The sequence below is a fragment of the Trachemys scripta genome, chromosome 20, assembly GCF_013100865.1.
Source record: "Trachemys scripta elegans isolate TJP31775 chromosome 20, CAS_Tse_1.0, whole genome shotgun sequence".
In the NCBI taxonomy this organism is placed as follows: domain Eukaryota; kingdom Metazoa; phylum Chordata; order Testudines; family Emydidae; genus Trachemys; species Trachemys scripta.
This window is the reverse complement of record NC_048317.1, coordinates 11,552,899-11,624,476: the sequence shown is the minus strand read 5'-3', so window position 1 is coordinate 11,624,476 and position 71,578 is coordinate 11,552,899. Positions and strand designations below refer to the sequence as shown.

The 71,578-nt window shown below is 51.0% G+C and overlaps 1 protein-coding gene across 1 annotated transcript; it reads left to right on the top strand.

Moving 5' to 3' along the window:
* Positions 1-28,786: 28,786 nt before the first annotated feature.
* On the top strand, positions 28,787-54,487 carry OPRD1 (opioid receptor delta 1). The gene is made up of 3 exons (XM_034754362.1): positions 28,787-29,242; positions 48,035-48,384; positions 53,166-54,487. Exons 1-3 carry the CDS (start codon positions 29,007-29,009, stop codon positions 53,696-53,698), a joined length of 1,119 nt encoding a protein of 372 aa, XP_034610253.1. The 5' UTR covers positions 28,787-29,006; the 3' UTR covers positions 53,699-54,487.
* Positions 54,488-71,578: the final 17,091 nt, after the last annotated feature.

The window sequence follows — 71,578 nt, the reverse complement described above, 5'->3', positions numbered from 1 at the left end:
TCTATGGTTCTTTGCCAGTGAATTGTAGGAGAACTTGTCTGTCCTTCTGGACACACGGGGGGAATTGTGGGAAGGCATTGGAGGACTCTCAGCTCTCGAGTGATTTAGCCTGTGTCTTCACAGTGAAAGCAACACCTAGGCTTTAATAACCCACCCCAGCTGGGCCAGCTAGCCTGGATTCAAAGCTCCACCACACTCGGGTGAGAGGGCTTTGGGTGTGGACAGCAGGCAGGTTACATGCTTCTTGGGGCAACACCCATGTAAGACCTCAGGCTAACTCTGCAGTGAAGACATACCCTGACTTACACCAGGAGTCACACTGACCCCCAGAGCAGCCCAGAATCAGGAGGCAGAAAGGTGGCTCTCTCTCCTTTGCACCTGAGAGACACAGTATGTACTCTGGCCGCTGGTTTGGGGGAGCAAGGGAAGATCTGGGTACATTCACAGGTAGGGAACCCACATTGCTCTGAACAGAGCGCATACTCTATAAATTCCAACCTTACCCTCTTGGTCACTCTGATAACGGCACAACAGAAACTTCAGCCTAAACTTTCTCCCAATTGAGCTCTTCCTAAAGTTTTCCCATGCATGGTCCAGATCATAATTCCCTCTGCTCTTGAGAAACACCCTGACCCCTTAATAGCCTGGTTGGAGTGAACAAAATTCACCAGCTGCTATGATTCAGTAATGATACTTCAAGCATCCGCTAACAGCATGACTCAGCGGCAAATCCATTTTTGTACAGAAGCACCTGTTGCGGATACTGCTGGAAATGGGGCAGCATATTTCAATACCCTTAAAAATGCGTGGGAGATCCTTGTCCTCAGCAAAGTAAGTGACTAAGAGAATTAACAATAGTGTGTTAGTCCCACAGCTTAGCTCTAAGTATGTCATAGAAACCCCTCTAAGATCATAGGTTTTTCTTTATGTCTTAGCTTTGCTATGGCTCCCATCACTACAGTCGCTGACAAGTGTTAATTAATTTATCACAACACCCCTCTGAGGTTGGGATGTCTTATTATCCCCAATTCGCAGACGGGAATCTAGGGCAGAGAGAATACAATTTCAAAGGCACGCAGGCCAAGACTTGAGTGGTCAGCACCATCCCCGAAGCCCGACTTTTCAAAAGAACTCAGCTCCAGAGTTGGTCGGCAAATCAGATCTGTGGCCATGAACATTTTCAGCAAAACCAGAGAAGTTTTCCTCCAAAGTGTTGGGGTTTTAATAAAATCATTTTTCAGTTGCCAAAAGCCAAAAATATGGCTGTTTTGGAGATGGTTTGGAGGGGTTTTTTTTTTTTGGTTTTTCAACCAAAAGTTGAAAAAAGAAAAGGAAATGTCTGTTTTGGGGAAAAGGGCTGGGAAAAACATTTTGAATGAAAACAATTCCACTCGCTTTGTTCACCTTTGCTGTGCAGGCTTCTCTGAAGAGCTCAAGACCCCAACGTTGCTCGGCTCTCGTGAAAAGTCTGGCTAAAGACTGCCTGAGGTCACACAAGAAGTTTATGGCGAATTGAACCTTGAGGTCCTGTGTCCAACCCTTAGTCACAGATCTCACGCAAGGAAGCGTACGATGGCTGAATTTCACCACGAATCCCGTAGCATCTTAAGGAGTCAGGAACTGACTTACGACCTGTTTTTAATGGTGTAGAGAAGGGAACAAAGCTTTTCAACACTCCCCGTCCCTTCCTCCTGCATCTTCCAATTCAAGCACAGAGGAAGAACTCTTAGATTTATCCCAATACGAATAGTCCATATTAACAGGCTGTGTTAAAAACGATGGCATGACATCTTAAATCCATCTTTCTCTCTTGGTAGAAAGAGCACAGGGTTTGCTGCTAACATAACCCCACACCCACTCCGTCCAGTGCTGTGTTGCCACATTTAGAGGTTGCTGAAGCAGCTACAGGCTTAGGCCTTTCAGCTCATGCAGAGATCCCAGGTTTAATCCCAGTTAAGGACGACCCAGCAAGGGGCACAGTTATGCTGTTTCCTTTTCTTTATCCCAGAGCCTCTTTCAGTTCCCAGCATCACAGCATGGCCGACGTTACGCAAACCTTGCTGAATCTGGGGGCTTTCCTCAGGACGAGTTTTGCCTCGTTTGGGCGTTTGTGACAAACATTTCCACAGGGAATAGACTCGAGAAGACGGAACAAGAGAGCAGCTAATAGCCGAGGCGTTTATTATTATTTGTATTATCCTAGTGCCCAGAGGCCCTGGCTGAGATCACGGCCTCTCTGTGATAAGTCCTGACCAAACACATCATAAACAAAGAGTCCCTGGCCCAATGCGTTTCCAGTCTAAACAAACAAGAGGAAGGCTCAAATGTAGGTGCCGAATTGCTGCTGAGAGTTTGGGTCAGAGAGATTAAGTGAGATGCTGACGGTCACACGGCAGGTCGGTGCCAGAGTGGGGAATAAAAGCCAGGTCCCCTGCGTTCCAATCCGATCTCGATCACCCTGGCTCTCTTCTGTCTGATGGTGGATCCAGACGACATGTATGCAGAGGAGCTATGACTGGTGAGCTCAACAGGCCAGTGCTGCATGTTTCAGTGCATTTATGGAGCTAAAATGCAAGCTGTTCTTCCTGGCGGAGCTTAATTTATGGTGGCATTTAAAAATAAAATGAATAACAAATGGCACTAGGGGCATCTCCGAGCTGCTGTTCGGCTGGCGGAACACGGCGCTGTGTAAGCAGGGCCATAAATCAGGCAGCCCGGCGACCAGAGGACTTGGCATTTTCTCAAAGACGTGCCTGGTACCGCCTGATAAACTGCATCAGCTACATCAAAACCAGGACCGGCCTGAGGCATCAAGGGAAGCGAGCGGACACAGCGGCTTCTCCCTTCTGCCCCAGCCCAGTCTGCGTCCAACCAGGCTCCGCCAGTCTGCAGCTCGTCTGGTCTCCAGATCTTCCATCCTTTCATTCCAGGTGAAAAGGATCAAAAGTCCAGTAAAATGCGCCTGGGCCATGCTCAGTTCGACCCCGATACAGCAAAGCCCATGATTCAAAGCCCCCTGAAGAAATTGTGGGGCCCGGTGCGAGCCCCAGATCAGCGTATAGTTAGCACCGAGGTAGCATTTCCAGCAGTGGATCTCGAAGCACTTTACAGACTCAGCGAGGCAAAGTGACTTGCTCAAGGTCAGATTGGGAGGCACTGGCAGAGCTGGGAAAAGAAACCTGGTCCCCCGACTCCCATGCCTTCTTCCTGTCCATTGCACCACACTGCCTCTACTGACGCCAGTGCATTTACACCAGGGGTTAATTTGGCCCACTGACCCACACTGGGGTCACCCCCTTGTACCAGAACAGAATCTAGCCACCTTTCACGCTGCCCTCCTTTCGTACAGGGTAGGCAGCATTTATCCATTACCGACCGGCCTGGCTCTGTGCGGGAATAAATATATACAGTATTGTGTGGATTTCTTTTTTTCAGATGTTTCATTGGCGAGATGACTCATGGGCTGTTAATGCTCACGATGTGCTCTGACTTCCACATCAGCTGCAGAGCAGGAATGCGGCTTCCCAAAGGGATGCAAAGAGGGCAGGGGGTTGGCGTGTGGTGGGGGCGGGGAGGGGTGCTATCTGAGTCTTCCTTTGTCCAAATCCACCTTCCAGGTGCAGCCGCTAACCCCTTTCCTCTCTGCCCCCAGTTCTGGAGGAGCCCAGCCAATGTCTAATCAATGTCTCATTGTGAGGAAAAGAGAATAAAGAGCGGAAATCAACCCAGGGTGTCTTAAATAAATAAATAAGCAACAATAAAAAGATTCCATTTCACATCTAGTTCCCGGCGCTTGGCCCAGGTCGCGATGACATTCGTTCTCGCTGTAGTTCGGGGCTGGGGGATGTCGAATTATGCACCGTCTTTTCTTCTCCTGCAGCTAAAGCTGCCCTCGGTCCTGATGCCTGATGGGCTTACATCCACTGTGCAGCCCACATCACAGGACTGGCACGTGGCCTGGCGTAACGGGCAGCCTCCGCTTGAGAATGGCCAAGAGAGAGGATAGCAGGGTGGTGCTAAGATTGAGATCCTTTGCGAGCGCTTTTCCCAGAACAGCAGCAGGTGTGCTGGATTGAGGGCCACCAGCCAGGGGTATAGAATAGTACGTCAGGCTCCAGGGGCGTTAGCAGAGCTGAGGGAGGAGGGGGCAGGACCAGAGGAGCACGGTGGGGGCTGCAGGTTAAGGACTGAGCTGCACTGTCGGAGCGGCGTGGGAGCCCAGATGCTGGAGTAGCAGGGCTGTTGCGGGTCAGGACCAAGGTGCGGAGATGGAGCTGTGCGTGGGAGTCACCTGCCCACGTTCAGCCTGGGGCTCTCGTTAACGCTGTCAGTCTCACATTGTCAGGAGCACCAGGCTCAACGACAATGGAAAAGGGGAAAAAGAAAAAAAAAAAAAAACCACCCACATCTTTTCCTTACAAAGGAATGTTCCTTCCTGTCACGTCTCTTTGGTCTCCAACTACACTGTAAGAAACCTGATGGTCAAAACCACTCCCGGGGCATCAGCCTAGGACAGGGGTCCCAGATTGTGTCATGTGGAACACATCTTTATAGAGAGTTTCTTGTGGACACCTCCCCTGCCATTGGTGATCACCCAGCCCCCGCCCCCTTCTCCCACTGGTGATCACCCAGCCCCACCTCTTCCCCCACTGGTGATCACCCAGCCCCACCTCTTCCCCCACTGGTGATCACCCAGCCCACTCCTCTTCTCCCACTGGTGATCACCCATCTCCTACCCTCCTCTCATTGGTGATCACACAGTTCCCACCTCTTCCCCCTGCCACTGGTGACCACATAGACCTCTCCCGTCTGATCAGAGATAAGGAGGACACCCCTCTCCTCCCACTGGTGTTTGTGTGGCTCCCCCCTTGGTGATAATGCAGCCCCACCTCGCTTCCCACTGGTGATCGAGTCACTTCCCTGGGGCAGGGCCAGCACTTCCGTATAGAGAACATTAATATTAGGAATGTATTTGACAGCCTGCTGCTGTTCCCTTGGGAGCTGATGGCAGATTCCTAGTGACATTCAGGGGAGCAGAGTCAGATCCTATGGAAGTCTGAAGTGCCAGTGGAGAGCTAATCTTCTAAACTGTCTTTCTGCTGGGCTTTTCAAGTGAAATGACGAGATTTTGGTGCCCAAACCCCGTTGACATTCTGGGTACCTAACTCCCCTGGGCTCCTGTCACAATCCCAGCCAATGGCATCACATATTTCCTTCCCCATCACCGTTGTCATAGGTGTTTGAGAGTCGCGACACTTAGGGCCAGATTTTTAAAGGTATTTAGGTACCTAACGCTCATGGATTTCAATGGGTGTTCGGCACGTAAGTGCCTTTAAAAATCTACCCCTTAGCTTGTATCTGTCATTAACTTATTTTGAGGCCTTGGCCTAGTCATTTCCTCTCCCTGGGGCCTCAGTTTCCCCATCTGTACAATGAGGCATGTTACTGTCTCTCCTCGTAAAGCACTGGAGCCCTACGAATGAAAAGTGCTAAGTGTTATTTACTATTAAACTTTCTGCGTTATATCATAAGCCAGTCAGGTCACATAGCTCATCAACCACTATGCAAATATTGAGTTAAACGCCACTCTGAGATATCCTTCCAGCACATAACACAGGGGAAATAAAGCTGAAAAACTCCCTCCATTCAGCCAAGTATAATGGTGACGGAGAGAAGAATCTATTATCGTTGCAACGCCGGTGCGGGAAACGTATTGTTCGTGCTTAGCCGATGGAGCACGAGGGATGAGAACTCTCACATTCAGCTGACATGTGAAAACAAAATAAAAAATAAGCCTATTTTCATCCTCAAGGCTGATTTACTGGCCGCGCATTGTTGGCAAGAAGAGAAAGGAATCAAAACAAGGAACCACTTACAATTTGCTGAGGATAATGGTGGAAAGAGCGAGGAGGACGGCGTCGCGCGAGTCAACCTCATTATTGCCTTGAAAGTCAGTGGGTCCGCTCCACAGCTGGTGCACACTGGTGGAGCTGCACGGACATCAAGGAAGATGATTTACCCCAGCTGAGCATCGAGCCCTTTCCTTACGGATTTAGCGCCAGGCCCCCAAGCGCAGGCTAACTGGGCAGTAAGCGATGCAGTTCCCATCCTGCCTGAACCCAGAGTCTCACAAGAAGCAAGGCCAGAGAGAGTTAAAGCATCATGATAGGTCTCGATGCACAGACTTTAATGGCCTAATGCCTTTTAAATGGCTCTGAGGAGAAAGCTGATCATATAAAAATGACATCTCATGGTACAATCAGCAGTGACTTCCCGGTCAAGTTTGTCCCAATCTTTTTTAGCTGCATGATGACTAGATAGATAGATAGATAGATAGATAGATAGATAGCGGGTGTGTAAGATAGATAGATAGATAGATAGATAGTGGGTGTGTAAGAGGATAGATAGATAGATAGATAGATAGATAGATAGATAGATAGCGGGTGTATGGGGATAGATAGATAGATAGATAGATAGATAGATAGTGGGTGTGTAAGAGGATAGATAGATAGATAGATAGATAGATAGATAGATAGATAGATAGATAGATAGCGGGTGTATGGGGATAGATAGATAGATAGATAGATAGATAGATAGATAGATAGATAGATAGATAGATAGATAGATAGATAGATAGATGTCCTTTCTGATTCATATATCATCATCATCAGTAAAGATTCTGGAGCCACCGCCGAGTGCTCATAATGCATGGGGTAGACTAAAATACTGCTCCCTCTTCTGCAGTTGCCATAAATCAGGTGTGAGGGGTTGGCCGTAAGGGGAAAAAAGCCGCAAACCCTTCTGGCCTGGTTGCTAAGGTTCCGAGCACACAGATGCCAATAGGAAATCTGGGCGCTTAGCAGCTCGGCTAAGCAGGGCCTTTGGGGCTCTGGCAGTAAACAAGGCAGCTGTGACTCAGAAAACATATGGGACGAAATTTTCTGCTGGAGTCAGGGGTGAAGCTCCATTAACTTCTGTGGAGTTTTGCTGATTTGCACCAGCGGGGAGCTTGCCCCATGGGGAGTGAATATGTGCTACAGAAAGGAGCATTTTACTAGTCAGGACCATACTCCAGGGCTCTGCTACTCCAGGGCTCTGCTATTCCCTATAAGAAGATGCAGCATCGGCAAGTTCCCAGGTGGGTCTGGGAAGCCAGAGAACTCCGAGGTGCCACAGAACTTTTCAGGACAATATTTCAAAGCAGGAAGCCCCGGATGCAGGGCCCCGACCCTGCCTTTCAACTGCTGAGTTAGTCACACAATGCTGCGTGAGTGGCACTTTTCATCTGTACTGCCTCGGTCCCCACTCTCCTTCCCTTGTGTGGAATTCAAAACATGCAGAGGGCTAAACAGTGACTTGGGCTAGAGATGGGCCTATGTAGGGGAATAAGAAACCCCTTCTACTTCTGTTCAGCTTCCCTGTATCTTGAGTCCAGCCAGGTAGGTATAAAAGGGACGACACCCATAAGTTACTTATCTGGCCCCCTTTCTCATTGGATGTGAGGACCTCACAATCTGCTATGTATGTACCCTCACCGCACCCCTGGGAGGGAGGGCTGGGCTATTATCCCCAGTGCACAAAAAAGGAACCAAGGCACAGAAAGTCTAAATGATATGCCCAAGATCTAGAGTGACCAGACACCAAGTGTGAAAAATCGGGACAGGGGGTGGGGGTAATAGGCACCTATATAAGTTAAAGTCCCAAATATCGGGACTGTCCTTATAAAATCAGGACATCTGGTCACCCTACCGGCCGGACGGTATTTCCTTTCTGTCGCGACTAGAAGCGTTTGCGACGCTTCCCCCCAAGTATCTGAGCAGGTGCTGAATTCACTGGCGAGCTGAACACCAGCCCGGGCAGCTCGATAGCCTGCAGCCAGCGTGCAGATTTCTAGCGCTGCCATGAGATGGGCTAGACACTAAACCGTGCTCCCAGGAGTCCCATTAATCACAGGGAATTAATATGGCATTAGCAAGGGCTAGGGATTATATGGAAATTCAGCAATAGCTCTCGCGTCATTATTTTAACGTGCTGTCACCCTCCATTTAGTTAGAGGTGTCAGGCAGGCAATAGCGGTGGATATCGGTTTAGCGGTGAGGACACGTGTCTGGTTCTTTTCCTGACCTTATGTGTCACTTGAGCAAGTTGCTTTGCTTCCCGCTCTTTGTCTGGTTAGACTGTGAGCGTTTTGGAGTAGGGACCATCCCTCACTATGCGGCTGTCTGTACAGCGCCTGGCACAATGGGGCTCTGATCCCGGATGGGGCCTCTGAGTGCTCCCATAGCCGCCTGGTGCTTTCCATGTTAACCTGCTGGTAACAGAACCGTCATGGGCCAAACCCATCCCCGCTGTAACACTAGTGAGGTCAGTGACGTTACCGAGGCGCGTTTGGCCCGGTGTCTGCAGGTGAAAGGGGATTTCAGAGCAGATCTCTAGACCCCCAGCTTTCCTTCTGGCACCCACAAATAATTCTGAGGGCCAATTTCAACCTGCAATGATTTGTGGGGGCATTCTGAAGCCATGCCGGTGTTTAAAAACACCTCCCTGAACCCAGGTCCTTAGATCTCTGCGTGGCCTAAATTTGCAGTGATTTGACCTGCAAACCTGTTGGTGCAAAAAGGACTGAGCTGAAAATCAGAGCCTTGGTGAGGATGAGTTAACTCTTCATTTATTTTAACTTGTATTACAGGAGTGCCTAGAGACCTCAGCTAAGATTGAGGCCCTGTTATGCTAGGAGCTCCAGTGGGAGATAGACAACCCCTGCCCTAGTGAGTTAGCAATCTAACTAGACCATGCACTCCCCTAAATGGGTGGAAGGGGGAACAAAGGCAAAGTGACTTGCCCAAGGTCACAGAACAGGTCAGTGGCAGAGCTGAGACTAAGACGCAGGTCTCCTAACCCCCAGGCCAGGGTTCTACCTATTGGACCATGCTATCCCACGAACTGCTGTCATCAGAGGGAAGAGCAAATGTTTGTCATTTAGCACCTTAAGCTGAACTCAGAATTGAGTCTTTGACCGGATGGGCAAGTGTGTAATTCACTTAGCTACACCCTTCCCTTTGAAGTTACAACAGACATGCTGGTGACGGGTCATAATAGCAGTGAATTTCATTTCTATTGTACCTTGTAATGTAGAGGCTTCCTAAAGCACTTTGTAAAAATATACATAGACAAAGATCACTTCCATACACTGCTGGAATGCAGCCACCTCTGGGGTGAAGCACAGCAGCCCTTGAACGGTATACAGCAACACTGCTCAACAGACAGTAAGTAGAAATACTCATGTGAATCAGAGATAACGCCAGTGCACCACTCCCGTGCACAACTGGCATAAGAACAAAATCAATCTTGATGTAGCCAAAGGAAACTGCGGGGAGGAAGATGGGAATTACCCACATAGGCGTTTCACCAGGCCAATTATTATTCATTAGTACAGTAGAACCTAGAGACGCCAACTGAGATCACGGCCCCACTGTGCCAGACGCTGTACAGACACATAGGAAGAGACTGTCCGTGCCCTGCAGAGCTCACGATAAGAAAAAAACGGTGAGTGGGGAATACAGAGGCACAAACAGATGAAGGGACTTGCCCATGGTCTCCCAGCAGAGCAGGGTCAGAAGCGATGGAGAACCCAGCTCTCCTGACTCGTGCCTAATCCGCTAGGCCCCAGGTACACCCCTAGTTTTACAAGACCTGCCCCCAGATCTTTCAAGTCCCCGCAAGTCAGGACTTCAGTCCGAGCCCCTATCAGTACGGCACCATGTCCCACAGCAAGGAGGCCCCGGGCACCGACCTGCATGGAGCATGCAACATACTGACTCACCGCCCCACTTCCTGCAGCACCTGGGCTCTTTTATCCCCCATCCGAGCACTGACAAGGTCACAGCCTGCCATGCCGTGGCCACCCGCTAGCGTGAGCTCTAGCTAGCCGGGTACAAGAGTAACAGCCTCTGTGGGAACAGGCCACTTGTTCTTTCTGATCACGTCCAGCCTGCGGACACTGGCACGATAGTAATGCCTGGCCTGCCCTTCTGCCTGGAGGAGGATTTTGCACGGGAGTCAGCCATTCATTGTCCTCCCCGAGAGAGAGGCGATAGAAAGCACTGGATGTAAGCACATCAGGAGGTTTTTAATTTGAGGTGGGCAGACTGGGAGACAAACTGCACCAGTCACAATTTCACCCCCTGGGGAAGACTGGAAACATGTAAACGAAGTTCTCAGTTCTCAGAGCCTCCCCGGGTGTAAATCAGCCCCGGACCAGGTAAAGCGCCTGGTGGAATCCCGCTGCCAGAGCAAGGACTGCGGGACTGAGCCCACTGACTTTAAGGCATCAGCGCGTGCAGAGTGCGTCCTTTGCTTTCTGATGCTCCCTGTGCAACGGGGCCTCTTGGGTGAGACATGAAGAAGGCCCCAGGTCCAAGGGAAGAGGTGATGTTTATGGCAGTACAATCAAGGAAAAGAAAGGGAGAAAGGGCGGGACGAGACGTTCCCTGGAGGGGAGGAGGGGCAGGTTATCCCACAACCGTGCACCTTCCACTGTGGCATATGATGCCAGCCCCTCTTGGACACAGGATCCTGGACTAGATGGGCCATTGGTCTGAGCCAGTCTGGAAATCGCCACATTCTCCTATGGCCGATCTTGGGCGTGATGCTATCAACCATCCCGGAACATCACCGGAGTTTTTCTAGCCTGTTCCTTTGTGCCTCGGTTGCTATCTGCCTTAATTACCCAGGCTGTCTTCTCATTTGACTAATCTCTCCTCCTGTCTCTTCCACTGTCAGGTTTGCTTATTATGCTTTCTTCTATTTATAACCTTTCCTTACAGAACCTAATGATCGGTTGAACGGCCCATCAGGAGAGATGGATTCCTAAGACCTGAAGGGGAAAGAACAGCGGGTTTGACATACAGCTTTCTTGTGGGGGCCACATTTGACTCCTTCCCCGAGCAGCTGCGTTTGCTGGAGGAAGGAAATGCACTCAAAGAAAGCTCCCCTCTCTGCAGGGGGAGGATTAAAGACTCAGCAAGCTCTCCCAGTGGCTTTTTATTTTTTATATCCACTTGCTGCCACAATGAAGTTATCCCCCCCACACACCTCCTTCTCCGTTCTCCCAATGCAACCGGGCGGCTGCACTCCACTGTGTCCAACAAGTGCATCGTTACGAAGCACAACACGGTCCATTCGCAGGCATGTGAAGAGCCTGAGACAAAGGCTGCAGCAAGATGTGTTTCACGTCCTTGCTGATGCCCTAATGAATCCGCATTACCGAGAGGCACACCAGCCGCCGTTATGATTGGATTAAGAGGTTATACAAGACAAGGGGATCGGACCCGTATTTGCTGCTTGGGCCTCCAGAGATCTGTCTAAAGATGGCAGGACTGGGACCGTGGGAGGGATGTGACCCCTCCTCCAGGAGCTGGGGCTGGCAGGCAGGTTGGACAAGCCTGAAGCATAGAATCAGGTTCACATTCAGGGTATGAGAGTCTGATCTGGGCGCACGGCCGAGCACTTCCTGACAGGGCCGGCTCTAGGCACCAGCTAAACAAGCAGGTGCTTGGGGCAGCACATTTCTAGGGGTGGCATTCTGGCGCCGGCCATCATAGGCACCGACTCCGTGGCATGGACAAAAAGTGCCCCAGCTCACCTCCGCTCCACCTCCACCTGCTTCCCGGAGTGTGCCGCCGCTCCGCTTCTCCCCCTCCCTCCCAGGCTTGCCACGCGCAAAACAGCTGTTTCGTGCAGGAAGGCTGGGAGGGAGGAGAAGCCGAGCGGCAGGGCACTTGGGGGAGGCGGCAGTGGTGGAGCGGAGGTGAGCTGGAGTGGGGAGCAGTTCCTCTACCCCCCCGTTACTTCCTGCGCCCCCCCACCCTAGCTCACCTCCGCTCCGCCTGCTCCCCTGAACACGCCGCTGCTCCACTTCTCCGCCCTCCCTCGCCCGGGGGAGCAGGTGGAGCGGAGGTGAGCTAGGGCGGGAGGTCGTGGGGGGGAGGGAGGGGAAATGCAGCACCCCGGGGGGAGGAGGCAGAGCTGGGGATTTGGGGAAGGGGTTCGGAAGGGGCGGAGTTGGGGCGGGGTTGGGGGCGGGCAGGGGGGGCGGCCAAAATGTTTTTTGCTTGGGGCGGCAAAAATCCTAGAGCCGGCCCTGCTTCCTGATAGGAGTTGTCCCACTGAAGGGACCAGATCATCAGCTGGTGAAAAGGCCGTCGAAGCCAATGGAGCAACAGAAGTTTACACCAGCTGCGGATCAGTCCCTGTGAGATTGCTTGCGGGAGCAAAGAGCTCCCCGTTGGGAGTGAGAGCTTGCGCGTCCTGCCCCACCGTTTGGCAAACCGGGGACCCGTTCTGCAGCCCAGCACGCTCATGGGAAGGTCACGCAATGTCTTCATGCTACAACCCAATGTCATGTCAGAGGCCCCAAAGAGGCCATGTCCCTGGGGTTGGTTGATAAGTTGTATCAGTTGCTTGACCGCCCTTTGGCTCGTTATGAAATATAGTCAAGAGACCAAAGAACCAGCATCAGTCAGACTTATTGCTAAAAGCCAATGCGACTATAGCACAAGGGAAAGGTTCAATGTGATACCGGTCTCTGGGAAGCTGTCTCATGCAGTGTGACGTTCACCTGACGGAGAAGGTGTGCTCCCAAAGCTACACCCCTAAAGCCGTCTTTTGATACCCGACCTATTTACAATTAAGAAACACTGTGTACGTCGTCTGAAACTCAATTTAACCAATCAGCTTTCCACCTTGTTTTTCAGTTATCGAGGAGTACCCCTTATCTCTCTGTTCTGAACACATGCATTCCAGGCACCCAGGGGTGTGAACGCACCTGCTAGGATAGAACAATCGTCTGTCTTGTCATCGTCCTTTGGGGCATTCCAGTGCTGGCCTGTGAGAATAACGCCTTCTTTGTTGCTATGGCAAAGCACTCATCTGTCCTGATCTTGACAGCTTCCCTATTTGCTCAAGCCAAAACATGCTTCAGTGAACCCAAGGGGTTATGGGATTTTTAACGTAAGTGAGCAGGGTTATAGAAAAAGCATAGGCCAATTTAGGCTATGTAACTGCTATTATATTACGATTATGTGCTTAATACATACTGATCTATGTATGGTGCAGATAATACGTACTGGGAATGTGCTATACATATATGCTGACCCAGTCAACGGGCTCATCAAGAAGGAAAAGCTGGCATTATGGTCAGGTGAACGGAGCTCCTGGTTTTACAACCCAAAGCACTATACAAATATTACTGTCTGTACAGAGCATAGGTCAGATCCCAATCGACATTACATGGGTATAAATCCAAATTAACTCCACTGATTTCACGGTGTCACTGACCCCCTGTGCAGAGGAATCACACTGTCCACCACCAAAATGCAGTCACCTCTGAGTTGCAATGCAGCAGCTGTTTTCCATGCTCCAATAATGCTATGCATTAGTCATAGTCATAGAGGTTAAGGCCAGAAGGGACCATCAAAGCACCCAGGCTGTGTATTGCAGGCCACTAACCACCACCCAGCCACCCCTACACCAAGCTAACTACCAGAATTAGACCAAGGTATTACATCCCTCAGGAGACTAGACTGTTACATGTTACAGGCAGAGAACAGAAGGGACGGAAGTGCACCAATGCCTGAGGCCCTGCAATGGCAGGGCATTGATTTGGTGGGATATACCCAGATGAGCCTGGCAAGTGACATGCACCCCATGAGGAAGGCAAAAAAAAAACCCAAGGTCCCTGACCATCTGACCTGGGGGGAAATTCCTTCCCAGGCCCTAACATGGCGATCACTGAGACCCTGAGCAAGACTCACCAGCCAAGCACCTGAGAAAGAGAATTATCAGCACCACCCCACCCCAACCAGTATCCCATCTCCAGCCACGGCCATTTCTGATCATAGAATATCAGGGTTGGAAGGGACCTCAGGAGGTCATCTAGTCCAACCTCCAGCTCAAAGCAGGACCAATCCCCAGACAGATTTTTGCCCCAGATCCCTAACTGATTGAATTCACAACCATGGGTTTAGCAGGCCCATGCTCAAACTACTGAGTTATCCCTCCCTGTGCTTCAGAGGAAGTGTGTGGGGCGGGGGAAACACAATACACAGAGGAAAGAAATTCCCTTCCTGACTTTTACAGGTGACTGGCTGAAGCTTAGCACTAACAGCGATGCAGGGCAGGATCTACATAGGCAGAAGGTTAAACAAGATGCAATCTGACCAGGGCTAACATCCCTACTCTAGCAAAGGGCACTTTGGAACCTGGAATAATGGTGTAGCCCCTCCCCTGATGCATGGCTCAAACCTCCTCCCCAGTGCCTGATAATTAGAGTGGCTTCTCCCTGCCCCTTACATGGGCTGGGCCCTGGGTTCTTTCTTTTGGTGCCTGGTGCCTCCACGCAAGGTGACTCCTCTCTGTGCCGGCAGCACAAGAGGTGCTGTGCCTTGGGAAAATGACTAATGAAGTTACTCTGGTCACCGGGAGTATAACCCACTATCCCAACACCACAATACATTAATACACCCCCCAACCAATGAAATGCCATCCTCAAAAAGAGCAGTATAACACCAGGGATGTTACCGGGGACAGGGAACAAAGGCTCGATGGGAAAGAAAGGGTTAAGATCAACGGAAACACCAAAACACAATGCTGTAACAAATCCCACCCCTTCCTGCGTTCACCGCTACACCCCCACTCACTCCCTAGCATCGTTCCAGCGGACGAGATGCTGAGGATAAGTCCTGTGATGAGTGCTGCAGTGCTGTGAATGCTGGCTGGCTTACACACAACAAAAGGGGGATCCCTTACAGTGTCTTCACCCCTGAGTGAGGCAAGGTCCTCTCCTGCTCTATAGTCCTGTGGAGGTCTTGGCTGGTTCTAGGTAGCCAGGACTGGGTGGGTTCTCTGCCTTGCTGATCGCAGATCTCCGTGGGGCTGGCCCTCCCTGATCCCACACTCAACACCCCTCACCCCCGCATCATTCGAAGTCCCCCTTGGAGAGCGGAGGGTTGATTACAGATGCCCCACGCTGTGCTGCTGGTCTCCCCACTCCAAACTGGCTCCTCGTTGGCCCAGCAACCTGTCTATATAAGTCGCTCCATCCAGCTCCCCACCGGCTTGTGGAGGCATTGGCAGACTCTCCTGTCCCCACCCCAAACAGGCTGGGCAATGGTGTCCGGAGGCTCTGGAGCCATGGTTGATGTAGTCCAAAGCGTAGGACCCCCGAGAAGCTCAGTTCAGTGTCCCAGGAGCTAGCAAACTCCAAAGCGGTAAGTGACCAGGAGCTCAGTTTTATGGAAAGAAGTGGAGCCTGAATCTCACACCTACGCAAAGCGGGCATCAAGCGCTGCCACATCAAATGGGCGTGTTTTACCCCACCTTGTACCCGTATAAATAACTCCCCAAGGTGCAGGGCAAAAGGAGAATCAAGCCCAATTCCTCCAACATCCTGTCCACCTGCTCTTCCCTTGAGGTTTCCATCTATCAAGCAGGCCCATCTCTTGCTTTGCTTATAAGATCACCCTCCTAGGTGGCACGGCCACTGGCCACCTTCCCTGGGCTTTGTGCTCAATGTCACATGGAAAGCGACCCTGTGCTTTTCTGTAGCGTGTGGATTCCACCTTTCAAGTCTCTCTGGCTTTGATCTCACTCCGTGTTTGAGTGACATTTGCTTTAGAAACTGACCACCAGGCAGACAAAATGCGTTTGCCTACCGTAAAGGGAGCCCGTGATGATAGCACTTGTGTCTCTCTGTACCCAGACAACTTCCAGTTATTTTAATGGCCACTATATCCAACTGGCTTTGGGTCGCTCTTAAAAAAGCTACGTCCAGTCAGGGAGGTATTTCTCAGTAAAAATCTAAAGCACATCACAGACCAGTGGAAGAAACGGCAGCTCCCCCTGTATATATTACTGTAGCAAATTGTTACCGCTGGGAGAAAAGCAGGCTGCCTTCCTGGAAAATAACCTCACCAGCCCGGCTTCCCAACACTTCCTTGATTAAAAGCCCCAGTAGGTGCTGATTCACTGATGCAATGTTAAGCGAAGGGCTGGTCAGTGCCAGGCTGATACCCGGGCCAATCTGCAGCTTGAGTTATTTACAGTACGTTATGTATCTAGCAGCACAGAAAAGACGCAGTGGCTGCAGCTCTCGGGCGGGTTTCAGACATTGCAGAACGGAGATTAAAGAATAAACCGCCTGACGGAAATGGCAACTCCCTAGCCCACAAAATACTTCCAGCCCTTCCTAACAAATGCCCGGGGTAGCACCCAGGCTCTGCAATGAAGCTCAATACACTGGAGCAGGGGGGCAGGGGTGTGTGTGAATTGCTTAGTCCAGACCAGTGGTTCTCAACCTATTTACCATCGTGGACCACATCTACAGCTCTCGGCGTGTTATGTGGGCTGCAGCCACACCACATATATAGGCTGTATGGCCCCGAGGAAGTCACATGGGCCGCAGCTGTGTGCTGATTGGGCCGCAAGCTGCCCGGGGGTTGAGAACCACTGGTCCAGGGCAACCCTTTGAGACTGCCAGGTACCCGCCTCCCTCAGGTCCTGCCAAGGCGACTCCTAGCTCCGGGGGCTGATTTCAAGCCGTCAGACAGGAAGAGGAGCCGTCCTGGGGATCCAAAAGAGCCCATCTCGCAGCAGTGTTCCCACCTCGTCCCCAGTGAGCGGCGTTAGGGCTGAGCAACGAGTGCCTGTGGGTCAGGATTGGATTTGTTGTAGCCACAGCTCGGGGCCTGCTCCTGCACTACGGAGATCAATGAGGGCTTTGCCATTGGCCCTGATTTTCGAGTGGGGCTGACCTGTCCTCAGAGCAGAATCCAAAGGCGTGAGGCATAAAGGTGACTATTCCCCCACCACCCCATGAAAATTACAGCACACCCGAGAGCCACCCCACTGTCTAGGGCCCCAAGGGGCTGGGCAGGCAACCAGCAAAAGCAGGAGCTCAAAGATGTGCTGGCCATGTCCCTTTCCCCCTGACTATTCCCCCTACACCAGCTCTACATCACCCAGGTATTCCCCTGACGGTGAAGGAAATTCCCAGGTAGCCAGTTACGCTGACATAGGGCCATTTTGCTCCACACTGAAGCAGTGAAAAGGGGACGCAGCAAATCTGAGAACTGGCCCGTTGATTTCAATAAGTGCAAGAGCAGGACCTTAGTTACTGACTTATTGGGTGACCTTGGGAGAGTCATTTCACTTCTTGGTGCCTCAGTTTCCCCATATAGCAAATGAGCTTACATACCTATTTCCTAGTGCTGATGTGAGGCTTAATTCATCAGTAATATGCTTCGATAATAGGGGCTTTATAAGTACAGAGTATTATTACTGTTATTAAGATAAATTATTAAGGGCAGAGGAACTCTTTGGAGAGAAATCAACTCCCATTATGTTTCCCTCTTTATTAACATTTAGAGGTTGTGCCTGGAACTTGACTGAAATCCTGTAGTGGTGTATTAATTATTGCTATATCTTAGTTCCTGAGCATTTTAATTAAAGCCAATAAATTCCTGAGGGAGGGGGAGAAGAGGGTCTTCCCAGGGTGAAATATTCTATCTTTGTCAAACGTGCAACCTCTGACTAAATCCAAGTGCCACTTTTAACAACCCTAGCCATAAATTGTTTCTGGCATAACAGCCTGGGCTGATTCATCACTGCTGATCAATAGGAATTTTTTCCCTCCGGCTCCAAGACGGTCTCAGAAAACATCGTTTAAGTCCATGTGAATTTCACCCAACTCAGTGGCTTCCCTACACCCTCCTCGCGGCCTGCGTTGATTTAACGGGCGATGACAGAAGCCCCAAACTGAGATCAGGGCCCCATTGTGCTGAGCGCCGGATACACTTAGACAATCCATGTCCCGAAGAGCTTACAATCCAATAGACAAGGGGAGCTCTATTATCCCCATTTTACAGAAGGGGGAGCTGAGGCAGAAGGCGATTAAGTGACTTACCCCAGGCTGCACAGGGAGTCTGTGGCAGAACCAGGAACTCAACCTAGACCACGGGAGAGGCTGTGGCCACAGTCAGCATTGTGCCATGCTCTATAGGGCACCAGTTGCCTGGGCTATGGGGTTGCACTCGCCCCCACATCTCTTACATCAGGGAGAGGCATACAGCTCCCTTTCCATCCCCACTGGTGAATCTGCCCCTTTTAGGGTGTCAGTCCACATAAGGGGGAGGGAAGCATTCACACCAAGAAAAGGGAACACTGGATTGTAAGAAGGAGTAATAATGTCAGTGCCCCGTCCCTGCAGACCTGCCACCCATGTTGCTGGAGAGAAGGCGACAGGGGTGCTGCTGGTTCCAGGGGCAGGGAGCTCAGGCGTTTGCCTGCTAGAAGGAAAAGTCAGCATGGGACGTGAGTGAGGACCGCTGCCTGGTTGGAGAGAGGGCTCGTTCTTAGTGGGGAAGATGCGAGGGGTGGGAGAATGGCTCTGATGGTGAATTCAGAACCGCTGCAGGTCTACAGCTTCACCTCCAATGCTGAGCTCTCCCAGACCGGGCAGGGGGGACTCTGACCCCATCACGACTTGATGATCACAATGGTCCCATCTGGCCTTGGAATCTGTGAATGAAGGGTCAATGAATTAGTCCCAGGGGTGGGGTAGGAGGAAAAGGCAGCATAATTTGTTCTGGGATCTAGAAAACTGCAGCTACGTCTCTCAGGTTCCTGCCAGGGTGCATATAATTTTATCCCATTGAAGTGTAATTTACTGCACAGGTGACAGCAAGTTAAACAAACCAATGTAAATAATTTCCATTAAAAAAAAAAACCTTCAAGGGGGAAAAAATGGGCTAGGAATCAGCAGGCTCCATTTCTGGCTGGTCAGAAGTTAAACTCGTTGGGACTAGCTGGCACTGGGGGAGTTTCAGTCATTTCAATCCTGCCATTTTCCACTCCGTGCCTCTGATGAAGTGGGTTCTAGCCCATGAAAGCTTATGCCCAAATAAATGGGTTCGTCTCTAAGGTGTCACAAGGACTCCTCGTTGTTTTTGCTGATACAGACTAACACGGCCCCCGCTCTGAAACCCGCCCTTGATATTGCAGATCCAAAATGTAACACCTCCCACTTCTCCAGCCCCGTTGCTCTGAGAGGGCTTCTCAAAGGTGGGGCGGCAGCTCACAAGAGAGGTAAGGGAGGTGCGGAGAGGTTAAGGCCCAGGTGATCATATGGAGCCTGCCTGCCTCAGAAGACCTTGGGCCTGATTTTCACACGGTCTGAGCACCTGCGACTCCAGAGGAAGTCAATGGGAGCTGGGGGACTGCTCAGAGGCTATGGGTAAGGAGGCCCTATAAATATACATGATGGATGGATCAATGGATAGATAGATAATGGGTATGTCAGAGGATAGATCGGGGTGGGCAAACTTTTTGGCCTGAGGATCACATTGGGGTTGCAAAACTGTATGGAGGGCCGGGTAGGGAAGGCTGTGCCTCCCCAAACAGCCTGGCCCCCGCCCTCTAGCTGCCCCCTCCCACTTCCCGCCCCCTGACTGCCCCCCTCAGAACCCCCAACCCATCCAACCCCCCCTTCTCCTTGTACCCTGACTGCCCCCCTGACCCTTATCCACACCCCCACCCCCTGACAGGCCCCCCAGGACTCCCACGCATATCCAACTACCTCTGTTCCCCATCCCCTGACCCCTATCCACACCCCCGCCCCCGACAAGCCCCCCGTTCCCCATCCCCTGACCCCTATCCACACTCCCGCCCCCGACAGACCCCCCCAGGACTCCATGCCTATCCAACCCCCCGTTCTCCCCCTCCGCAGAACCTCTGCCCCATCCAACTGCCCCCTGCTCCCTGTCCCCTGACTGCCCCCTGGGACCCTCCACCCCCAGCCCCCTAACCATGCCACTCAGAGCAGCATGTCTGGCAGCCGCACCACCCCGATGGAGCCAGCCGCGCTCCCCATGTGGCAGCACGGCTGTGGGGGGAGAGGAGACAGCAGGGGAGGGGCTGGGGACTAGGTTCCCTGGCTGGGAGCTCAAGGGCCAGGCAGGATGGTCCCGCGGGCCGGTTGTGGTCTGTGGGCCATAGTTTGCCCACCTCTGGGATAGAGAGACAGATAAAGAGAGAGAGAGAGATTGGGTGTGTATGAAGCTAGATAGATGGATCTATGGATAGATCAGGCCCTGGGAGTTTCCAGCTGGACACCCAAAAACTAAGGCTCTCAAGTTGGACACTTGTAAAAAACAGACTCCAGGTCACACAGCAGGCCAATGGCTGAGTCTGGCAGAGACCTCAGGCCTCCGGACTCCCAGTGCTAGGCTCAGTCCATTCGACCATAGCAGCCGTTAAGCCACAAATCATCTGGTGATGTTCGCTGGGCTTGTGCAAGCTTTTGATCCCTTCTTTGTTCTGTTTTCTCTTCCTGGCGCCTACTGTGGGCTTCCCTCTCTCTGAACAGGCGCTGGCTCTGTAAATCGCTATTACTTCACCTACAGCCTGACCCCCGAGCTCAGCCACCACACACTGGAAACAGGCCGGAATCCAAAGTCCAGCTCCAAACCACCCCAGGCTTTGGAATTGTTTGGGTCTAGAGGCAGCCTCCCAGCTGGCCCTCATGTCGCTAATGGGCCAATGAAACGCCCACCCTCTCAGTTTAGAGCCAAACTTCGTGACGGAGGCCCATAAACACTCCTGCACTGGAATATTAGACAACAACCCTGATTCACCCTTGGCTTATGCCAGCTCCCATGTAGACAACAGCATCTGAAGCTGCTCACAACCTCTGCCACAGAGGGCAGACAGCCCAAGAAATGGGTGGTTCTGGCTGTAAAGTGGGCACAACCATGCCAGCCTGGGATGCGTTGGTTCTACAGAGCACCCTGCCCAGCTGGCCCTGCGGGAAGGCTGTTGCATTAACTCCTCCTACCTTCTCCTGGGCTTGCTGCCAAGCCAGTGCAGGGAGATTCACCCTGGCCCTAGGAAGAGAAGTATCCACAGCTCATATCCATCTCTCACGGGCGCTGCTGTTGAGACAGTTTTTGCACCTTAGTAACCGCACGACTCACTTACGCCGGCTCCGACGTGTCAAAATCGGCAGGGGGCGAGTCTAATGCCCATCGACGGCCCTTTTCATTTCCCGAGGTGCCCCAGCACGCCCACCCCCACGCTGCCTCCTTGGCGCGAATGCAACTCCCTTTCAAAGGAGCCCAGCACAGACAGCAGGAGTAGCCTTCGGAAACGAACGGGCTTACGCGGCGTGGGGAGACGGGAGTTGCCTCGTGCTGCTCTCCAGAGCAGAAAGCAGAAAATAAAAGCTAATGAGAAGCCGAGCTGAGCTTCTGGAAAGGATTTCCCCCCAGACTTTGTATTTAATTATAAATACAATACAGGGCGGGTTTGATGACACTGGAGGCGAACGGAATGACTTGTCGTGGCGGGCTGCCGATGGGTTTTCATACGGCCGGCCTTTAAATGAGTGGCTCTCCCGAAAAGGAGCGGACCGCACAGCTGCGCCCTGGTGGAATCCCCTCCGGGGTGGAAAACCCTCAAGCCGAACCTTGTGCAGCAGCTGAGCCGGTGTTGAACACAAGGCAGCAACTTTACCGCCTGCTACATTATCCTCCCTGGCACACTCCGCGGAGCGAATGGAAATCGCTCTCCCGGGCTGAATGAAAGAGCGGGGGTTTGCTGCCTCGCCTTCCTTTTTAGCAAAGAAGGCTCCATTAAACCGCCAAGGCCAGTCTCTTGGCAGGTATAAATCAGGGCAGATCCAGTGAAGTCAACGACCGTCTCTGCCAGTGGAGGATCTGGCCCCGCTGCTTTAAAGCCCTGACCCTGGATTCTCACTGCAGTCCTTGGAGCGGTGCCCAGCATCTTGCAGGATCAGACCCGAATGGAGTCAGCGATTCAAAGGCAGTGTGGGGAGGTGGTTGGGAAACAGACCCCGGGAGTTACAAGACCTGGGGTCCATCCCTGGCTCTGCTTCCGAGCTGCTGTGGGAACTCGGGCACTTGGCCATCTCTGTGCCTCTGCAAAGTGGAGATAATGGCCCATGTGCTTCTGCAGACACTGCTTTAAAATCTCCAGATGGCAAAGGGCTGAGTATTACACTCAGCAAGTCATCGGTCTGCTATACAGATCCATTGGCATCAGACGAAACAGCAGCCTGGCATTTAAGGCACAGGACCGGCAGACTGCAGGCTTTTGTGTTCTTAGCCAAGCCCCTTCATCTCTCTAGGCTGCCATTTCCTCCCTACTGAATAGGGGATGGTGATACTTACCCGCTTGCTGATGGGATGTTGCGAGGCCAAATTCACGCTTGTGTCCATGTGCTCTGAGGTCCTTGAAGGGGCTGTCCCTGGGGGGCAGTGCTGTCTAGTGGATAGGGCAGTGGGCCGGGAGTCAGGACCGCTTGCTTCTATTTCTGGCTTTACCTGCTGGGGGACCATGGGCAAGTCCCTTCCCCTCTTGGCGGGTTAGATCACAAGGCCTCTGTCTCCTGCTATGCGCATGCACAGTTCCTAGCATAATGGAGCCTCAGGCTTGGTTGGGACCTCTAAGGGTATGTCTACACTGCAAAAAAAAAAAAAAAAACCAAACCACAGCAGCGGGTCTCAGAGCCCGGGGTTCCATATTCAGACCCGTGGGGCTCACACGACAGTGCTAAAAATAGCCATGTCGGTGTTCCCATTCAGGGTGGCGCTCGGGTTCTGAAGCCCTGGACTTCACAGCCCGAGCAGGAGCAGCTACACGGCTATTTTAAGCACTGTCGTGCGAGCCCCAGGCTGTAAACCTGAGCTCTGAGATTCACAGCTGCAGGTTGGTTGGTTGGTTTTTGCAGGATCGACGTACCATAACGCTACTGCAAAGCAAATAATACTAATAATTAATAATCGAAGTGCTTAGCGGTGTTATTGTGCAATGAAAACGTATCCTTCGGGTTTATTTTTTAACAATCAAGCTCCAGTAAAAGGTCAAGGAGAGCGGAGAATAAGTCCCTGCAGGAAACAGCAGGCATTATGATTACTCTTATAACTAATCGTCTGCATTCAGGAGAGCCCAGAGGCCCCAGTCAGGAATGGGTTGTGGTCAGAGCTGTGTGAACAAATAGGAAGAGATGCTCCCTTTCTCAAAGAGCTTGGGACGCAGTTTAAGCATAAGAACATCAGAACGGCCCTACTGGGTCAGACCAAAGGTCCATCTAGCCCAGTATCCTGTCTACCAACAGTGGCCAGTGACAGGTGCCCCAGAGGGAATGAACAGAACAGGGCATCATCAAGTGATCCATCCCCTGTCGCCCATTCCCAGCTTCTGGCCAAACGAACAGAAACCTACATTGTTTATCTTCCACTGGGGGTCAGATCCTTACCTGGGGAGAAGCAGAGCTATCCCAACTGACTCCAGCTGCAGACTTTACCCAGTGTCCATTTTCACCCTATTAAGGGGAGAGGACTGTCCACATTGCTGGATGTATACAGTGTGTCAGGGCTAGCAGTGCCTCTGACCCCGCTCTGGTCTCTGAGTGCACCCCCTTGGGTGTCAGGCTCACGCCTTGCCTGGGCTGGGAGCCCCTGATCCTCCCATGCTGAGATCTGTCCCTGGGCTACAATATCTTGTGTATCCACTGTGCTTACCCGGCAGGTCTGATTGGATTCGGCACTTGCAGTTCTTCCCTTTGGGAGGTTGTGAGCAGTGACCACAATTGCCTTATTAAACTGAAGCATTGTTAACTCTTCACAGTTGGAACGAAATGTAACAGAAGAGAAAAGGGTTTTTCAAACAGCAACAGGTCTCCCTGAGTGTCTATCTCACCTGGGCTCTTACCACCCTCCTTGGGGACCCCAGTAGGGGCAACTTCCCAGACACCCCCAAACTCTAGAATCCGGGTTCTCAGTCTCAACAACCCCCCCACTCTCTCTTCTCTGTAAAACCTCCTGGATCCTTGTCCTTCCCCACAGGGACTGAGTCACTCATGGGAATGGGTCTGGCAGGCCCAGCCAGAGACTGACCTGGGCATCAAAGTGAATAGTTGTTGCATTGGCTCTCAAGTGTTTGCTTGAGACGTATCGGGATTAGAGTGACCAGTTGTCCCAATTTTATAGGGACAGTCCTGATATTTGGGGCTTTTTCTTATATAGGTGCCTATTACCCCCCACCCCCATTCCGATTTTTCACACTTGCTGTCTGGTCACCCTACTCGGGATCCACCTCCCGCTTCCTGGGTGCAAATTCACTCACTATATGCACAGAGTAGACATCACAATAACCAAGTCAGCATACGGTATTCATTATTGGCAGTTTCAACTGCATCACCGTGGGATTCAGAATGCCGGAATGATGAATGCATGCTGGGATTTCAGAGGAGCCTAAGATTTGGGTGCTTAACTCCCTCAGGCTCCTTGGAAAATCCCATCCTAAAATATTCATCTGCTAGGAGAACAAGGCATTCTCCAGACCATTGACTGCTGCGCTCTCCGTGGTACTGAAGTGAAAGGCTTAATTGCAGCAAGGCTTTGAATGAGCTTTTCATTAGAACATTATGCTCTGGAGGGGGAAGGCGGCTTTTTTCTCATCAGATGGTTTTGTTTACTTGAGGCACTGAGAGGTTCCCACCCTGAGATGTTTGACTGGGTGTTTTGCCTTGGGCAGAGCGCTTCACCTCTCTGTGCTTCAATTTCCTCCTCTGTAAAATCGTAGGCAATCATGTTGAGTTGCCCATTTCTGTAAAGCACTTGGAGAGCTACAGATGGAAAGTGCAATCTGTATGCAAAGTATATTAATTATAATTATATTACACACACACACACACACCCAAAAAAGCTACATTATCATGTTGCAAATTCAAGCACTCGAAAGTTGGAAAACGCCAGAAGGCAACATGTACAACCTTAATTCAGCCCCTTTGCATATCTGCACGGTGATACAGTCTTTCATCACCTAGTATTATTTCAGCAGGACTACTGCCTCATTCAGTGACTGGGTAGTTCAATATTTCTTATTATCATAGAATCATAGAATAGCAGGGTTGGAAGGGATCTCAGGAGGTATCTAGTCCAACCCCCTGATCAAAGCAGGACCAATTCCCAACTAAATCACCCCAGCCAGGGCTTTGTCAAGCCTGACCTCAAAAACCTCTAAGGAAGGAGATTCCACCACCTCCCTAGGTAACCCATTCCAGTGCTTCACCACCCTCCTAGTGAAAAAGTTTTTCCTAATATCCAACCTAAACCTCCCCCACTGCAACTTGAGACCATTACTCCTTGTTCTGTTCTCAGATACCACTGAGAACAACCTAGAGCCATCCTCTTTGGAACCCCCAACCAACCAACCTGCAGCCGTGAATCTCAGAGCGCAGGTTTACAATCTGGGGCTCACATGACAGCGCTTAAAATAGCTGTGTAGCTGCTAAACCCAGGGTTGTGAGTTCAATCCTTGAGGGGGCCACTTAGGGTTCTGGGGCAAAAATCAGTACTTGGTCCTGCTAGTGAAGGCAGGGGGCTGGACTCGATGACCCTTCAGGGTCCCTTCCAGTTCTATGAGATAGATAGGTACAGGTAGTTGAAAACAGCTATCAAATCCCCCCTCATTCTTCTCTTCTGCAGACTAAACAATCCCAGTTTCCTCAGCCTCTCTTCATATCCTTCCTTTTCAACGTGTGGTCCCAGGCCTTATTTACCACACCCCATCCAAACCCTGCACTGAATACAAAATGGTTAGTTTCCTTCTGGGTATTTCTAGGATGGTCTCACCATAGTGTCTGAGTGCTTCACCACCATTACTGAATTTAGACACACACACACCCTGATTAAGCAGCATTCTTATCCCCATTTTACTGAGGGGAACTGAGCGATTAAAGCCAAAATTGCTGAAAGTGTCCACTGATTTTGAGTGCCCAACTTGAGATACGTAGGGTCTAATTTTTCAGAGTATGGAGCCTCTTGATAGCATTTCATATGTTCAAAGCTCAGATCCAATTGACGTCAGTTGCACTTCTGAATGCTTAGCACTACTACAAACCTGGGCTCCATACGTCTCAAGTTGGGTGCCCAGAAAATGAGGAACACACCATCAGTGACCAACTGTAAACCTTTTGGTTCAAGTGACTTGCCCAGCATCAAATAGAAATGCTGTGGCAGAGGTAAAATCCATTTATCCAGGGAAGCATTCAGCTGCCTAAGCCACGAGCTTATCCTTTCTCTTCCCGAAATCCCCTGCTTTATGTACTACACAACTTCCAACTTCTGCAACAAATGAAGCCATGGTCCTTAAGACAACAGGCTTAGTTACTACACAACCCCGATTCGTCCTCAGAGCAGGTGCATCTTGTGCACCGAGTGAGGCAGGGGTCCTGTGGGGAAAATAGTATGTGATCATATAAGTCAAGACTGTATCATAAGGCATATGCATAAGCGGCCAAACTAATATTGCACGGGCAAGATTTTCAGAAGCTGCTTCCACTTTTGGCTGCCCAATGTGACATGACATGGAGTTGGACATGCAAAAACCGAGGTGCACAAAATCACTAGTCCTTTTTGAAAATCTTGGCCCCCATGACTGCACTCTTGTCTTTGTTGCAAAAAGCTTCTGTGTTTACACCCTTTATTGGCATCTGGTTTATATTCGGTCTCTGCTGTCATTAGACCACACTTGACAAAGAAAACCATGCATGGCAAGTTTGCAATGCAATCCTCCCTGAAAAGAAACCACAGATCTAAAAATATCATACTTGACAGGGACCACATCCCAAAAGAAATCTTTCCCAACCCCCCTTTCTGGCCTTCAAACTACCCCCCAACCTTGCCAAGCTCATCATCATCAGACAAGCTCCCCACAGACCAGGACGCCCCAACTCAAAGCGGCACCAGACCCTGTCAAAACAACAGATGCAAAACCTGCAGATGTATCTCCACTGCTACAATGATCAACACCCCCCACAACACAACTTTCGAGATCCATGGCTCCCACACCTGCCTATCACAACATGTGGGGTACCTCATCCAGTGCACTAAATGCCCCCAATGACAACTATGTGGGTGAAACCAGACAAACACTGTGCTCTCAAATGAACTCACAGAGAAAAATGATAAAAGACAAAACCACCATCTCACCTATGACAGCAGAGGTGTTAACTACCCACTTCACCCTGAATGGTCTCTTTCAATGTGTGCTAACTCCTTATGTTTAACCATCTGTTCCACCTTGTATTTAGCTGTGGCACTCTGGTTACCTTTCCCAGACCTGAAGTAGAGCTCTGTGTAAACTAAAAAATTTGTCTCTTTCACCAACAGAAATTCGTCCAATCAAATATATCACCTCACACACCTTGTCTCTCAAAAATGTCAAAGTATCTGATAAGATAGGACTTGTCCGCCAACAATGTAAAAAACAATTCTCTCCTAGCCTGTCTACTAATGAAAGTTCTGCCAAGCAGGGAGTGGGGCATCATCTCTTTATTATATTTCCCAGTTCCCTAGAGACTTTAAAGAGATCTCATTTAGAACATGCGGTTTCATCTTGACTTCCGTGATCTGTAGGAATCTAACACTCTGGCGCCCCTTGTGGCAAGGTGGAGAGTAACCACGTCTCTTTTCATGAGGCTTAAGCAACCACACAGTGAGGTAGGCAGGTGAGCATCTGTTCTTCTGCCTCTAAGACCATTTCTTTGGGAGTGTAAGTAAATATCCCACTGAACAGCCACATCTGCTTCCCCTGGAGTGGGGGACGGGTGGGGAGAACGCTGCAAAAGGGAAAAAATAAAAACCCAACCCCTTATTCCCCCTCCCCTTAGGACAAGAAGGCCCAACAGCTCTGTTTTGTCCTGTGTAGTCCCGCAGGGGTCTCTTGTCTAATGAGCACACATCTTGGCACATTCCCGGCCTATGAATATGTATGGCCATTACATAACCAGTTGGGGATGGGAAAATATCCTGCCCTATTCTAGGAGCTGAGCTCTGGCTTGGGTCTCTGTTACCACTGGCCTCTCTGCTTGGAGCAATGAGGTGGATACCTGGGGGGCGGGGGGGTAGGATCCCAATGTCTATGAAGGGAGGTGGTTGAGGAACAGAAAGAAGGGAGAAAAATGAACTAAAAGGTGCAAATGAAGTAAACGGAGCTGAACCAGGAAACAGCTATTTGTAATTGGTGAAATAAGGATAGCCCAGAAAGGGATGTTAGATAGCATCAGGCAAGTCTCAGCAGGACTGTGGTGGCCGACTGGTCACGTGGAGGTGGTGTGTTTAAATTCCCCTTTAATTTATGTTCCCAATGATGTTAAATTCACACACACACACACACACACCCCGTTCTGAGGCCCTTTGCTGGGGCCCCCACAGGCAGTGCTTCCTTGCATGACTCCAACCCCACTGGTTCTCAAGCGATGGACTCAGTGGCTGGCATGGGAACCCGCAGAGACCAGACCCGACCCATGAGGTCCATCCCACCTTTCCCCTTCATCCGCGGCTAACCATGAAAAAGGGACCTAAAGGGCCACTGAATCTGAATTCCCCCTTTCCCCATCGATTGCCCAGCTCACGTGCCATTCTGGCCCTAATACGAACCTGTCCCACTTGGCGCTCCTTGGCTAAGCTCCAGGGACCCCCTCCAAGGCTGGGGGCGGGGGGACACTTGTTGGCAGTTTCACCGCACATCGGGTAATGGGTGGAATGATCCGCACCGCCCCCCCTATGGGTTTTGATTGACAGGCCCGCCTTTTTGATCCCCTGCCACCACGTGGCTCCCGACGTCCGCGGGAGTTGTCAGGTTTGGCACACACCCGCTCGCTGCACAGTCCCCGCTCTCCGCTCCGGGTGCGAGCCGCCGAGCAGGAGGAGGCGCAGGAGAGCGGGGATCGGCTCCCCCCACCAGCCGGAGCCCGAGCCAGGCTCCTGGTCCGTGGCAGCCGGTTCGAGGGGAGCCGCCGCGCCCAGAGGAGCCCGGGAGTCGGATGCACTTGAGGGGACGCGGGGGGGCCAGGCAGCAAACACGACCCCCGCCCCCTTCCGCGGGACCAAGCGGAAAGTCTCGCCCCGCTTTGCACCGGCGCCATGGAGCTGTCCACACTGCCCGGTGCTGGAGCCGACTCCGAATTCTTCTTCAACAGCAGCCGCCTGCGCGACTCGCCCTGGGGTCCCTTCCCCAACGAGAGCTTCAACCACACGGGGCCGCCCGGGGCCAAGGACCCCACCTCCATCATCATCGCCATCGCCATCACCGCCCTCTACTCCGTGGTGTGCGTGGTGGGGCTGCTGGGGAACATCCTGGTCATGTACGGCATCGTCAGGTACGGGCGGCTCCCACCTGGGCCAGGTGTGCGGGGGGGGTCACCTGCCCGGCTCCAGGGAGCGTGTGGGACTAGGGTGACATGGCGGGGCAGGCTGGACAGAAGCCAGAGTAGGTGTATGGGCGGGATATTGTGTGTGAGAGAAAGGGGGGGTGTTTGTGTACAGAATGGTGTGTGTGTGTGTGTGTGTGTGTGTGTGTGTGTGTGTGTGTGTGTGTGTGTGTGTGTGTACAGAATGGTGTGGTGTGTGTGTTTGTACAGAATAGTGTGTGTGTGTACAGAATGGGGTGTGGGATGGGTGTGTACAGAATGGTGTGGGAGTGTACAGAATGGGGTGTGTGTGTGTGTGTGTGTGTGTGTACAGAATGGTGTGGGGTGTGTGTGTGTACAGAATAGTGTGTATGTGTACAGAATGGGGGTGTGTGTGTGTGTACAGAATGGTGGAGGGTGTACAGAATGGTGTGTGCGGCGGGGTGTGTGTGTACAGAATGGAGTGTGGGGTGGGTGTGTACAGAATGGTGTGTGTGTGTACAGAATGGAGTGTGGGGGTGGGTGGGGGTGTACATAATGGTGTGTGTGTGTGTGTGCAGAATGGTGTAGGTGGGTCTGTACAGAATGCTGTGTGTGTGTGTGTGGATACAGAATGGTGTGGGGTGTATGTGTGTGTTGTGTGTACAGAATGGTGTGTGAGCATTTGTGTGTGAACAGAATGATGGTTGTGTGTGCAGAATATTGTGTGAATGTTTGTGTGGGTACAGAATGTTGTGTGGGTACAGAATGGTGTGTACAGAATACTCTGTGTGGGTGTAAATATATATATATATATATATATATATATATATATACAGAATGGTGTGGGGTGTATGTGTGTGTTGTGTGTACAGAATGTTGTGTGGGTACAGAATGGTGTGTACAGAATACTCTATGTATATATATATACAGAATGGTGTGGGGTGTATGTGTATGTTGTGTGTACAAAATGGTGTGTGAGCATTTGTGTGTGAACAGCATGGTGGTTGCATGTACAGAATGTTGTGTGAGTGTGTGGGTACAGAATGTTGTGTATGTGTACAGAATGTTGGGTGAGCATTTGTTTGGGTGGGTGTATAAAACCAGCATATTAGAGTATGGTGGGGTATGTGTGAAAACTCGTATTACATGTGAGAGTGAAGCTACAATGTGTGTGTGATAACAGAGCACTGTGTGTATGTCTGTGAAGCAACAGCGTATTGTGTGCGAATGAAAAAACACTTGTGTGTGAGAGCAAGTGTGTCTGTGTGTGTGCAGCATGCCCTGGAGGGGAAGGAAGGTAAGGGGAGAATACAGAACCCCTAATGTAACTGGTTCCAAATGCTGCAAGTTCCTTTAGTTCCTAGTTGTGATTCACACAGTGTTCGTGTTGAACGCTATTTACAACAGAAGGTCTAAAGCTGACCAGGCTGTACGTTGGAAGAGGTGATGGTTGGAGGTTAGCAAAATGTCAATGCAATCCTAATGTCCTGCTGTAAAAGCCAGTCCTACCAAATCAGTGCCATCAAATGTCAATGTGATAAAATCAGTTGCTCTCAAATCTTAAAGTTGCAGAAGGAGTTGTGCATAAGAACTGGGTTCGGTATATCTGTGTGTTGAAAGCTTCGCTGGTGGTTAAGAAGAGAGGGCAGAGGGCTCAAATCCTCAGCTGGCATTAACTAGCATCACTTAATTGAAGTCAATGGAACTACTCTGCGGGTCTGGACCACTGGGCATATTTATTTCCCACCCATGAAAATAGGACACAGCCCTAGCTCATAAATGCATTGTTAGCCTAGAGGCTATGAGTCACCACTCACATGTGTCTGTGCCGAACCTGGAAATAAGCAAGGTGCCAATGTGTTTTTCCTTGTTATTTTTGACACAGATGAAATATACAATGCGTAGCTTTGTTAGCGGGACTTGGTGTGCGCCTGCCGTGAGTTTCAGAGTCCTCATCAGGTTACCGAGTCTCACAGCTAGGCTGCGTGCCCTGGCTGTACATTGCAGGTATCGAATAAAACACCCTACGGGTAACAGAACGGAGATTTTCCTTGTCAGTGGACAGTCACGCAGATGGCTGCCGATCTCAGCCTAATGATTCTGGCCTCAGGCACAATCGAATATGATCTGGATAGAGACGTGCTATTGCTCGCTATAGCAGGTGAATCGTTGTGTGTTTCCCATGTAGGGGATCCGAAGCCCGTCAGTATCAATGGGAGTCTTTTCATTGCCTTCAGTGAGCTCTGCATCCGGCCCCAAGCCTGGCTCACCAGAATTCACAGCAAATTGGGCCCTGGAAATTTAGAGCCAGACCCTCAGCTGCTGTTGGTGTATCTGCAGTGGCTTTCCGTGGAATTACACCTGTTTACACCACCTGAGGATCTGGCCCTTAGCCTGTAAAATCTCTTTTGAGATCACGTTCTCCCCGGTTCTCATTCATCCTCCCATCAGTCTCATAGCACACCCTCACTCCCGCTCTGTCACAAGGATCAGGAGGTCCGGGGGCTCCTGGATGGCCACCCCGTAATGCTAACGCCCTGTCCAATCTCTTACAGTCTGTGTTGGCTCAAGAGCACAAGGGGCTGTAGCCCCAAAATTAATGCCTTCACTCTAGGTTTCTAGCTCCTGTTGGAGGGGCAAGGACAACAATCCTCCTGCCTTGGCATAGGGAGCTTAGAAGTTTCTTTACTCAAGACAGCAATTCTGTCATCCCCTGTTTGCTCTGTAGGATGTTAGACAGTAGGTTTAAAACAAAAGCCATGTTCTTTCCGTACCCCCCACTGCTCACCATAACCCTCGCTGCACCTGATCACTGGGGCTGTCACTCATCTGGTACCAAATTTACCTCCCTCCCACACAAACCTACCAGCACTTCCCGGGTGAGGCCTGTAAATTATTGATATTGGGCATGCAGAGCCATCAAACTTGGGGCCAGATGCTGATGCTCTTACTGAAAATATCTGTGAAGTAATGCACTCTTCAGGGCTCGGGTAGCAGCATCCGGCCTTGAGGTTACAGAAAACTCAGTATATTTTAGTAGATAAATCCTGCACCATCTCCAACTTCTCCCTTGACTATTATTTATTATTTATAGTAATATTACTGTAGCATCTAGGAGCCCTGGTCATGCACAACAAGCTGTTTGTGCAAGGTGATGTACACATGTTTGTGCGTGTGTTTTCCTCATTTGGGGGTCTTTATCTCACCTTTTAACAGTCAGTTTCACACATTTAGAACCTGGGGGGTTGTGTACTTTGCTCTTATATGGGGTTTTCCATCTGTGGATCTCAAAGCACTTTACCGAGGTAAGTATTAGCCCCATTTTACAGGTAGGAAAACTGAAGTATGGAGAGGTGAAATTATTGGCCCGAGGTCACACACTGATTCAGCGGCAGAACTGGGATTAGAACCTAGATCTTCAGACCCTTAGGGAAGATTGCCTCCCCTTTGAGAGGCAGCCACCCGCTTGAAAATCTCTCTGTGCATTTTTCAGCTGCAATGTGAAAGACCTACAGCCCTGTCATAATTGCTCAATCGCCAACTCCAGTGTAACCAGGCCTTTGATTGGCGTGGTAAGAGAATAGGACTGGGAATCAATCTTGGGTAACCTCGGCAAGTAACTTAGAGCACAATTTTCAAAAGTGCTTAAGGGACTTAGAAGCCTATGTCCTTGGGACTTAGGCCCCTAAGACACTTAGGGCCAGATTTTCAAAGGTATTTAGGTGCACAAAGATACAGATAGGTGCCCAGGAGGAGTTAAATATCTGAAAATCTGGTCCTTGAAAGTGTTACCCTTCAGCTCTAAGGGCCTGGCTTTCAGGTGCCGAGCGCCCCGGCAGCTGAAGATTCTCAGGCACCTCTGAAAATCAGGTCCAGGACTCCAGTTTATTATCCGTTTGCAAAATAGGGCAATGGTGCCGACATCACAGAACACTGTGCAGCGCCAATCAATGTTTGTGAAATGCTTTGAGAGTCTCTGGGGGAAAAAAAATTGTCTAAGTGTTGTGATCAACATCATAACATGCTCATAAGAGGCTAACGATGGGTAGTAATCAGAGGTAGGAACTAAATAAGCTGTTTATTACGTGGGCTGTCGTAAAATGGCAGCTTTATTCCACAGTGCTTTGATTTACAATTTCCACCGCAGCTGCAGAAATTAGCAGAGATTTGTCTGGCGCCTGGGTTGGAAAAAGAAACCCTCTTGCTCCCCTTTCATCCCACCACTCCGTTAGTCTGAAGTGCTCATCCTGCTGATGAATGGCAATGAATTAAAGCGGCGAACTTCCAGGAGGTTAATGATTCCCATTGTTGTGGCATAAGTGGCTACTGCGAAATCTCTGGTTTGCCGCCCCAGAGACGAAATATACGAGCAGAACCACGCTCTCGCGTGCGGAGCCAAAAGCCAAACTCACGGGAATTTAGCCTAACTGGGCAAGATTGAATATACCCCATCAAAATCCCAACTTTTAGCTCTTTTCAATTTCCCTCTGCCAGCACATTCGGTACATAGCAACCAGCACGCCAGATTGGTCCAGCCCGGCTTTGGCTGTGCGGGAAATAAATGGTGTGACTCACAGGAGGTAAGTTACCCCACAAAACACAGACTGCATCAGGGCTGGAAGAAATGGAATGACCTGTGCGTGATCCATCCTTCCCAATCCTGATCCCATTGAACTCAATGGGAATCGCAAGCCAAGCAGGCCCCTTTCATTCTGTAGTGAAATCAAATAGGTCAGTGCGGGATTCCCCCCTCCCCACCCTGTCTCAGATATAGAATTGAAAGGGATTTTTAGGACCTGATTCTGCACCATTGGCACAGCTCACATTGACTTCAATGGGCCTGATCCGAAGCTCCTTGAAATACTCCCCTTTGGCTTTGACAGTAGCAAGATTGGACCTTTACTGATTCGTTTTAGGGGGCTGGGGTAGGAAATGTACAGCGCCGTGAAGCCTCAACTTTTGAAAGGAAGGGAAAGTACAGTATGGTTAAACTGCTCAAACAGTAGCTATCGTGGTATGTTCTCTGCCGCCCGCATCCTAGCAAGTAAAATAACACAAGGGTGTGCATTGGTGCCTGTATAATCTTTAGCCCGCCTCTGTCAGGTATTTTTAACCTTTGCACCCCCCGGGGGCGGGGGGGGGGGGGGGGGGGGAGGACAAACTGTGTGACTAGCAGATCAAACCGGGCCTGACCCAAAGTCTGGGGGGATTTTCCATTGACTCCAATGGGCTTTGCATCAGGCCCCTACTGAAAAGCGAATTAAAACATCAAAGCTCTTCTAGAGACATATCCCATTGCAGTGTCATTGTGAAGGACGCACGTTATTGGCTCTTTAAAACGCTGGTTCAGGAAAGAATTGTCAGGAAGGGGCTCTTTAAAAATCCATAATTGTTACCCGCTCCCTCTAAAGCTTAAAAATCTATCTATCTAGGTTCATATATGGAGCCTACTGCGGTGGTCTAATGACCAGTGGTCTGAGACCCTAATCGCTTTAATCCATATGAAATAACCAATTGCCCGTTCTACAGCACCTTCAGTCCGAGGCTCTGAAAGTGCTTTGCACAGGGGAGCGACACAATGCACCAGTCCCAGCCCATAGGCTGAAACCAGCTGCAAAAGCGAAGACACCAGTGGGCTGGGAATCTGGCCCTAAAGGAAAAAGCACGGACCCAACCCTGCACGCCCTGGGCCATATGCTGCTTTCAGCTGCCCAAGTGAAGTGGCGCCACTTAAATCAATGGAGTCACTCCAGATTTACAGCGGGGAAGCTGAGGGCAGGACCGAGCCCACGCTGTACCTGGGACTCTCCTGTTGATTTCAAAGGGAATTCCACGCATCCATGCAGGATAGGGCGCTAAAGCTGCATCCAACATGCCATTCACAGTCAAAGCTAACTTCAAAGCTGACTAAGGAGGGCTGGGGGACGATCCTGCATGCCTGTGCAGATGAGAGGGTGGGGGGGCAGGAAGGAGGGCAGCAGGAAGGCGAAAAGAGCCTCTCCCCCCGTTTTCACTCAGGAAGCAGGGAGGGCAGGACCTAGGCCCAGGCTGGCCAGCAGAGATAAGCCAATGGCAGGAAGGGGCACACGCTGGACCATGTGAGAGAACGTAGCAGGAGTCACTAAGGCCTATGCCTTTGTTGCTCTCCCAGAACCACTGTCCCTGTCTCAGCCCAGGTGGGGCCACTGGGCGAGGGCCCTGGCACCCACCTTCTCCTCACACCCTCTTCCTCCCAGTCCTTAAATCCAGCGGGCAGGACTGTGCTGGGATCCTAGGCCTGGCTGCCCCAGCAGGGGGGACAGAATACAAGGGCTCTCCTCCTTTACTTACCCTCGCAGGGGATGGAGCACCTTAGCCCTGGCATCTCCTGAGCACAACGACAACTCCTCTCTAGTGCCACTGATGGCGGTCGAGTCCCAGGCGGGTATTTGTAGGGCGGTCAGCAGGTCCATGGCGGATCCCTCCCTCCCAGAGCTGCAAGGTGGGGAGGCAGCCATGCAGCCTCAGGGGTCCAAAAGGCACCGTGTCAACCTGGGGTACAAAGCTCCCACTGAGCCGTTGCTCTCTGCCACTAGAATTGACCCAAGGATCTTGCCCATAGCGGATCGCTCAGAGGAAAGGGTGGAACGTCTCTGCCAAATGCAGAATCCAGTGGCCCTCGTGCGAAAGTGGAGCCTAAAAGGTCCTTTGATGAGTGATTCTTGGCCAAAATCAGAGAAATGCACAAGGGGAAGCTGGAGCTGTGACGTGCGCCCATGTGCTTCTAGCCAAATCAGTCAATTCCAGTGGGAGCGCCCTTTGCCTTTTTTGTTCTGCATTTTAGCCAGGACCATTGTCCTGACATCAGATCTGTAAAATACCCCTTGAAACAACTGGCAGCCGCATAACTGCCCTGGCGAAGACCCAGTGTTTAACGGCACTGTCTGATATAATTGCAGAAAATTCATCTTGGTGACTTCCACTCCTGCAGGAGCCATGTGTTTCCTCTACGAGTGCCTGATGCCCAATTTGCTAAGAGAACGTGTGTGTGGCAGAGGTGGGATTCCCAGAACCGCAGTGAAGGTCCTGGCAGTGTTTCTCTTTAAACCCCATATGGGCTTTCAAGGGTTTGTAACTCCTCCAACGAACCGGTTAGAAAAGGTTTCAGCCTCGGCTGCACAATTTTGAGACCCCTTTGTTTTTAATTGCTTTGGCCTTTGGCAAGTTGAAGCCCCAGAGCTTCCCAGGGTGTGGAAGAGCGAGAACATAAATTGCTACACCCTTAGAATACCACCTGTTCCTCTCATACCCACAGGCTCCCCTAGCTGGCTCAAAGGGGCGGGGAGAGGGAAGGAAAGTCATGGCTCCACCTACACTCTAGCTCCGCCCTGTCCCCTTGGAGAATACAGCCATGGCTCCGCCTACTTTCCACCCCGGTCCCCCTTGCGGGCATCCCAGGGGAAATATTAGGGAGCAGTCCCTCTGTTCCACACTGAGTGCAGTGATGCCGCCTATGACAAACCCACAGAAGTCTAGCCAGATTCCAGCCCTTCGCTTTACTCAGCCCTTACTGGGTCTTCACTCAGGAAACTCTCACCAGCTTCCAGGAGGGTTTCTCTGAGGACAGCCCAGTCAGTTGAAATCGGCCCGGTTCGCTCGCCACCTCGTTAAATACTAAGCATTTCTAGGAGCGGGGATGCCATCCGCTTCAGAAAGAGCTCCTCCTGCAGGTGTGGGACTTGGCACCCACCCACATATGCATGCACATGCGTGGCTGTGCAGGAACACACAGATACATGCATCAACGCATGCAACACACCTGGGCACACACAAATACACGTGTCGTCACAGCCCTGGTCAAGCTCCCTCTGCTGTGTTTGGATCCCACCACTGGACCCAGGTGCTTTTAAGTTTCCCTTTGTAGGCATAGGCTCCAGCACAGGTTGGCCTCTCTGGCACATTCTCTGGGCACAGACTCTGTCTGCTAGCTCTTCACAGAAGGGGGATTTTCTAGTCCAACTGCCTAGGCCCTGAGACTAGCGTCAGCTCCCCCAGACACCACAGTAGCTTAAGCACACTCCATCCCAGAGCTCCAACCTTGTGGTTTAGAGTTTACCGCCCCTCCGGGGACACAGGAGAGTGGAAGCACATAGACACAGGCTTTGCATGAGGTTTCTAAGCCAATCCTTCTGCTTTAGACAGCGCACGAGATCTAGGCAAAATAAGAAACACCCTGCAAGTGAATCCCTGCATCAGTTTCCTCCCCACTCATCAGCCTTCTTTGGGATCTGCTCCGAGTGTCTAAGTGGCCCAGGACCCTTCCTCCTCCCCTTCCCTCCTGCCCAGGTCTTCTCCTCCAGAACGGGGAGTCTCTCTCGGACCTTTGCAGTCAGTGTCCTCCAGATCCTGGCTGCTGGTCAGGTAGGTAGAAATGTTCCTCCTCGCTCTGGAAATGTGCCCACTTGTGTTCATCCGTCAGGCACTCTCAGTTTTTAAATGCTAGCACCAACGCTAGGTTTTCTGTTCCCTTTCTGGGGAAATTCCACTCCTCCACCCTCCTTCCTGCCGACAAACTTAGTGGAACTGCTTTCCCCAGGCTTCAGCCATCCGATTGTCCTGTGGTGCTCCCATCTGAATGGGAACGGTTCATATTAATGACTCTCTGTTGCCCATGGTCTAGGGGAGATGTGACACCGGGCCTGAGATCAGACTCCACTGCCATTAAGGCACTCGGTGACACAGCAATTTCATAAAACCAGCTAGAATTCTTATTTGGTACAAAGATAGATCCCCCAAATCATCACACACACACTTCATCACATATGCACAAACAGAAACCCCTTGCAATATTCCACTTAGGAAAAACTGAGCAAGAAAGGTGCACTTCCCCTTACCATTGAGGGAATCCGTCTGCACCCCCACTTCATTACTGCACACCCCAGGCTTCCTCAGCCGCAGAGCTTGGTGGAGCTGGGGGTAGAACTGGGGATGGAGGAGGAGCTGGGCCTGGAGGCAGAGCAGAGATGTGTCTAGGGGCAGATCTGGGCCTGGAGACAGAGCAGGATTGGGGGCTGAACGGGGTTGGGGGGCGGAGCTGGTCTGGGGGCGGAGCAGGGCTGGAAGCATTGCTCTCCCTCCACGCCTCTGTGGGGACTGGCCTGGTCCCTGGCATATGCCCCCCTGAACATTCCTTCGGGGCGCGCCCCACAGTTTGGGGACCACTGCTGTAGTGAGGGTCTACCCTGAAGCACTACAGTTGCTGTAGTGGTTTAAGTGTAGACGTAGCCTCAGAGGTGTGTTGGTGGAGGGTAACCGCACCTCCAGAACTTCTGTTCAGAGTAACCTCCCTTCAGCAGGGAATCCAGAGACAAACCTCCAGCAGGAGAATGAACTAGAGATTAGCGAGACAAGGTACAGGAGGGAATATCTTTTATTGGACCAACTTCTGTTGGTGAAAGAGACAAGCTTCCGAGCTCCACAGAGCTCTTGTGTCTCTCATATGATAGAATCATAGACTATCAGGGTTGGAAGGGACCTCAGGAGGTCATCTAGTCCAACCCCCTGCTCAAAGCAGGACCAACACCAACTAAATCATCCCAGCCAGGGCTTTGTCAAGCCGGGCCTTAAAAACCTCTAAGGAAGGAGATTCCACCACCTCCCTAGGTAACCCATCCAGTGCTTCACCGCCCTCCTGGTGAAAAAGTTTTTCCTAATATCCAGCCTAACCCTCCCTCACTGTAACTCTTATCTAGTGCTTTTCCCCACTAACACACCTCCTGAGTCCCAGCCCAGTGCTCTCTCCATCACGCCATCCTGCCTCCAGAATAAACAGCGCCCCAGCAGTGTGACCCAAGAGTTGAACCCAAGTCAGCTACTGGGAAAGAAGCATTGCACCCTCTGCAAAGAGAGGAAACAAAGTAAAGCCAAACCTCTGCTCTCATTTGCACTAGCGTTGTCAAGAGCTCGCTTAGGTCAACAAAGACAAATGCTTTACTCACCAGACAGCAGGCTGGGAACTTGCTGCTTTATTCCACTGCAGCCCAGCAGAGCCCGGGGGAGAAGGGAGTGCTCCCACTCACACACCAGCAAGCAAGGGAAGGGTGGAGCATGATGCCATCCCATAATGCTCTGGGTAACCCTAGCCTGACCAGTGTAGAGCCACTGGCTTCCTGGGACTTACCCCTGATTGACATTGGTGTGCGAGAGCCCAGAGCTGAGCGAAGAGGGACAGATCCTCCGTTGGATCTTTTTCTTTCACGCCCAGGGAGCTAGCGTTTTACCCCAGCATTGCACGGGGGTAAATGGCCGCTCAGGGCAGAGGTGGCCAGAACCAGGCCCTGCTAGTGTTTAAGCCGCTGCATTTTAAACCAAAGGTAACTTTTAGAACTGCCATTCCGGGCTGGGCTCACCTGAAGCCCTTTCGTTATTTACCTGTAAGAACAGGCACAAACCATGCAAGAATCCTTCCTCCACTTTGCCACTAACCTTTCACTCTAACCAGGAAGGACCACTTCTGGGGCTGGGGGGGGAAGGATGGTTAGCTTTTCCCCTGTCTCTGGGCAAGCCTGTGGCTTTAATGGTGACAAAACATCCACTGGTTTTCTTTCCTCCTTCCCGTGGGATTCTGCAGCCTTTCTGTTCCCTTTTTCACAGGCCTGAAGCCTGTTTCATTCTGACACTTCAATCCACTGCCGATTCACTGCCTCTTCAGCCCGGCTGAAGCTGGAGCAGGGTACGTGTGCCCCTCTCATAAATGCAGACTGGTTGTGATTTCCACCTGGGGGATCAGAGGAGAACCCCTGACTGGATTATCCAGCCCTCTGGGGCGGGAATATGGTCCACACCCCTGCTTTGAGTCTGTTCTGTGCTTGGACAATTCTATTGATCATAGTGGCTTCTCCCTTTGCGGCTCACCCCTACACTTTAATTGGGTGGATGTGCGGCCGTGTCCTTGTTTGAAATGCTTTGCATTAACCAAAGGGTTAGTTGTCTCCACGCCTAGTACATGTGGGTTAATTAGAACACTTGGGGTCAAATTCATCGCGGGTTTAACTCTGGGTGAACTCAGGGAAGGGACATCTGGGATTGAATGTCACGGCCCCATGCACCTCTCAGTCAAGGACGGGTTTGTACATGAGACGACACAAGCGATATTAATGTTCTAGCTCCATAGCTTGCACTTGTGTTTAATTAGTGAGGGCAGCTTTGTGTGAGCCCAGCGCAGCGGGGAGGTGCGCTGAAAAGTTGTGCTTTGCACTGGCTTGAAAGTGACTTCTGGCTGGAAGATGGTTTAGGCTCCTGTTTTCTCTCTCCCTTAAGTGTTTGTCATCATGGGTTTGACTAGAAATGAAGGCTACTTTGTGATTCTTCCCTACACAGCAGCTCCTCGGTAGGCTTAGGGAGCGCCATGTTTCTCCTGTCCCACCTAATAAAGTCACATTCGTTTTCCCCCTCTTGGAAACAATGGGGCACCAACCTTTAGTCCTTGTAATTTACTAATGTCAGAGGGAGTCAGCTGCTTCCAGGTACCCCGCCAGGCTTTCTGATGGGAGGACACATTAGGGGCTCACCCAAGTAGCAGGCTGTGCTCTTGGACTGCCTGAGATCTAATCCTGGCTCTTCTGCCACCCTGCCTGTGTGGACGGTGAGCACGTCACAGATTCATAGATTCTGGGACTGGAAGGGACCTCGAGAGGTCATTGAGTCCAGTCCCCTGCCCGCATGGCAGGACCAAATACTGTCTAGACCATCCCTGATAGACATTTATCTAACCTACTCTTAAATATCTCCAGAGATGGAGATTCCACAACCTCCCTAGGCAGTTTATTCCAGTGTTTAACCACCCTGACAGTTAGGAACTTTTTCCTAATGTCCAACCTAAACCTCCCTTGCTGCAGTTTAAGCCCATTGCTTCTTGTTATATCCTTAGAGGCTAAGGTGAACAAGTTTTCTCCCTCCTCCTTATGACACCCTTTTAGATACCTGAAAACTGCTATCATGTCCCCTCTCAGTCTTCTCTTTTCCAAACTAAACAAACCCAATTCTTTCAGCCGTCCTTCATAGGTCATGTTCACAAGACCTTTAATCATTCTTGTTGCTCTTCTCTGGACCCTCTCCAATTTCTCCACATCTTTCTTGAAATGCGGTGCCCAGAACTGGACACAATACTCCAGTTGAGGCCTAACCAGCGCAGATTAGAGCAGAAGAATGACTTCTTGTGTCTTGCTCACAACACACCTGTTAATACATCCCAGAATCATGTTTGCTTTTTTTGCAACAGCATCACACTGTTGACTCATATTTAGCTTGTGGTCCACTATAACCCCTAGATCCCTTTCTGCCGTACTCCTTCCTAGACAGTCTCTTCCCATTCTGTATGTGTGAAACTGATTGTTCCTTCCTAAGTGGAGCACTTTGCATTTGTCTTTGTTAAACTTCATCCTGTTTACCTCAGACCGTTTCTCCAATTTGTCCAGATCATTTTGAATTATGACCCTGTCCTCCAAAGCAGTTGCAATCCCTCCCAGTTTGGTATCATCCGCAAACTTAATAAGTGTACTTTCTATGCCAATATCTAAGTCATTAATGAAGATATCGAACAGAGCCGGTCCCAAAACAGACCCCTGCGGAACCCCACTTGTTATGCCTTTCCAGCAGGATTGGGAACCATTAATAACAACTCTCTGAGTACGGTTATCCAGCCAGTTATGCACCCACCTTATAGTAGCCCCATCTAAATTGTATTTGCCTAGTTTATCGATAAGAATAGCATGCGAGACCGTATCAAATGCCTTACTAAAGTCTAGGTTTACCACATCCACAGCTTCTCCCTTATCCACAAGGCTCGTTATCCTATCAAAGAAAGCTATCAGATTGGTTTGACACGATTTGTTCTTTACAAATCCATGCTGGCTATTCCCTATCACCTCACCACCTTCCAAGTGTTTGCAGATGATTTCCTTAATTACTTGCTCCATTATCTTCCCTGGCACAGAAGTTAAACTAACTGGTCTGTAGTTTCCTGTGTGTAACTTCAGCGGTTCGGCCCACCTCCAAGGGGGAACGCTTGATGCTCTAGAAGAGGAGAGAGCGCCTCAAGGTTGAGTCATGGGATCTATTCCTGGCTCCGCTAGACGTCCCATGTGACCTTGGGCAAGTTGCCTAATCTTCCCAGGCCTCGGTTCTCCAGCTGTGAAGTAGAGATGATGCTAACACCAATGATACTTCCTTTGTGACGTGCCTCTTTAGACCAGAAGCCCTTTGGACTCTCTCATTAAGTGTACGCACAAGGGCTAGCACAATAGGGCCCTCAGCTTGGCTGTGGCTTCTAGGCACGACAGTAAGATTAGTTACTCATCACCATCATCATCCCTGCCCAACTGGGGCGTTGTGGAGATTTAACTGGTCAACGTGGGCTCTGCACTTTGAACTTGGGTGAGGAGCGCTCGGGCTTAAGGGACGACTTTCTGATGGGAGGACACATTAGGGGCTCACCCACTGCCACAGCTGCAAGTGGATCTTTGTCTGCGTGGATAAAGGAGGCTCAATAATATACCTACAGCCGTCCGCAGAAAGAGACGGACGAAAGGGGAGCGAGGTGACAGGCTGCACCATGCATTTCCCCTCCTTACAAGTTAGCGCGAGAACAGTGTGTTTCTATTACAAAGGAACGGCTTTGCCGAAACCATCATCTTGGAATCATAATTTCGCCATGACCAGAGGCCCGTGGCTGGCATTCAGCCAAGGAAATGTTTCGCTCGCTCTGCCTGCGTGCTTAACCAACCATAGATCAAAACCGAAATGACACATCCTCTCCTACGGAAGAGCGTCTGCGGGGATCACTGGTGTTTAGCAGTTGCAGGCGGCTCCATAAACTCCTGCTAAGCGCCAAAGCCGCACCCCGGGGCTGAGAGAGGATTTCCAAGCCATGAACCTTGGAGGGAACGCAGTCTCTTCTCTTTCAGCATGCGGTAACACAAGGCTGCAGTCAGCAATGTGCTCGCTGACCAATAGATTTTACACTAACTACATCCACAGAGCTCCTAATAAAGTGCCCGGTTAGGGACAGACAGTGGCTGCCAGGAACCGGCCGTGTCAGACTGGAAAAGCAGAGGGTGCCGCTGGCCAGGACTGGGGTACATTGGCAGAGCTATAGGTACAGGAAGCCCAGGTCTGGAATAGCTGGGTGGGGGTTGTAGGTTAAGACTGAAGGGCATGGTGGGAATTGCATGGGGAGCGGGGGAGCTCCCGAACCATAACCGCAGGGGTTTCTGCAGATGAGGGCTGAGATGCATTGACAGAGCTGAGTGTTGGTATGACGGGGCTTGGGCACAGAGTATGGGCGTTCCTGGCTGCCACACCCAGAATTCCCCTGGAGGCTGTAGGTGAGCAAAGGGGGTTGCTGATGCCCTCCATGTGTAACACACTGGCACAGTGAGTGTAGGGTGACCAGATGGTAAGGGGAAAATATCGGGACAGCCGCGGGGGGGGGGCTTTTTTTGTTTTTTACACTCACCCATCTGGGTCTTCGGCGGCAATTCGGCGGAGAGTCCTTCAGTCGCGGACGGTCTTCGACGGTATTTCGGCAGCGGGTAATAAACCTTGCCGACAAAGACAGAAGCACCCGCCGCCGAAATGCCGCCGAAGACCGTCCGTGACTGAAGGACTCTCCGCCAAATTGCCACCGAAGACCGGGAAACAAAATATCAGGACAAATGGCGTCCCGACCGTACTCCGGTCGGGACACGGGACAAACTCCTCAAAATCGGGAAAGTCCCGATTTTATCGGGACGTCTGGTCACCCTAAGTGAGTGTCACGGCCATCTCTAGGGCTGGTCCATATAACAACCTACTACTGCAACCAGCTGACCGAGTTACTTCTGTAGCTCACAAAGCAGAGGGGCCATGCTTTTATTGTGAATGGTACTGGGTTCAAATCCTGCTCCCCCCCAGGGGGTGATCACACTTGCATTCAGGGAGGGCCAGGACTAAGATGGTGGCTGGCTCCATTAAAAGGGGGCCAGGCTCACCAGGCCCATTCTTGCACCCCAGGCTTGGACCAGCCACAACATCAAGTTCACTAGGGAAGAGTGTGTAGGGAGTTTCTTGCCTGTGGTGTGTCTCTGCAGCAGGAGGGTACCCAGATACCAGACCTGCACCACAGCCACCACATGACGGAGCCAGGCCGCCAGTCAGTTAGTGCACATCACTAATCAGGAAAGGCAAGGGCCCCATTGTTACTTTAAAACAGGAAGGGCAAGATGCTATCACGTATTGTCCCTTCCATTCCACTCCTACTACCCTGGACCTCTGGTGACAGGACAAATCATGCAACATAACATACACAGCTGACCCTGCCTAAGCCTCTGGTGTCTACCTATCCATAAAACTCCATTTTCATGGTCCAGCTCATGACTGACCACAACATCTCCCAAGGTTTTGATGACCCCCTTCCTGGGCAGTCATCAGAACCGAACACCAATCACACCTCTTCTCCACTTCAAGCAGGTCTGGTTTGCAGCATGCCCCTGTGGTGAACAGACTCCACAGCTCTCAAACCAACTGAGGAAGCAAATTCCAAAGTCAAGAACACTTGGCCAAGACCAGACTGGGGCTATGGCTGTAGATCTTTCTGAATGCCGAGAGCTTCATAGATTCCACGGTTCAGAACCTTGAAGACCTTGGAACCCTTTAGAATATTCGGGGTTCTAGATTTTGCCTCATGCAGGAACCCGACCTTTTAGACCTTCTGAGGGTGGCATCCTATAATTTAAAGGGCAAAAGGGGAAAAAAAATAATTTCATTCATGTTCTGAACATTCTCAATGTTTCGTGAGGGACCCAGGACCTCATCCCTAGTGCCGTTATGAAAATGGCTAATTGCATTTGTTTCTACATGTTTAATACGCATTGAAACATTCTGCAAACAGGAAGGAGGGCTTAGTGGTTAGTGCAGAATGTGAGGAGAAGGCAAAACTCTTGAGCTCTGCTCCAGGACCTGCTAGCCGTTGGCTGCATTGATTTTGCATAAACTGGGTAATCTCTTAGGCCAGAATTTTCAGAAGAGCTCAGCTCTCATTTAGGCATCTAAATAAATACCCAGATCTTAGACATCCTGAACAGTGCTTTGAAATAAGCAGCTAAACTATGCTGGCATCTCAATAAGCAGACAGATATTCAAAAGACATCAGCACATCAGGTGCACATTGAGGGCTGAGCACTTCTGAAAAGCTAGCTGTAAGTGTCACAGTAGAAGCTGCTATACACAGGGAAAACCCGGCCCAGAACTCTTCTGGAAATGTGTCCCTGTATGCCTCGGTTTACCTGCTCTGAAATGGTTTGAATAATCAAGTTTGTTCTGGCCTCCATTATATAAAGTTTGTAAAGTCTTTGGGGAAGCTTAGGTGAAAAAAAGCTACAATTGCAAAGAAATATTATTAATCATGATGTTTCAGCATGCTAGTTCCCTTAGGCCGCTGAATGGATTTCTGCAAGCAATCTGGTAGAAAACAAAACTGAGTGAAAAGAAAGAAAGAAAGAAAGAAAGAAAGAAAGAAAGAAAAGCAGCCAGCCATATGAGGAAGGTTGCATAACTGCCTCTCTAGCTGCAGAGATAGATTAAATTGGTTTAATTTGAAATTAAACCAATTTAATCTATCTCTGCAGCTAGAGAGACCTCATCTTCCTTTGAATTCTCAAAGCAACTGCTTTTCTCTCCAATCTAGCTACAGAAATGATTATTACCTCCTTGCTCAGCTCATGGGATTAGAACCTCGGCAGGGTCTGAACTTTATTCTACTCTTTCCTAATGAGAGCCCCAATTCAGCCAAGTACCTGAGCTTGGGTGTAATTTTAAGGAAACCACTTAAGCACGTATTTAAGGCTATGGGCTTGTCTACACACTTGTGTAGTCGCAGCAGAGAGCTCTCTCAGCGCTCTAAAAAAACCCACCTCCACAAGGGGCGTGGCTCCCAGCACCAGTGCACTGTCAACACTTTACAGCGCTGAAACTTGCTGCACTCAGGGGGGTGTTTTTTCACAGTTTGCACTACAAAGATAAACCGACCTATGTTACCCCTTGTCTACCGACTGAAGAGGGGCAGCGTGGAGGACTGAGAGCCAGGGATCTCAGCTCCACGCAGATCCCCACCGGGAGACCTGCTGCCCGCTGGGGTTTCTTGCCTCCAGCCGGGAGACAAACACACCGAGTTTAGTCGGCTGCCCTGCTCCAGTAGGTTCGCAGCAGGGAGCCCAGGCAGCAGTCAGCCCAAGCCAGGAGCCTGGCTTGGAGCGGAGACCGGACCGCAGCCTGGCTTGTGAGCCAGCTTTCTTGTCAATTTCATGGCTCCCGCAGAGCCGTGAAATCGACAAGAGACAGCCCACAGGGGATGTAAGAAAGGCAGTGTCTACACAGACACTACATCAGCCTAACTACTCCAACATAAGTCCTACGCCTCTCGTTGAGGTGGTTTTATTATGCCAACATAGCAGGGGAGTTACATCGGCCGGAGGAGCATTTCAGTGCATAAACCGCCGCTGTTTTGTCAACAAAACTGTGTAGCGTAGACAAGGCCTTGAACTGATCCTAGATGTACCAGTGTTGAAGAACTATGGACCCAATCCTGTAAGGTGCTGCACACCCTCTAGGGCTGGTCTTCCCTAACGCCGTAAGTTACGCTATAACGTAACTGAAGTCGACGTAACTTAGATCAACTGACAGTGGTGTCTACACGGCACTATGTCGATGGGAGACGCTCTGCCATCGACTTAGCGTGTCTTCACCAGACCCGCTAGATCGACACCGCTGCATCAATCGTAGCAGTGTTGATTTAGCTGGTCGGGTGGACGTGGCCCTAGTCCTGCGGAAGCCAGGGTGGTCAGCCTGTTACAGGATCTTGCTCTAATGCCCCAATTTATGGTCAATGGGATTTAATCGTGTGTTTAAAGCTAAGCAAGTGCTTAAGTGCTTTGATGAATCACATCCTGAACTGGGACAGATGGTTCATTTCTGCACATATCCCTTCAACAAGGAAGCCAGGAAAGATGGATTCGTACCCAGTGTGCACCTAGGTTCTGATCCAACACCCATTCAAGCCCTGAGAAAGGCTCCCATTGGCTTCAATGAGTTTTTGGATCGAGCCCTTAACCCTTCCTGAAGTGGATATTTGCCCAGTGATGTTTTGCAACATCCCCATGGAAAGTTCTGTTTTGATAAAATGGGAGGCAGGGGGTGGAAAAGGGGACGGGGGTTGCATGGAAAATTCTCAACCCAGCTCTCACGGTCACGTTATAGATGAGAGTCTGGGCTCCAGACCCTCAACGGCATAGGTGTCAACTCCGTGGGTGCTTTGGGGCTGGAGCACCCACGGAAAAAAAATAGTGGGTGCTCAGCACCCACCAGCCACCCGCCGATTAGCTGCTTGGTGGGCCCCACCCATCAGCTGCTCAGCAACCCCGCTGATCAGCTGATCGGTGGCGGGTGGGAGGCACTGGGGTGAGGAGGCGGAGGAGGGGCGGTAAAGGGCAGAGCGAGGATGGGGCATGCTCAGGGGAGGGGGCGGAGTGTGGGCAGGAAGAGGCAGAGCAACGGTGGGGCAGAGTGGGGGCGGAGCAGCCACCCAGAAAGAACAAAGTCGGTGCCTGTGCTCAATGGTATTTAGGGGTCTTAATCCCAGTGGTTTCAATACCTAAATACCTGTGAGGATCTGGGCCTTAGGTAGCCTCCACACAGCACCCATATCCCCTTGGCACTGAATAAAACTCTGATGCACTTTAACATTTCTCCTTCACTCTGTGCCTTCAGATACACCAAGATGAAAACGGCCACCAACATTTACATCTTCAACCTGGCCCTCGCAGACGCCCTGGCGACGAGCACGCTGCCCTTCCAGAGTGCCAAATACCTGATGGAGACCTGGCCCTTCGGGGAGCTGCTCTGCAAGGTGGTCCTTTCCATCGACTACTACAACATGTTCACCAGCATCTTCACACTGACCATGATGAGTGTGGATCGCTACATTGCCGTCTGCCACCCGGTCAAGGCCCTGGACTTCCGCACCCCAGCCAAAGCCAAGATCATCAACGTCTGCATCTGGGTCCTCTCCTCTGTGATTGGCGTGCCCATCATGGTCATGGCTGTGACCAAGTCAAAAGGCAAGTGAACGTGGCCCCCTGCTGTGATCCATTGACTGGCGTGTGTGCCAGCGCCACTCAACCCTCCTGTAACAGGAGGACTGACACTCAGGCATCGTGCACACTAGTGGTGGCTACACACCCCGGTGAAAAAGAGGCTGCGTCCATGCTGCGGTGTGTCGCTATGACGCAGCAGTGGAAGGCTGTGGCCAGGGAGCGGCAGTGGCAAAAGACTCCAGCAGCGGGGAGCTCCCAGAGCCTTTTCCCTCTGCCAGAGTTTTTCCCTGTGGTGGGGAAAGGCTCCGGATGCAGGGAGGCAGCAGGACACTATACTCCATCAACAGTGCTAAAAAGAGCAGTGTAGCTGGAGTAGGCGCTGCTTGGGCGTGCAAAGAGCCATTCAGGGTACGTACCCTAAGGCTCTGGCATGGCTGTGCTCTACTCACCTAACCAGTGCCTCACCGTTTACACTGCTCTCCATACCGGTGTTAGCTGGGGATAACTGCAGGGCCGGCACTTCCATTTAGGTGACCTAGGCGGTCGCCTAGGGCACCAGGATTTGGGGGGGCGGCAATTCGGCAGCGGGGGGTCCTTCTGCGCGCCGGGTCTTCGGTGGCAATTCTGCGGCGGGTCCTTCACTCGCTCCGGGACCCACCACCGAAGTGCCCCAAAGACCGGGAGCGCAGAAGGACCCCCCCGCCGCAGAATTGCCGACAACGACCGGGAGCGCGGAGGACCCCCGCCTAGGGCGCCGAAAACCCTGGCGCCGCTCTTGGATAAGTGTAAAACGTAAGTGTAGATGCAGCTTCAGGGAACTGCAGGCTAGAGCAGGGCCGCCCGGGGGGGGAAAAGTGGGGCAATTTGCCCCAGGCCCCGGGCTCCGCAGGGGCCCCCACAAGAATGGCTGAGGCTCCCTCCCCGGCCCCGGCCCGCCTCCGCCCCTCTCCCGGAGCCTCAGCGCATCCAGGAGCGTCCCTGGCTCCGGCGGGGCCTGAGCTCCTCCCCACTCAGAGCCACGTGGTAAGGGGGCGGGGCTGCGAGCTCCGGGCCGAGTGGCGGGAGCTCAGGCCCCACTGGAACTTGCAGCCCCACCCTCTTACCACGTGGCTCTGAGTGGGGAGGAGCTCAGGCCCTACCGGAGCCACGTTGCAGCGCTGTCCAGGGCCGCTCCTGGATGCAGCGCGCTGACGCTCTGGGTGAGGGGGGAGCCGCGGGTAAGGGGCCGGGGCCGGCGGGGTTGGATAAGGGGCAGGGAGGGGGCAGAGGTTGGGGGGGCGGTCAGGGGACAGGGGGGTTGGATTGTGGGCGTTCCGGGGGCCTGTCAGGACTTGGTGTGGGGGGGTGGATAGGGGTCGGGGCAGTCAGGGGACAGGGAGCAGGGGTGGGATCCCGGGGTGGTGGTTGGGGGAGTCTCTGGGGCACAGTGAGGGAACAAGAAGCAGGATGGGTTGGGGATTCTGAGGGGGGCGGGCAGTCGGGGGGCAGGAAGTGGGTGGGGGTCAGATGGGGGGTAGGGAAAGGCTGTTTGGGAGGCACACCTTCCCTACCCTAAAGCTCATTCAGCAGTTTGAGGCTTGCAGAAGAGCCAAGCTGTTAGCTTTCCCATTAGGGCTGCCGTCCCTTTCACATCTCAAATGCCAAATGATAGTCTCGATTTAATTTCAGTGCCATAGGGAGATTCAAGTCAGGGGAGGGGAGCTTCATTTCAAATTAGCCACTGGGGGAGGGATCACATGAGAAGAGCAATATCCTACACCACCTACCTCCTTCCCAACCCTACCAAGAGACACCCCCCTCCCCTGCATTCCCTGAGGCTTCAGAGGGGTTAATTCAGTGGTTCTCAAACTTTTGTACCGGTGACCCCTTTCACATAGCAAACCTCTGAGTGCGAACCCCCCCCCTTATAAATTAAAAACACTTTTTTATATATTTAACACTATGATAAATGCTGGAGGCAAAGTGGGGTTTGAGGTGGAGGCTGGCAGCTCGCGACCCCCAGTAATAACATCGTGACTCCCTGAGGGGTCCTGACCCCCTGTTTGAGAACCCCTGGGTTAATTTAATTTTAGCACCCTGCGTCCATTCACATGCATGTGCTATTTTGAGCATTTCAGTTTTCACAACATAGGCTCATCCCAGATTCTGGAACAAGCTCAAATGCTCAGTTCGTGGAGTATGTACATAGTCTATACTAAAGACAAACCCACAGTAACTGTCTCCAGTTTGTGATGGACCCCATGGTGCCAGTCTCTAGGAAACAGATAAATGCATGAAGGTTAAGTCCATTAATGGCTATTAGCCAGGATGGGTAAGGAATGGTGGCCCTAGCCTCTGTTTGTCAGAGGGTGGATGGAGATGGATGGCAGGAGAGAGATCACTTGATCGTTACCTGTTAGGTTCACTCCCTCTGGGGCACTTGGCATTGGCCATTGTCAGTAGACAGGATCCTGGGTTGGATGGACCTTTGGTCTGACCCAGTACGGACATTCTTATGTTCTAACCTAAATGAACCCAAAGGTATGGAGACAGATATGAGTCAAGGAAGACAGCAGAGTATCAGAAACCTGGAAAAATCTCTGACTGGATGGGCTCAGGCGTTTGGTCACAAGCTGAGGTGGTTCAAAAGTTTTGGATTTTTTTTAAGCAGAATTTTTTTATTGTTTCTTTAAACAATCAAACACAGCAAGCAGCAAATATTCGGCCACACACTTCTGAAACCCCAAACCATGTTCAGGTTTTGGCAGACTAGTTTCAGCTTTTCATTAAAAAAAAAAAAAACAAATTTTGAAGGAAAGCAGACATTGTCCGTGATTTTTTCTGCTTTTTAAAAACCCCTAGTTTTCGATCCAAAAAAAAGTTGACGGAAAATATTTGTCCAACCCTTTTAATGACCTTTAGTGCCTTTTAGCACTAGCTGATGCTGAGAACCAGTGATACCTTGTAAAGAAGTTTTCTCAAAACTGGGTTTGTGCCGAGATGCGGAAGGTTTATTTTTCCCAGGGCTGCCCATGGGGGGGCAGGGAGGGGAGCAAGTGGGGCAATTTGCCCCGGGCCTCACAGGGGCCCCCACGAGAATATAGTATTGTATAGTATTGCAATTTTTTTATAGAAGGGGCCCCCGAAATTGCTTTGTCCCAGGCTCCCTGAATCCTCTGGGTGGCCCTGGGCTAAAGGGGAGGGATGGTGGTGCGGTTAAAGCTTTGGGCTAGGACAAAAAAGTTCTGGCTTCCATTCTTGGCTTTGCCCCAGACTCCCCCCAGGCAGATCACTGAATTCCTCAGTTCCCCCCAAACCCGTCCCACCTCCCCTACATGCCCTAGATCTCCCAGTGGTTCCTCTCCTGCCCTGTCTCTTAGCGAAGGTGATTAGTTCTGACCTTGAGCAGGCTGGTTAGTGGTGGGATGTCGCTGTCAGTGTCCATTTGGCAGCCTGCCTGCAATGAGTCCTTGGCCCCATTTCCAGAGTACAGGCATCTGCATCACGGGGATCAGTGTTAAGACTGGCAGTGATCAGAGGAAGGGCTTTATCGTTACACATCCGTAGAGGCTTCTGTTTAAGAATCTCAAGGCATTTATCATGTGTACAGCAGCATGGCCCAGAAGCCCTAACTCAGGATAAAGGTCCCAATGTGCAAGGTGCTGTACACACGTCAAAGGAAAAGATGACCCCTGCCCCAAAGAGCCCGCAATCTATGTATGTTTTACAAACATTAATTAGCCCTTACGGTGTAGCATGAGACAGGTAAATAGTGTAAGACTGATTTTACGGATGGGGAAACTGACGCACCAATAGGTGAAATGTAGCACTCCAAAACTCAGACCAGACCCACCCTGAAGTGTGGAGCAGGAGTTTGGATCTGGGTCTTTGACTCTGTGTCCAGATCTTGTTAAAAAACTTGCCCAAGGCCATTAAATGTGTCAGTGGCAGAGTTTTGGAAAGCCCCTATTGTAATTACAAACAACAATTCTTCATTAGTTTTCATGAAGTTTACAGATCAAGTACATTCTAATCTTAACACTAACACACACTTCTAGGTAATTACAGGGATATACATAAAGTAATGCGATAGCAATCCACAGGTTATAGATAAGTGAAGACAATACCATTAACAGTTCCTTTGAACTAACACACAAGTGAACTGGCCTGATTACATTACAATACCTTTTGACACTCCTTGGATTTCTATTAGCATACGAGTGAATTAGCCTGCAGCCCTGTCCTGAGCTGGCCCGTGGGTAGATAGCATCACACCAAGTCACCAGCACTAACCACTAGGCAGCACTCCATCTCTGAAGCGCTCTGTTTAGCCAGCGTTAAATCAAACCAAGCGCAAATGTTAGGAATTTAGCTAGATCTGTTAGGAAACTGACAAGGTTGGAAGCTGCATGCACACCGACGGAGCTGTCTGCTGAAAAAGGGTGCCCGGTGGGCTGCATGGAGGATTGTGGGGGTGGCAACTTAGAGACAGTCTAATCATTTGAATACAATGGGAGACACAGCATGCAAATAAGGCCCAATTGTATGCAAAAGCAGGCTCCTACTCTGGTGCAAATTAGGCCTGTTGAATTCAACTGCAGTTCCAATTATCCTGCAGATGTGATCCCCCTTGGTGTAAGACTGTCAGGAGTATTTAATTATGTTGAAGTAGAAACACAGGAACACGAAACGAGTTTCTTGCCTATGCCATTTTAATAAGCAGAGAGGGCTATAAATGCACCCCTGGGGCAGCCGATTAAGGGGGTATTCCTCTGGCTCTCTCTCCCACCTATCCACCACTCTCCCTTACCCTCTCTCCCCTGCAGATGGGACCGTGCTCTGCATGCTCCAGTTCCCCGACCCCGCCATGTACTGGGACACGGTGACCAAGATCTGCGTGTTCATCTTCGCCTTCCTGGTGCCCATCCTGGTCATCACCATCTGCTACGGGCTCATGATTCTCCGCCTCAAGAGCGTCCGCCTCCTCTCGGGCTCCAAGGAGAAGGACCGCAATCTGCGTCGCATCACCCGCATGGTGCTGGTCGTGGTAGCGGCTTTCATCATCTGCTGGACGCCCATCCACATCTTCGTCATCGTCTGGACGCTGGTGGACATAGACAAGAAGAACCCCTATGTGGTGGCCAGCTTACACTTCTGCATCGCCCTGGGTTACACCAACAGCAGCCTCAACCCTGTCCTCTACGCCTTCCTGGACGAGAACTTCAAGAGGTGTTTCCGTGAGTTCTGCCTGCCCTTCCGGTCCCAGATGGAGCAGAACAGCTTCTCCCGAGCGAGGACCACCACCCGGGAGCGCGTCTCCACCTGCACCCCTTCCGAAGCCCTCAACAAGCCGGCATGACTAGGCATGGACAGCCACCGGCGGGGTTCCCGTAGCCGCAGAGGGGAGGAACTGCTCTCGGAGGTGACTCAGGTCACCACCACGGAATTCTAGTGGAGGTGACTGGAGGCGAGCGGGCAGGGGTGGGGGGCTCATCAAGGACTCTTTCAAAAAAATATATTTGCAAATGCTTGATTTTCCATGAAGACACCCGGGGGATGGGGAATTGGGCAGAGGAGTCACAAAGCAACAGATTCCTGGCTGAACATTTCTAAGAACTGCAGAAAAAACAAACTGCGGCATCGGATGGGGAATGAGGAGGAACCACAGGCTACAAACACGTCATCAGACGACCACCAAACCTGCACCACAAGGCAGCCTGGAGACGGACGGCTCTGGAGCCCCGCCCCGCCATCACCATGGCACCCCCACCCCGCCATCAGGAAGGGCAAGATGGGGGAACCTGCCGCTGCTTTCATGGGGGTGGGGCCGCTTCTTTAGCTCTCAGCTGATGTAAAAGCCCAGGCGCCCTTCGAACCCCGGTCGGCACGATGCAAACTGCAAAGCTGCAACCCTGTGAAGTCTTGTGCTGTTGAAGCGTTGGGTTTGGTTCCCCTGACACCAGCAGGTGGCGACGGTGGAGAGACACCTCAGCCAGCTGTGAGCAAGTCGCGCATCATGCTCTGGGACCCAGGCCAGGGAGAACTGGGGTTCTCCAACAGCCCAAGGACTCTGGGGAGGAGCCCTGCGCTTTTTTTGTGCCCGTTCTGACCTTGTACATGGCAGACAGCAGCGCATCCTGCTGGCCCTTTGCTGCTGCGCTCTGGGATGGCTGCTCAGGACCCCCCCCCCCCCGTAGGAGAGCAGAGCACACACTGACTGCCATGTCTTGTACATATGTACACTCCAACAGCCCTCGGGAGGCAACGCCTGGCCGGGGAGGCCTGGGACGTTCCTGACGGAGGCGCGTGGCTACTCGTCTTGTGTGCCCGCCTCGTTCCTTTCGCCACATCGTTATTACCCTGCACAGCCCGACGCGGGATCTGTAGGAGTCAGCCAACTCCCCTGCTCACACCGGCCCGGCGCGCCACGGAGCTCGGAGCCTCGCGTACACGCGTGGAAGGGTCTGCCTGGCGAGAACGTACTCACACCGGCCCGAGCAGAGAGGCACCGCGTCCTGCGTTCAGTGTCACAGTAGGAACCGGGCTTGTAGCTATACACCAGCAGCGGAAGGGCAACTGCACTGGGAGAGGGGAGATTAAACGGACTCCCTCTGCCTGTCTCTGGGGGAGGCGAAACACTGAAGTTAAAGATCTTTTCAGGACTTTTCTAAAAAGAGAACCAGGATCCCTGCCGTCCCTCCCTCTCTCTCACTTAGGGCCTCTGCCAAACCCCAGTCGAGTCAATGCGAATCTTTCCCAGGACTTCGGTGATTTGGATCAGCCCTTAAAGTGGGTTGGGGGGCCCACACTGTGGGAGAGCCATTGCTAGGCAGACAGTGGCTCTCACTTTTGCCCGTCGCAGTCAGTCTCAGGGCCCAACTCTCCACCCTGGGCCCAGAAGTTAGGGCTCCCACTTGCACAGTGCTCAAGTGGGCATTCAGGTGCCCGGGTACCCATCCCAGGCGTCGACGCGCTGATCGGCGCCTCCACATGCAGAACTAGGGGCCTCATAGTAGTTTGCAAATTGGGTTTCTGGCATCTCTGCAAAGCGCATTGAGATACCCTGAGCGTGACAGGCACCAGCTCCATTCTATGCTCTCTGTGTGCATATGCACATTTGAATACCAGACATGGGCTTTATTGTTGTTGTTTTTATTTCAGTGGCATCTAAATGCCTTATCTAGGTCATGGCCCCCATGTGCTTGGTGCTGTACATTGTGCTCAAGCCACTAAATTTGGACCCAGGGCCAAATCTCAAACACGCTAGCACTCGGACACAGGATTTTCATTCTCCCTGTTCGAAGATTATCTGCATGATTCCAGGTGGGAGCCCTGTTTGGAGTTCATCCAGCTGGATAGCGTGTGGGGACGTGAGCGTCTGGGCCAGGCTCTGGTCTAACAGATAAACCGGCAGAACTGGTCAGCCTGGTGGGAACTGGGCGCCCATGATTTGATGGGGAGGAAAAGTGCAGGCCCTTAGCAACGAGCAGAGGTGATCCAGGCCAGCGCCAGCCCAAGGGCTGCACCAATACCGAGGGCCAGATTCGGCTTGCGGCTACACTGGTATAAATCCAACAAAGTCAACCGAGTTGTGCCGGATTCACACTGGAGTGAGACAGTCCTGGGGACCGCAGTCCTCTGTCCACAAAACAGGTCCAGCAGTCTCACGCTGCAAGCCTGCCAATGTGCCTTGACTCTCATCGGGGGGCACTCTCCTTTTGGGGGTGAAAGGAGCTCTGTCTCCTTAGCCCATTCAATGCCAAGACATCGCTGCTGGGAGGGCTCCCAAGGAGACCCGTCAGTGCCAATAGAAGTGGTGGGTTCTGTGACGTGTCCACCTGCTTGCTGGGAGCTGGACGGACCTGATCCCACTCATTTCACACCAGCCTGGGGACACTCATTAGACAGAAGCAACTTGTGGTTGTTAGCTGTTGGGGCTGGATTGTAACCTACAGGTGAAAGGCTCTTCATCATAAAAACAGACACACATACGTGTGCGTGTGTGTGAGAGAGAGAGAGAGAGACTCTTACATATACATGCACAATTTGACCTGTCCTAAGTGATCAGCCAAGGATCAGGGGAAAAAATGTGGGTTGCTTAGCAGATGTGGCCTTTTACTACAAATCACGAATAGTTCTGGCAACCTAGGGCTGATGCACAAAGCGGACGGCTGTCCACTGCCTCTGGTTAGGGTGAACAGACGTCCTGATTTGTCTCGCGTCCCGACCTACCTTCAGTCGGGATGCGAATTGTCCTGATATTTTGCCTCCACTCACAGGCGGAGCGGAGCCCGGAGGGGGCTCGCATCCCCCCCACCCACCCCAACTCCGCCCCCTCCTTCCTCCATTGGATCCCTCCCCAAATCCCCGCCCAGGCCCCGTGCCCCCAGCCCCGCCCCCTCACTGCCCCATTGGATCCCTCCCCAAATCCCCGCCCTGGCCCCGCCTCTCCCCCAAGCACGCCGCATTCCTCCTCCTCCCCCCTCCCTCCCAGGCTTGCACTGATCAGCTGTATGGTGGCACAAGCGCTGGAGGGAAGGGGGAGGTGGAGACGGAGCGGAAGCATGTTGGTGCGGAGGGGGGGGCGTGGAGCTCCGGCGGCCGTTTTTTGGGGGGGGGGTTGCTCTCCCCACCCCCGCATCCTGATATTTCATCTGTGTGATCTGGTCACCCTACCGCTGGTCCTATTACTATTCTGACCACAGTACCTAGCTGCCCCAGCTGAGATCAGGGCTCCATTGCGGTACGTGCTGCGCACACGCGCATGCACACACACACACACACCCAGGAAGAGACCAGCCAACTCCAAAGATCTCACAGGCGAAATAAACAAGACAGACGAACAATGCGCTATTTTCCCGGTTTCACTGATGACACGCAGAGAATCCGATCAGCTGAGCCTTCCACCAGTGCCTTCCACCACAAGACTGTCCATCCTCCTTAGCGCTGGCCCTGCTTTCGCTATCCTTTTGCGCTGGCTGCGCTACACCTGCAATGAACCACTCCAGCCCGTGGAAAGGTTCCAATTCAGCTGTGCATCTGGAGCGGAGCTTTGCGGTGCAGGCCAGTCTCTGCAATGGCTATAAAATCAGAGTGGCATGTCCAATTCATTATGCACCATAGGCTTGTTCTCGCCCCACAGGACAAGATCTGCACATTCTTTCTATAAATCAGCAGATAAAGATTAATGAAGCAGCCCAAGACAACTTTCCTAAGCTGCATAATTCTTAATTTAGTTTCAAAATACGAGAGACTTTACAGTAATAATACTCCGTGCTTCTAGATAAGAACCTTGGCAGTATTTGCAAACAGGAATTAATTACCACTGCTGGGAGAGGGGAGCATGATCCCTTTTCAACTGTTTGGGGAAACTGAGGCACTAAGCGGCAGAATGATTTGCTTACCGTCATGCAGGAAGTCTGTGACATAGCTGGGAGTCCAACCCAGACCTCATGATGCCTTGGCATGCGCTTTAACCACCGAACCCTCCTATCTCTCTTACCAGACTTACAAAATAGAAATGAAATGTATTCCTGCACACACACAATTCCTGTATGTGTGTGGGTGGGTTGTATGCATTTGGGCACACACGTGTATACATGTATATAAACAGCTCAGATTCCCTACCATTAGGAAACACTTCACTTACAGACCAAGGCAACTATGCAAAGAATAAATCCTTCCATCTTTGGGCTTTATCTTTGCCCAGATCTGCCCCACGCATGGGCTCAGACCCAACAACTAGACAAGCGCTCGGGATCCCCCCTGAGCGCCCTATGATGATGTGTAATGACAAGATGGCAATCCGCAAGCCTTGACTAAGTAATGTGATCGATCTCCTTCCACAATCCAGTCAGATCCAGCCACCCGGCTGGAGCCTTGAAACTCAGTTGGTTCATGATCAGACCCGGGACGCCAAGAGTGAGAAGTACCAGCTCAGACCAGAGCAGATGGAGCCAAGACAGAAGAGGAAGTACCCTCCTGGGACCTGAGTCTCCACTGCCACCCCATGCCGATATTGACACTAGGGCCAAGTGAGAATAAAATGCTCCCAGCAGCATCTTACATCCATGTGGCCAGGTGCAGGTCAATGGAGAATCAGTCCTCTAATGGCCGTCAACTGCAGCAAGATCTCATTACAGAAGCAATTCACGGGGCCTTCATGTTTCCCGGTTGGCGTTAAAACAGTTGGTATGGATTAGTACTGCCACAATGCGCTGCCGTTTCTCACCAAACAGCTGAACCTGGTTGCCTTAGTCAGTCCCAAAAGGAATGGAGTGGCTTTATAAAACGGTAATTAACAAATGAGCAAATCTGGCTGATGAGTGAAAATGACAAGCCGTGGAGACAAGAGGAAGAATGGCCACTGGCCAGTTTTCCATTGCTCCCCAGTGACTCAAAGAATCTGTGTAGTGCATAGGAATTGGGTTGTACCCCTTTAAATACTTTGTGAGCCTTCTAGTGGTGCTCACCAAGTTTCAAAAGGCAGCCGAGCCCTGCCAGAGCGGCAGTGCGTATGTGTAGCTGGGCCTTGCTGCATGTTGTATATAGCTAGTGAACATGGGTATTCGGACCCCGCTGGGCCTGTGTGGTTCCATCACATTACACGTTGGCAACAGCTGAGTTAGGGAGCTCCTAGACCGAGCCATTTTGGAAAGAGGAGCCAAAAAGATTCAGGAATTTTTGGAAAAACTGAAGGGCAGGTGACAGTTCAAAAAACACCATGAATTCAAAATTCCTTTTTCTGAACTATACCAAGCTTCCCAGAAAAACTCTACCCCAGGAGGAGATGGGGCATGCAACATTTCAGGATGTTGGGCACTGGATAACAACCTACTATTGCTGCCCGCTTATGAAGCTGCTCCTTTAGCTCAAGTGCTAGAGGTCTGTGTTTTGGTGCTGAAAAGGCTTTGGTTACTCACTCATTCCCTGGAGGCCAGGGAATATCTGACAGCAGGCAGGCAAAACCAACCCAGTAAGGCCTAGGTCAGTAAAGCCCTAGGTCAGTAAAGCCCTTAAGTTGGAGCTTAACTTTAAGCTCTGCTGAAGCCAAAGTTAACTGCATTGCTGTCTCAGGGCCTAAATCAGGTGGAGCATCTGTGTACAACAGTAACCACTAGGGAACAACGCCACTAGATTGACTGGATGTCTTTCTAAACGACGGGATATAGCTCAAACAGACATAACGGGCCTGATGTAGGAATTAGTGGTTAAGGTTCTGTGGCCTACAAACCAAATGATTGTGGGTGGTCCCTTCTGACCTCAAAACCTAGGAATACTGTATTGACTCAAAACATGCTAGGTAAACCCTGTATCCTAAGCAGCCTCTACTGCAGAAGACCTTTATGGCCCTATTGGTAAAGACAGGCTCTTAAGTTGGAATGAGCCTCTGACAAGTCTGTAAAAACATTATTTTCCTCCCAAGGACAAAGTGAGAAAAATTGACGTTTGGATCTCAGACACACAGGGTGAACAATCTGTCTTCTCTCCCCAGTACTTGTCTCCCTGGAACAGAAGCTGCTCTTGCTGCAGTTACGTCCGTTTCACTCCACCACCAAACGCAGCAGCCGTTTCAGTTCTTCATGTAGGCGAGCGAGCCATGCTAGCACGTGCTAGCATCTTGAATCTCCTCCGGGTCAGAGCAGCACGCCCAGGCTGTAGAGGACAGGGCATCTGCTCTGGTGAACAGGACAGCACAGTGCCCCTGCAATGTGTTGGCATAGAACTTAATGACGGCAGAGCGATAACTGCACGACTGGTGTCGGTCGCCTCCCACGGGGCTGAGCTAGACCTGCTCACGTTTATCGGCGGCAGCCTATCAGTCTTGTGGAACCAGAACAGATGCTAGTAGTGAATGCACCATCTATGAGAGCGCGAGCTGGATTCTAGTCTAGCTCCATGCATTGGCAACAAAATCGCTCCCAAGTTCTAATTGGAAAATCCTTATGGATGGTGAGGCTGTTAAAGTGGCAGGAAGGACCCCAGCTGGGATTTTCAGAGCCCAAGTGAGGTTCGCAGGGCTGGGAATATGACAAAAGGAAGCGCTGGGTAGGTCAGCGTGGTTGATTTGATCCAGATGTCATCCACAGAGACCAGATAGGAAACCTTATAGTCCCGCCTCGCTGAATATGATCACACTTTACAATTTTGTAGAACCTCTTCAGATGCCTTTAAAAGCTTCCTCCATACTCAGGGTAAGGTCGAATGACGTAGATCATGAGGCCAGCTGTGAGTGAAGGGGAAAGACGCAACTTTGAGGAATTTAAGAAGCCTAAATCCTCCCAACTGACTGACAAAGGAAGACTACTTGCGAGGAACTATTTGAGAGGGACAGCCATGCTACACGACACCATGGCTACTTCATAGCCACGGGAACCTGCTGCTCCTACTGCACTCCAAACAAGAGGCCTTGGTTTTATCTCATTGTCTGTCTATATAGGGGTCTCTCTGCCTTTGATGTGCTCTTATTCATCATGTTGCGACCAAAGGCATTTCAGTGAGCCCTGCTTCATTTTGTGAGGTCGGATCCACACGTATGATGAGCTTGTATGTTGTCTAGTGGTTAGATCAGGTATCAGGACTCCTGGGTTCAGCTCCAGGTTCTTCCACCAAGTTCATGTGTGACCTTGGGCATCTCACTGGTTGTCTCAAACTGCGGCCCCAAAAACACGTTCATCCAAAATCGTTGGCCACTCTTGAAAATGTTGGCTTTAACCTCTCTGCTTCAGTTTATCCAGGGAATATGGACTAACGTATTACGGTGATAAACCTCACTTAAATCATAGTAGCGTTTTCGGATCACAGCAGCAGCGTGAGGTTTATTCAGTGTTTGTCAAGTGCTTTGAGATGCTTGGATGAAAGGTGAGATCTGTCATAAATGTGATGGGCCAGATGCTCATCGATGCTGATAGAAATCGGCACAGCTCCATTCATGTTACCCCCATACCACCAATCAATGGAGCGATGACCGTTTACACCAGCGGAGCAGATGTTCTTTGCTTCTACAATGCAAGAGCTATGGATTGAGAGAACCTTTCAGAGCATCTGCCCAGGTTATGTCTCGCTCTGGGCACTGCTATCAGTCCCTCGCTGTTTCTAAACACCCACAACGCAACCTTTTTTTTTCCCCTTTGGTTTGGTTGTTTTTATTTTTTCTCCAATCAGTCTATCACTAAGAGAGGCTGTATTGGCTTTGACCCGATCACTGGCAAATATAAGACCCTTGTAATGAATCAATTTCATTTGATGCTGGTGGAAAACCATCTTGCCCAGGGTAAAGAAACATAAACATCTGTTTGCCGTTCACTTTGAACGTGGACATGAATCATGTGTTTTCTGAACATTCAGGGGCCTCATCCAAAGCTGATGAAAAACAGGGGGAAGTCTTTCAATGGACTCCAAAAGGCTTCTGATCAGGTCCCATCAGCATTGGCCTGTGGAAGTTTTAATTATTACTTTTTGCCCCTAATCATTGAAGCAAATGGTCACATGCGTAACATCCTTGCTTTCATTTAAAGGGGCATTGCCAATTTTCACAACACACCTAGAAATGTTTTCACTGTTTCTTGAAAACGGATTAAGCAGTTGGTTTTTTTTATTCACATATTCCTCTACAGTGCTGAAAGCCCAAAACACAACAGTGGGTTAGTGCAAGAAAAAGAGAAAATGACTATAAACAGAAAGCAAAACTGACCTATCTGAATTCAGAGTGATCAGATAATATTGACAATAACATTAGGATTTGGGGGTTTGTTTACATATATTTCAGTTTTAATTATCTGATGCAGCATTGCCAACTCTTGCAATTTTACTGCGAGTCTCACAATATTTGGTGTTTTTTTCTTAAAGCCCCAGCTTCTGGAATCCTGTGATTACATGAGAATCTCAGCTTTTGTTAACAAAAAAACCCAAAACCGTAAGCTTCTACCCTTCGTAGTTGTGGGGAAAAGCTTGAGAACATGACCCTAACAACTCAAAAATGGAGTCCCCCCACCCCAATGTATTTTTAATCCCAGGATTTTTAAGCAAAAGCTCATGATTTTGGGGGCCAGTTATCTATGCTGATTGACACTAGGTGAGGATCTGGGCAGTAAGCAAGCCAATGGAGTTGTACTAATTAGTATCACTACCAATAGGACCTGTGATTTTTATTTTGACAGAGTCTCTTTTAAGAAGTAAGCTCTAAGGCCTGATTCTGATTTCATTTACACTGGAAAAACCAGCAGGAAGTACTAAAGACAATGGGGCTGAAGCAGTGAGAGAGCAGATGTAGGTCCCACATCTGTCCGTCCAGCTGCAAACACACATGTAACTCTATCAAAGCCAGGCTGAAGGCGGTGGGGAGCGAACAATGGGGTTTTATATCAGCAGAGGCTGTTTGCTATCAGCACCACTTGCTTCATGTGGATTTGTACAGCGGAAATAAACAGTATTTATGGCTGTACAAAAATGTACATATCTCTGTCTCTCTTTATGGACGTCAGCTGAAATGAACCCAGCCCTGTGCCAGCTCTGCTGCCAGCCTGTTCTTGCGTGCAGGTGAATTTTCAAGACTGGGACAGGTGTTGAATTAGCAAGGGTGTAATAAGCGACCTTTGTCCTCTTTCCAGCGCTTGGGCCAGTGGTTCTAGTCCTGGCCTCTGGGACAGCGGCGTTTTGGTGACGTTTCTTTCTCTCTTTTTTCCTTTGTTTGAATAAAGTGAGTGCAGTTCCAAATCCTCCCTCGACTCCTGGGCTGATTGTCCCCTTCCAGTGCTCATTAAAAAAAGAAGACGTGAGATTGGCGGCAGCCCAAGAGGAAAGAGAGGAGAATGAGCAGCTGGTGGGCTGTGGAGTGCTTGAGTCCCTGCGAAGTAGACCAGCCACCAGTGCCAAACTGGGGGGGGGTAGCCGTAGTGGTGCAAAACTCCCCAGACTGGGTGGATCTGGCCCGTGGAGGTTTCCCCCTAAACACAGAGGCGTGCACAATAGTCATAAGAAATAATACAGCTATTTCCCAGTTCTTCACGCTGAGCGCCCATCTGGGAAAGGGACCACTCAGTGCAACACAAATCAGTCTTCTCACGGGATTGCAGGCTGGGAACTTGCTGCTTTATGTAACTGCATCCCAACGGGGGTAGGGTGGGGGAAGAAAAGCTCCCCCAGATTGCACTGGAACTAAAGGAGGAGGCGGACCATGGTTCCAACCCCACACTGCTTTGAGTAATCCACTTAACCCTATTGTACCCATTTTACTGCAACCCAGCACTCCAGCTGAAACCGATGTGAGCTGCACGAGCCCTGCACCTCTGCAAACCAGCCCCTAAATGAAACATCCCATTGTGAGTGGGACTGGGAATGCCCTCTGGCACGGCACTGGGGTTCCAGCTCAACCCATTACCAAGGGAAGGAAATTCAGATCCGGAGCCACGTTTGGATTTCAACAGGATTCGGGGTTCAGATCCAGGGTTCTAGGTGATGTAACCCCAAGCTCGCCCCCCCCCTCCAGGGGTCAGGGTGTGGAACTCCCCCGGATGTTTGTGGTTAGCGGGGGGGGCAAAGTTTGTGCAGAAGGCTGGTTAAGGTCCGCACCGCGCTCTGCAGACGTCAATACCACATCAGCGCTCAGCATCTACCCTGGGTCCCTGCTGCCAAGACGCTCCTCAGACCTAGCTGGGCTTTGATTGTTTTCTTTCAATGAGCTGAGACGCTTCCCCCCGCTTCTCTGCGGGCATTAAAGATGAGCCCTCAATTGCATAATGAAAAAGGCTTCCTTGAGAGGCTCCAAACCGAGCGCTAAACAATGAAATATGATCTAATTATAGTATTACAAAGCCAACGGAGTCTCCTTAGCACCTTTTTGGGCGGCAATGTTTATTTCCAGCCGTGCAGAGGGAACAGATCCCTGACTCGAGTCTCCGCTTTCCCACCTGTTTTAATTTATAAAAACTTTTCGGATTTTAGTTGCTGGAAACCAAAACAATTTCAGTTTCTATTTTTTCAATGAAACCCCCCAAATTTTCAACAATAATGGACATTTTTTCACAAAAATTGCTGTTTTGACAAAAAAAGAGCAGCTTTCGTTCTGCAGGCTGGGCAGTATTATAAGCCCCATATTACAAGGGGGAAACCGAGGCACAGAGACATGCCTGTCATCAAACAGGAAATCTGACACAAAGGTGGATTTTCAATGCTAGCTCCCCTGACGGTGCATTAACTCCAAGCCCATCCTTCTACCTCTTGGCAGTTTCACGTGGTATTTTCTGCAACCTCTGCTTGTCACCCCATTTATGGTCCAATTCAGTTACAATCACGACAGGGAGATTGGGGAGGGACATTAAGATTGGAGCTGGGACTGGACTACACTGGTCACATCTGGATTTCCCCAAATATCCTGGGTGTTCAGATCGGAGAGCTTTGGTTTGGCCCATGACAGAGTGACGGAGCCAATTCCCAGCTCTGCCAGGGACTCCATGTGTGACCTTGGGGAAGTCACTTCATCTCTCCGTGCCTCCATTCCCCACCTGTAAAATGGGGACAATACTATTTCCTCACTCACACCCTTTGTCTGTATCACTCTCCGGTGGCACTCCGTCTCCCTCTCGTGGTGACTGGAACTCTGCCAGAGGTTAATGAGCCTGCTACAGCCTTCATTAGCCAAAAGGGGGGTGTCTCTTAGCTTAGGCAGTAGAGGTCCCCACATTTACATTCAGAGTCATCAGTTTAATCTCTGGTGCAGCTGACATCCATGGGTGCATCATTAGAAGTACCTTCATGCGTTCTCCAGTGCTACCCCTCATGCTTGGAAGATGCTCCTGTAACGATGCGGTTCTGCCGGGACCCAACTGAGAGTGCCAATTCAGGACAAATTGCTAAAACAGGGCAGTTACAGCCCCAGGCTGGGGTTTTTGCACCTCTAAGGCAAACCAAACCAGCCAGACAAAGAGGACCTTGGTTTCACCCCACTGGCTAACCACAAGTCTCACAAGCAATTCCCTTAGACACTCCAGTTTCCCAGCATCACCACCAGTGCCACTCGTTATGAGGACAAATGGTTATGAAAACCAATACCCCAGTAAAAGAAAAAAGGTTGTCTCGATCCCAAAAGACCAAGCCCCAGACCCAGGTCAAGATACAAATCAAATCTTACCCACAAATCACGCTGTTGCCAATCCTTTAGAATCTAAAATCATAAAAGGAAAAAGATATAGCTGAGAGTTAGAATTGGTTAAATGGAATCAATGACATACAGTAATGGCAGAGTTCTTGGTTCAGGCTTGCAGCAGAGATAGAATAAACTGCAGGTTCAAATCAAGTCTCTGGAATACATCCCCAGCTGGGATGGGTCATCAGTCCTTTGTGTAGAGCTTCTGTTTCTAGCAAAGTCCCTCCAGAGGTATGAAGCAGGATTGAAGACAAAATGGAGATGAGGCATCAGCCTTATATAGTCTTTTCCAGGTGTAAGAACACCTCTTTGTTCTTACTGTGGAAAATTACAGCAAAATGGAGTCTGGAATCACATGGGCCAGTTCCTGCATACTTTGCTAAGTCAGAAAGCAAATATGCCTTCTCTCAATGGGTCCATTGTATAGCTGATGGTCCTTAATGGGCCATCAAGCAGGCTAGGTAGAGCTAACACCAGTTTGTCTGGGATGTCACCCAGCAGCATAGCGTAAGTTTGAAATACAGACAGTATAGAGCCAATATTCATAACTTCAACTACAAAACTGATACACACATATAGACAGCATAATCATAACCAGTAAACCATAACCTTGTCTTAGACACCCCATTTGACCCCCTTTATACAAGATTTGGTGCCACTACAGGACTTTGGTTGCAACCATGTTCTATATGGTCCCCGATTATGTCAATAACGTCACAGCTCCCCGTGAACTTCTGCAAAGTTATCGCATTATCCTCCTTAGATCTATCCTCTGCCCCGATGCCTACAAAAAAATGGACAACAACCAGGCTGCTGGTGTGCTGAGACCACTGACCAATACTCCTTGTGCTCCCCTATCTGTCTGTCTCCACCTGTTGTCTCTTTTCTTAGACTCTAAGCCGTGGCAGATTAGCCACTGGACCAACGGGGCCCATGCTGGGATCACCCAGAAAATGGGCACCCCTGTACCCTGAGCCACTCCGCCTGCCCGGCACTCCTGCCAGGGAAATGGGATCCGGGCAGGGGGGCTTCCCCTGCTCTGCCTACCCAGTGCTCCTGCCAGGGAAATGTGCTGGGTGGGCGGAGTAGGGGAAGCCCCCGTGCCCAGACCCCGTTCCCCAGCAGGAGCACTGGGGGAGGGATGACTGCAGGAGGATGGGGTGGGGAGGGGCCCCCACTTGCTCTGGCCCAGGGCCCCACAACCCCCTAATCCGCCTCTGTAAGCGCCCTGGGGCAGGGACCATCTTTTTGTTGTGTTTGTACAGCACCTAGCACACCAGGCCTGGTCCATGACTAGGACTCCTAGCACTACAGTAATACAAATAACCCATACATATAAATGTCTATTTCGATTGCAAGGTCTTCTGTCTTTCAGTGTCTGTACCGTGCTTTGCACAATGGAGTTCTGATCTCAGTCCGGGTCTCCGAGTGCTGCCGTCAGATAAACACCCCCACCAGTAATAATAAACAAACTCAAAGTCTGGAAGTCACACCAGATCCATCTCCATCTCCCCCAGCTCTTTGGCAGTCCAGCTGTGGAGTTCGTTCTGAGCCCATCTCTAATAAAAACCAGAGATGGACATAGAACTGACCTGCCCATCTGTATAGTTACCTTTTCACCTCTCTGAACAGCCTGTTCTTAGAGCTGATGCATGTCTCTGTCATTGGCAAACTTGATCCTCATGTCACCTGGCTGGGGATCCCCATCCCACCTACCTCCTCCCTTCGGAGAGGAACAAATGTTCCAGCCAAGCCAATTAATATAAACTATGCTTGCAGTGCAGTTCTCCAGAAGTTCTTTATTAACAACCTTGTTACAATGCGAGAGCGGAGGAAGGCGAGAGAGAGAAGCTGGTGGTTTTAATAAACACGCCAGCTCCAGGCTTGTCAATTAAATCAGAGCATAAATGAGAGCGAACGCCACTTCAATATTGATGCAGGCTGGTTAAATACGAACCGTTCTGGCGGAGAAGATGCTGATATTTCACCTCCGATAGACACGCAGCTTGAAATTTATATGCAGGGACAGGCACATAGACTGCTGGGTTTGTAAACTCATTAATAAGACACAGGAGATGTTGCAGGCTGGTGGGAACAAGCGGGGGCTAATGGGCACTGCACCGCTCATTAAAAGTTCAAAGGAAAACATGGCTTAAAGCGCCGGCTCCTGATTAAATAATCATCCCAGATAATAATCACCAGTGTCCCTAATTGGTCTCCAATAGGAACACGCTGCCCAATTCAGGGAGGATCAATGGCTGTTAGCCAAGATGGTCAGGGACAAAACCCTAACGGTCAGAACAAAGATTCAGCTTTTCCTTTTGACATTGACCTTTCTGAGGCCGCTGGACACAGACAAACCCTGTGCCTCCCTGTGGCCCTCCAGCTCCCGGAAGGATGGTCCCAGGGGGTGCTGCCTGGCCTTTTACCTGGATTATGGAGGAGACTGCACTAAGGAGTGAAATGCACCCAGCTTTTCCCAGCGCAACCTTTCTCAAAAGCTGTGAGGGGAAACGCCCATCATCCCTCCCTGGGGATCCGCCACGTAGCCACAAAGCCCCCCTGATTTGGGGGTTGAGGGAGTAAGGAGCATAGCCACTAAGGTCACTCTTGGAGCTGGGGGTAAAAAGCCCTTTGACCTCTGTGTACCCAGCAGAATCCAGTTGGGAAAGGGAGACAGAGGGCGGGAACCTCTCAGAGAGCCAGACCCGGCCACCACATCTGAGCTGAACTTTCCTGTGGAAAATGAAATTACCTTTAAAACGGCTGCAACGCTTGGCCCAGGGCAGTTGTCTCAGCAGCCTATTGGCATTGCCACACAAGTGGGCTCCGTGCAATCATAGAACAATGAGTCTTTCCACTAGGTTTACGCCATTCCCTTTGTCCTCCTCGCGGCTATGCAAAGCAAAGAGCCCCAGTGAGCAGGAGCATTACCAAGCCCTGGGGCGGTTCGATCGGTGAGTCATACAGGGACTAAAATTATCTTCCCACAGCCTCTCCCAGCCAACTCAAACTGCCCTGCTAAATACTTGGGCTCAAGATCAGCATGGGAACCCAGATCCTCCCGGGTAGGTGGGCTCCTGACTTCCTTTGATTTCAAAGGGAGTTAGGCACCTTTGGGGATCTGAGCCAGGGCTCCCAAGCTGAGAGCAGGTGACGGCAAGGCTGAAATGAGGCTGCCCCATAAGGCCTGATCCATGATGACCCAGGGGTCGAGGGCTTTTCTGTTCGTCGACCAGCCAGGCTGCGGGGCCAAGCAAGAAAAGGGGGGTTTCTCTCTAAATCAAATGTAGGTAGTGGGGCAGACACAGGATTGTTTGACCTCAAGGTTAAGGATTAAGGCTCAGGACCCTAAACAAGACAAAGTGACTCACTCAGTGTGCAGCCACTTCTCACCCGAGGGTGGTGGGGACCGCTTCTTGGCCAGACCTCTCTCTTTACAGAGGCGCTATCCTGCCACCAGACCCACCTGACCGGAGAGTCTCCCCCACTAGCAGACCAGGCCTGTCTTAGGAACTGGCTCTTTCTACCTTCTCTGGGTATAGGGTTACCATACATCAGGGTTTCCCCCAACATGACCTCTTTTTTGGTCCTCTGATCTCTGTCCAGGCTGATTTTTTGAAATATGAACAAATGTCCACAATTTTTGACTTGCTCTTCCTTTTTCCAACATCGATTCTGGTAGAACTGCAATTCCCAGCATGCCCTAATAGCAGAGTGTGTGTGTGTACTGGCTTCCCACCCTTACTTCTGTGCTGCTGCTGCTGGCAGCTAGGGTGACCAGACAGCAAACGTGAGAAATCGGGACAGGGGGTGGGGGGTAATAGGAGCCTATATAAGAAAAAGACCCAAAAATCGGGACTGTCCCTATAAAATCGGGACATTTGGTCACCCTACTGGCAGCCCTGCCTTCAGAGCTGGGCAGCTGGAGCGTGGCGGCTGCAGGCCGGCTGCCCAACTCTGAAGGCAGCGCCAACACAGAAGTAAGGGTGGCCTGGTACTGAGTCGCTTGAAGGGAATCCTGCTTGTATTGTACAACTTCAGGCACACATCTGGCAAAGACTTCCATGGCTACCTGATGAGCCGTCAACCGCTGCTGAGAAAGACACGCTCCACGGAGAAATAGGCATGGGCACAACAGGAAGAAGTGCAGTAGGAAAGGGCTGACGGCGCGTAAAAACGTACATTTCAATTTGCTTCCCATTTGTTTCTGAGGCCATTAGACTTGTTATTTATAGATGTTCGATATGCAAAGCAGAAAGAAACGGTAAAGTAGGAAGTGAAACACACACACCCCCAGCTCCCCTCCACCCAGCGGTACCTCTATCTGGGAACGATGGTCACCCTACGTAGGTAGGGCAATGGCCCCTTTTCTCCATTGCCATCTGCCCCCTGGAGAACCCCTGCAGGGAGCTTTACAATGGTCTCCAACACAGGGGACATGTTGGGGGCAGGTACGGAGAGGGTTTGGCTGGAGAGCTGGTGCACTACAACTGTTTTTTGTTCCCCCTGGAGCACCGGAGCCATGCGCAGCATAGGAATAAGGTAGAGCAGTCCTAAGGCTGTGCTAATTTACCCCAGTGGCCAGGCAGGCCGTAGGAGAATGCCAGAATGCTTAAACCCACCTTTGCCCCCTGCCCCATGTCAGTTTCTGTACCAAGCACAGAGACCAGTGAACAGACAACGGGGCCAATTGTCTCCAATCTCAACCTCTGAGAGCCACATCGGCATGCACTGCTGGGCTGAGGGAGCGCCGGTCCTTTTCCTCGTCTCTTTATGCCCCCAGCAGAACCCGTTCCCAGCCTTAGAAGCTCCCGGCACACACAGCTCCTAGGCCTGATCCTTTCCCTCTCCCTGTGGCAGGCAGCACGCAGGTTCCACCCGAGCACAGACGGGCTCTTCTTCTGCTCTGCTTCCCCGCCTCCTTCAGAGACCACATTACGGGAGAGGAAAAGAACATCCTCCCCCTTTAATTTCAGGCAGCTGGTCTGCCAAGAAAGTGCTTTAGAGGAGATGAAACGATCCACCCAGAGGAGAGGCGGGGCTGCGTTTGTTGTTGCCCCCATCACGGCGCATTTGTTTCATTGGCAGATTAAAGAAGACGCAGGCTTGGCTCTCAATCTAGTTACGACCGTCCCTTTGGCAGAACTCCTCCCCCGCCCTGCACCCACTAACCCCACAGGGCACAGCACCTGTGCGACGCCGGTGGAGACCTGGTAAGACTGCCACAGCAAAGGCAGAGTCAGTGAAGCTCAGTAGGGCTGGAGGGTTCATCCCAACTGATTTTCTGTTCCTCCTTGCGTGGGTTCACCCTTGCCAATCGTGCCTGGGGAACAAAACCCAACCATCCCGTTCTGTATAGCTGCTTCCACGCTAGGAACTGTGCTGGTATCACTGTAGCCGGAAGCCACGCCCATACCAAAATAGCCCAACAGATGTAAAATCTGTGTGTACAGCAGGCAAAGTGCCTTGCCAAGGTTACCCAGATATTCCATGGCAGAGCCAGGAATAGAATCCTAATCCTAATCCACTGTCATACCACAAGAGCAGCGCATTGATTCCAGGGAGAGTGGAGAGGACTGAGACCCGTTCTGGATTTGGCCCACTGAGTAATTTGACTCAGAAGGGCCTAGCAAGAAGCATTTATAGCCACTGGTGAAACTGATGCTTCCCCCCACCACCACCACCCCTGCATCCCCCACACCTCTATATGTGGGTCTGGTTCGCATCTCTTCTTCCAGCCCTACTCAATGTTTATTTTTGCCCAAATCATCTCTTTCCACAAAGCAGCTGAAATCAGATCCTACCACCACCACCGAAACGAGAAATATTCTCCTCTCCTTGCTCAAATATCTGCTCTGTTAATCCTCTTCCGTTCCTGCCCCTTCCACAGCCACTACTCGGGTCCCCGTCGGCACCACAGATTTAAGCTCACTGTCATTTTAATTTTGCTGGGCAATCGTTCTCAATCGTGGGAAAGTCATAAAAACGAAAGCTTTATCCTACCCGGCCCCTTCGTTGGCGTTGCACATGCCTGCAGGGCGTTTTTTTTCCTTTCGCCTTGAAAACTGGCTTTTGTCTCATGAATCTGCAATT

Bases quoted from the DNA above. Each gene is read 5' to 3' on its own strand.
- OPRD1 (XM_034754362.1), top strand. From the start codon at position 29,007: ATGGAGCTGTCCACACTGCCCGGTGCTGGAGCCGACTCCGAATTCTTC. The intron at 29,243-48,034 runs GTACGGGCGGCT...CTGTGCCTTCAG, and splicing joins GTCATGTACGGCATCGTCAG to ATACACCAAGATGAAAACGG. The intron at 48,385-53,165 runs GCAAGTGAACGT...TCTCCCCTGCAG, and splicing joins GGCTGTGACCAAGTCAAAAG to ATGGGACCGTGCTCTGCATG.